At 44.2% G+C, this 72,089-nt stretch overlaps 1 protein-coding gene across 1 annotated transcript; it reads left to right on the forward strand.

Moving 5' to 3' along the window:
- Nucleotides 1–17,227: 17,227 nt before the first annotated feature.
- STMN2 (stathmin 2) lies at nt 17,228–49,758 on the forward strand. Its single transcript, XM_016215996.2, has 5 exons — nt 17,228–17,253; nt 32,664–32,759; nt 33,779–33,951; nt 45,297–45,488; nt 48,376–49,758. The coding sequence occupies exons 1-5, from the start codon at nt 17,235–17,237 to the stop codon at nt 48,433–48,435; spliced, it is 540 nt and encodes a 179-aa protein (XP_016071482.2). The 5' UTR covers nt 17,228–17,234; the 3' UTR covers nt 48,436–49,758.
- The last annotated feature ends 22,331 nt before the right edge of the window (nt 49,759–72,089 follow it).

Consider the following 72,089-nt stretch of genomic DNA (forward strand, 5'->3'; position numbering starts at 1 on the left):
ATAAGATAATTTTAAAATGTTAATTTAAATAGGTATTTGCTCAATGCTTAGAATAACTTCTTCAATTCATTTTATAATCTTCTACTGTGTTCCTCTGTGCTTTTTTTAAAAATTATTCTTAGGATCTCATTTGAAGTTTGTGTTTTAAAAAGACACATAACAATTTTTACTATCTATGGTAGGTCATTTGCAAAGATGACCTCCATAATCCCACCCAATCCTGTGTGCATCACCCTTGCAATATCACTTTGCTTCTCCTACCATCAAGAGGTGAGGTTTTCTCTCCACCCACCCTTTGAATGTGGGCATGGCCTCATGACTTGCTTTGGCCACTGAGATATTAGCAAGTGTGAGATGAACAAAGACTTAAAAGTACATGCAGCCTGGCTGGCATGTCTCAGTGCTTGAGCATGGACCTACGAACCAAGAGGTCACTGGTTCAATTCCTGGTCAGGGCACATGCCCAGGTTGTGGGCTGAATCCCCAGTGGGGGGGTGCAGGAGGCAGCCGATCGATGACTCCCTCTCATCATTGAAGTTTCTCTCTCTGAAATCAATAAACATATTTTTTTTTAAAGAAAAAAGTACTTGCACATTGAGACTTGCTCTCTTTTGACCCCACCTAGAACCTTCAGGCCAATGTGAATGGGGCCTACTGGATAGAGCAATTGGAACGGAGCAGGACCCCAGCTTGACAGCCTGCAAACCACCTCACTTGTGGCAAAGCCATCTTAGACAATCCAGTCCAGGTAAGCCACCAGAAGATGACAGCCACGTGATTGACCCAGGAAAGACCATCAGAACAATTGCCCAGCTGAGCTCAAGAACTACCCAAATCAATGACTGACAGAATCACAAGCAAATAAAAGTGTTGTTGTTTTAAACCAATACATATTTTTAATAATTTGTTACATGGCATAGATAACTGATACATAACACACTATTATTCTCTGAAATGAGTAGCATTCATTCATTTAAAGAGGTGTGGGAAAGAACAATGCTTTAATTGGGGAAGCAAAGGAGGTAAAAGTGTGCTGTTATCTTCTTAGTCTCATTAGACTGCAATTTATAGCACCCGGACCCCTGCCTAAAAAATCCTTAGGCTCCTAAATTGGCTCGATGTTCTAAACCTATAAGAACATTTGACTTCCACATGGCTTTCACTTGAGCTCCTCTGCTGTCCTAGAAATCCTTAGAGCAAACTCCCATCCCGACGTGTTAACAGTGGGAAGCTGGGGCGCAGCCTTGGTGTTGGGTGAGCCGCGTGCCTGAACTGACCACAGACACCTGCTCCTCTGCCCTTCACTTTGTATCATCACAGGAAATGTGCTGGGCATCTGGCTGCACCTTGAGTGAGACTGAGGTCAGGTCGAGGTTACCCCGAAACCCTGTGCCACAGATGAGGAAAACATTACTTACCGGTCAGCATCTGTGCTAATGCGTAATAGTCACCAGTGCACTTTTTTAACTACCAAGTTTCACCATCTACTGGAAACTTTATTCAGAATGAGATGGGTGCCAGCGTCTGCTTTGTTTCAACATCACAGGCGACTGCCGAGCACACAGTTAATAAGAGTAACCAGTAAAGGCAAGGACATTGTGATGTGATTTGAGAGCTGTGGCAATAAGAGGATTCTTCAATAATACAGCCCTCCACTGGCCTGATATAGTTACTAAAATTACACTGTCTCTTCTTTGGCTGGAGGTATAGTCTCCATGACCAGGGCAATTATAGTACAGGGAAAGATCTAGAATAAAAATGAAGATTATCTCCTAATTACATGCCTAACTTTGGTGAAGTCATTTAACCTCTGTTTCTTCCCCTGCAATATAAGGAAAGGAACACCTGCTTGCATAAAAAAGTATTTTGCAAACTCTAAAATGCCATCTAAAATCATAAATTACTACCCTTCAGTAGGAAAAAGCCATTGACGTCTCAGAACAAACTTACTTATTTGAATTGCTAGTCTATACCTACTAAAATGATATGGGTTAGATGAGAGCATGCGCAGTAACTCTGGATGCGGAGGAGGGAGTTTCTGAGGTGGGATGAGGCGAGACTGAGTGTTTCACCCTAATGGGGGCTGCTCCCCAAGCGGCAGGAAGGAAGTACAGAAAAGGGGGGCTAGGCACCAGCCTCATCTACTTCCCAATTTAGCTTCAATCGCTCAGCAAATGGCCCCAAATCAAAGTGGTCAGTGAGTTCATTTTATTCTTAAATGATGAGACAGGTTAAGGAGAGAAAGAATAAAATAAGATATGCCCTGGAATAATGCACTTGATTTTAGATATATTCAATTTTTGTCAGCAGTTCTTCTCTATCATTTTCCATTTACAAGTTAGGTTATTTCTATTTTTCATATTTGGGAGCACAGAGCCACAATAGCAGAGTCAGAGCAGGAATTTTGCAGACAGTGAAAATAAAAGTGAGTTGCTCTTCTAATTGCCTTGCAGACCTAACTTATCTGAACAATTATTCACAATCCTTCTTGATTCTGTAGTGTAATAAGGGTTGTTGTTGTTGTTTTGGGTTGTTTTTTTTTTTTTATGGCAATGAAATAGGTTCATTTATTGATGTTATAATGATAAAATGAAAACTTGAAAATGATGGGCTCATGCACTGGGGGAAAAAGGGTTTAAATATTTAAAATACTCAACAGTGAAAGTAAAGTTTTTCTCACTTCAAGCTTTCAAAAATGTTATGCGAAGGTGAATCCTGTGCGCTTGGTTTATTTTTTTATTTAATAATATATTTTATTTAACCCATACATCCAAAATATTATCATTTCAATATGCGATCAATGAAAAAAATTAGTAATCAGATATTTTGCATTCTTTCCATACTGAGTCTTTGCAGTGCAGTGTATCTCAAGTTGGATCAGCACCCTCCAGGTGCTCAGAATCCCAGTGGCACCAGCAAATCAGAGGACAGTGCAGGTGTGGAAAGGGGAATATTCTTGACTTGGGGTGGTGAGCGCCCAGTGCCATATAGAGATGACGTATTATAGAACTGTACACCCCAAACCTATATAACTGTATTAACCAATGTCCCCCCAATAAATGACATAAAAAAGAAGAATGTTCTTAGCAAGAGGCAACAACCTAGCAAAGAAAATAATTCAACCTACAGGTCTTGTTATTTTAAAATATTTACATTTGCATGGACTTCCTATGTCGAGAGCACTGCTGTAGATTTGAACTTCAAAGGTTAAAGCTTCAAAACATTAATGAATGTTTTAAAGGAGCAGGGCTCTTAGTCAAAACGCTGTGGGTGGGAGACCCATCCCCAATCCATGCTCTTCTTCATTCCATAGAATGTGCCAGTGAACACTTCCTATCTCCCCTACAATTACTACCGCCCCCCATCAGAGGAGGGGAGGCTAATGGGCTGGGGTGGGGATCTGACACTCCCCGGGTCTCTGTCTCTGGGGAAGGGCCTTGAGCTCACCGTGTTCACAGGCCTGGCTGGAGCCCCGTTTTCCTCCCTGCTCCAGGTGCAGCACAGGCCCTCCCTGGAGCTCATCCCACCCCTGGCCATCCTTGCTCAAGAAAACAAGTTTAACTATGAATCATATTAACAGGTTTGGTTGCTAAGTTACAAGATAAAAGGCAAATAAAGGTCATTTTATACCAGGCTAGCAAACAGTTGGTCTTTCTTTAAGTAGAACTTTAGTTCTTTTAAATAAAATTTGAAGAGCTTTTGATGCTAGACATATAAATGCAGAAAAATTTCATGAGTTTGGGCAATATTCTTAAGCAAAGTCAATCCTGCTGGGGTGCTGGGCTAGGATAGTCCTCAGTTACTTAATCCCAGTCTTCTCTGTAGCTGTGAATGACCAGAGTCGCTTTTACTTGAAGGTGAAGCTAATGGAGATGATGCGTTGCAAAGAGATGCTGTTCTATCAAATGGTGAATGTGTTCCATCTGTTTATCAAGGGAATTGATGCAGTTTTATAAGAATGGCAAATTCAGTGAGGATAGCAACTGACCTGGCCATGCTGGTAAGGCTAATATTTTTTTTAAAAGGCAAACACCTAAGTATTTTATTTGTATTTGTGTATGCTTTAAATGCATGCGTATGAAGTTATTTTCACTAGTAAACCAAGAAAGCTTATAAATCATAGTTCATGAAAAGGTTGACCTTTGAATATAATTTTCCTGCTTTTGTTATGCTCTCAAATAATTTTTAAATTTTTTAATTCTATTTTCAATTGTAATAAAATATATAATTTAAATCATTGTTAATGGAAGTACTTTGTTTTTCAGTACTTGCTATTGTTTATTCTAAATATTTTGCCTTTTCTAAACCAAGTAATAATGTCTGAACTTTAGGTATTTTGACTTAAGCTGACATGTTGCTAGAATGACCACTTTCATCTAACGAATCTTTTCGATATTGTCTTTCCCAGGTATAAGCCCCAAACTCAGAAGAATAAAACTCTTCATATCCTTTACACTCAAGTAATTCTTGGTACTTTTTGAGTGGGCCGCTGGGCTTACTGCTTTACCTATAAAAGGTAAATGCTGGACATAATTAAAATATGATATTCTTCATATTCTAGTTATTTTAACCTAAAATAAATGACCCAAAGACCCTCTCTTAGGACCTAGAATCAGAAAAGCCCTTTTCCTTCCTTGAGCAGACATTACAACTCCTGAAGTCAGGTAGCCAGATATACAAAACCCTTCTCGTTGGAGGTCAAAGAAAAAGCTGTGCTTTATGGTTCCTCTCTCACAAATTGGAACCTTGTCATAAGCCCAGGGCTCTCCTTGGCATTTTCCCTGATCCTGTAGCTAAGACTCAGCCATGGTATGGTTACATGTGGGAGAGGCAGTGGCTTCTTAGCTGAAGTCTCAACAGAGGGTTCTGGCTTTGCCTCTCCCACTAGGACCCCCTAAAAGGGGTGGGGGACATCTGGCCCGAGGAATCACTTGGTCTGGCCCTGCCAAGGCAACCATAGGCGGGACTTGAAATTCAATAAATCTAGATTTTTTCATAGCTAATTTTTAAGTTGATAATTTTGTATGGCCCTCGAATGATGTTATAAATATCCAAATGGCCCTCAGCAGAAAAAAGGTTCCCCACCCCTGAGTCTAATAGAACATGGGCCTCATGACCAAAACAGCACCCAACACTTCTCAATCAGCCTTGTTACCACCTATAAAATCCTATTTTGTCTGATTCCCATAAAGTAACCAAATGCTACTGCAGTCTAAAGCCAGATACTTTACTTTCCCTTCCTGGTACAGATGAATTTCCTTACTATTCAACAGTGGTCCAATATTGCATTATATACCTGAAAGTTGTTAAGAGAGTAGATCTTAAATATTCCCACCACAAAAAGAAATGGTGATTATGTGACATGATAAAGGTGTTAGCTAAAGCTATGGTGGTAATTTTTGCAGTACATAAATGAATCAAAGTTATACACCTTCAGCTTGTACAATGTGATTCATCAACTATATCGCAATAAAGCTGGGAAAAAAGAAATTAAAATTAACACTTGTCCATAACACTCTATCCAGACTTGACTGATGTTCTCCCAAAAAGCCCCATATATTATTTGTTGATGATGCAGATCTTAAGAACAACCAATGTATATTTTGTACTGGGCATTTTCTTTACAAAAGATACCTCATTTAAAGTTTTAAGAACATCTTTGTTGATGGTAGCTACGCCTCGAAAGTTGTTCATGATGGCAGCTTTGTTGTTTACCCCAGAAGCAGCATCTAAGACGAAGATTTGTTTGTGTGGAGCATTTGTTAGGGTTCAGCCCCCTGAAAGGGAAGAGGGAGGATGCATCATTGGGCAGAGGGTCAGGCTGGGCTGTGACCAGTCCCCACCAGGACCTTGGGCAACCCTGTGGAGAGCTCTGGAGGGGTGCCTTCAGCATTGTTCTCACTGCAGAGAGAACTCGGGCATTTCCACTCTGCGTCTATCAGATTGGATTAGGTTCCCCTCAGAAGAGAGCATAACCTTGGCTGCAACAGCTACGAGAACAGTTTCCAGAAGAGCCGACACTGAGACACCAGGCTCTTCAGGCCTGAAGGGGGACACAGGCGTCCTTTCCACTACAGGCACAGTATGAAAATTGAGAGGTTTTTCTACCTTCCTGGGACATCCCAACATGAAGAAACAAATGGCTTTAGCAGCCACCAACATACAAAAGAAACCTTAGTTATGAATTAAAGCCCACACTTATGAAGTCACAGGGGTTACTCCAGCCGTAAACCAAGCCCTTTATTATTTGTTTCTCTAGGTGTTTAAAGAAAGATTCCCCTCTGATTTCATGAATCCATATTAGAATAAGAAGTATTTATTCAACTCCAACAATCTGTCCCTATAAGAGAGAAAATCCCAGCACTGTCTCGTACACAGCATGGATCTGGACATTCCCAAAACACTCACTTAGTGGCACCCAAGCCAGTGTCGAGCACGTCAGCCACATGCTAGGGGAAGGTAGATTGCTCCAAGCTTTTTAAAAAATATTGATGGGGAAATGTCCCCTAAGAAACGTAACAGGGGATCAAATGGTTCCTTCCCTGTAATTATCATAACCTAGGTAAAACAATAAAGGTAAGGCATGGCTCACAACCCACCCCAAGGATGATCTGAGCATTTACAAGTGGCTGTCATTTAGTTGCCCAAATCACAAAGCTTTAAGTAGGTTTTCATATTAATTTTTAAATTGTCTGGTTAAATTTATGCTTTCCTTGCTGAAAGTCTAACATGATCACTTTTGGGGGGAAAAATGTTGTGCACTTTGTCTTATTACTCTCTTCCAGGTGAAATGCTTAAGAAACTATACAAGATCTTCCTTTAAAACACAACTTCCATTGACTTGTCAGCCCCAACGCCCTGGAGAAGTAAAATGAATTAATGATGGTTTAAATTTTTATTTCTTTAAATTCAAATTACAGGGAAGTCACAGACCAGTTAAATTAACTCCTTTATACTGTTCACCTACATTCACTAATTAACATTTTGTGCATTTGCTCTGTATCACTCTTTTTCCCTCTCACTCTTTATGTATGTTAGTTCATATAAACAATAATATAATTATTATTACTGGCACTGAACCATTTGAAAGTTGTTCCTAAATATTTCCATGTTTATCTCCTAAAAATAGGAACATTCTGTTACATAACCACAGTACAGTCCTCAAACTCAGAAAACCAATATTAATATAATGCCATAATATATCCCCTATATGTCTTTTATATAATATTTCCCTTGATTCAGAGTTCAATCCAGGATCACTCACTACAATTAGTTTTCATGTCTCTTTAGTTTATCTGGAGCAGCTTCTCACCTGTCTTTGCCTTGAGGACATTGATATTTTTTAAGAATACCAGCTAGTTGTTTTATGGGCTCTCCATCCATATGGGCTTTTGGATGTTTTGTCGCAATTAGTCTTTGAATGATAGAAATACCAAGTTGCTGATGTCTGTCCTCAGTGACCTACATCAAGAGGTTCACAATGATAGTTTATCATATTGCCAGTGATGTTAACTTCGATCAGTTGGCTCAGGTGGTTTCCACAAGATTCCTCCACGTAAAATCATCAATGATCCTTTTGTAATGAATAAGTAACCTGTGGGGAAACACTCTGAGGCAGTTTAATTATCTGTTGCCCACCAAACTTCCACCTAATAGTTTTGGCATTTATTAACAATTCTTGCCTAGGTCAATTACTACTATGGTAGTTGCAGAGTGGTGATTTCTTCCCAGCCTCCTCTCTCCTTCTGCACTTATTAAATAACATCCCTTGTGAAATAAGAGCTTTTCCTTTTCTCCTGTTTAGTTATTTAACATCACTAGAGACTTATGGATTCTTATGTTATTTCAAGAGTTTTCATCCATTACTGCTGATGTGTGTTGATGGTTAAAGTGTCCCAGATTTGGCCATTGGGGTCCCTTCAATCTGGCTCCTGTGCCCTTTTTACAATGTCCTTTGTTTTTTAGAACTTCCTTCATTTTTGACACAATGAAGTGCTTCAGACTCATCTTGACTTCTCTCTGTCCCAGCCCTGGAGTCAACCATGTCTCTAAGCTGTTCAAAAACACCTGCATGGTTTTTTTTTAATCTATCCAGAATGTTTGTTCTCTACAATTATATCAATAAATTTATGTCCCTTCCATGTGTAATCTCAGGGAACCTTTCTCCAAGTAATTAGATGGCCCTCCCTTGCTGACCACATACAAACATGACCTATACTTTGACAAGATCATCCTGCTACAGGACTTAATGGAAAATGGTATCTCAAAACCAAAATCTGGGTGCAGGCTGTGCTCACTACCGGGGTGTAATTGCTTCTATTCACTGGATAGAACTAAGAAATACACACTTTTATTATCAATATGGTATATTTTAAGTCATGAATTGGAAATGTGCATATATTTTTACACTGTGAATTCTTATAGTTCTGATTCCAACCTCATACATACGTTCTTTTCTACCTTCTCCAATTCATATTTGCATCTCCCTTCTCCCACAGAGACAAGCCTAGCTCCCAAACAATAGGATTATATGTCCTCAGCTTCTCAATCCTGCTGTATGTACAAAAATGGTTCCAGAATTTCCACACCCATACGATACAAACAAGAAACAACCAAGAAGTGTTCAAGGCTCAAAGTTTTGTTTCCTGGGATTTATTTTTTTTTATTTTTATTTTTTGCAGTTTTGTTGTCTTTAAACTGAGGGTATACAATCAAAGCACTGTGTTTAAAAGGTATGTGCTAATGGTATTTAAAATCAGGATAGTTAATATTTACAGAAGAATTCAATCCTTCTTATCCTAAAATTCTTCCCCAGTCTTCAGTATGATGTAATCTACATCACAGAATCCCCATAAACTCTCTCTTTTTTGCTGACCAGCATTACCCTTGTCACATTCTGATCTTGACAAGTGCTTTCAAAGCTGAGTATCATATACTGAGTCATGCCCAACAGGTACAAAGTACATTTGTGAAAGGGATACCAGTGAACACTCTCCTCTCCAACACACAATTGGTTACATAAGGACATCAATGAAGGTCAGTCTTAGAACTATATTGAAAAAGACCATTTCAAGTGTTCCTAACAACTAATGCTGCTCTTAAACTCCAGAACGTGGACTTAAACATCTCAATGCAAATGTACTAAGCATTTTACAACCTGAATATCTATTCCCATTGGATATCCAGTCCTGGGCTCCCTAAAGGCCTCCAGAAGCAGGAAATCTACAGAAATAAGCAAGCAATTACAACAGAAAATTGCAGCAGCTGCCCACATTGCCGGTTGTGGAGTTTCTTACCTGGCCGAGACCCTTCTAAAAAGATTAACTGATGCACGTGGCTCAATTGAACTCTAGGCCTCCCACAGTTACTGCTGTTAGTTACGCATCCAAAGCCTCAAGGTCCTCCCTGAGATGTCAAGGATAGAAAGGGACAGGTGACCAAAAAAGAAAGAAAAAGAAAAAAAGGGACAGGTGACTAGTAATAAAAGTTATCATTCAACTATTTTGTCATAAATCAGTTGAGAACCATTGCATGATTTGTTAAATCTACCGAGAATATCTGTTCTTCTCAATTAGAACAATTACAGCCAGGCAGCAATCCGTACCAACCGATTATCTTTATGTCCTGTCAGTATACACCCAAGGGACTATTTGTCTTATGTAATTAGATGGGCTAATGGCCTGCTAATGACTTCAAAATATGGTCTTACACTTTGACAAGATCATGCCGCTTTCTAAGAACTTAAATCCCTCCGCATCTCACATTTTTGGTGGGGAGCCTGACATGGTAACTTATCGGAAAAGATCCAAAACACCATATACTACAAGGCTTTCTTCCTCCGACTGAACTGTGTGATCCACAATTTATATCGACCGTAACCCAATGACAAATAAAAGAGCTTAAGCTTTAGAAAGAAGTCCACCCAAACCACAAAAATTTGTTGCCTACAATAGTCCCAGCTAATAAAATTGTCCCTCACTATTTACAGGCCAACCAAGCACTGAGTCAATACAATAACTCATGCTGTGCCAACACTTCAGGAAAGGTGGACTGATTAATTTGAGGACAGTTTATAGTTTTTAAGGTTGGCCAAACTGATCCATGGTAGTTGTACTTGCGTTGGTTCTAGAGCAATTAAAAACTAAGGGCAAAGTGAGGTTCTAAATATCTCTTTTAATATTTATGGTTGTCCTCAGACCTCTTGTCTTTTCTACTGAATGATATGCAAGTGCTTAAAAAATCACTGCAGGGCCACTGTGCCAGGCTGACCCCCAGCTGATGTTCCTGCATCAAATAGATGAAGCCATCGGATCACTCAGCTGCCTTTGACCTAAACGAGGGCAAAGTTATTATAACAGAGAAATGGTGCAGTCTCAGCTTACCTAAGGAGGAGAGTTCAGCAATAGCCATACCCAGAAATAAAACACATCACTTGCAGGCGCAGAATTTCTCAGAAAACTCATAAATAACTAAAGTTGCCTTCCCTGATAATGGCCAGTCCCTGATAAATGCCTGTTTGCTTCAAGGAAATTGCTCCCCCAATACAGTTTAACCAATCAGCTTGCCCACGGACAGGAAATAGTATTTTGCTGTCCCTCAGGCTGCTGTGGCCTTTGCTCTTATAAACTCTTCCTTGCCTCGGTTTCCCGACTGATCTCCATCACATGGGAGTAAATGTCAGCTGTGCTTTTAATTAAACCGAGTGTATCTGGATTATTCTTTGAGGCAATGATCCTGAATCCAATCAAGAAAGTTAACTTCTCTGGGCAATTTCTCTTTACAGAAACACAGAAACTAGTGACCACATGGAAGCAAACAGTCACATCGGAATGTAAGAAAGGTCATAGGACAATTGGCCCAGTGTCTGCAGTAATTCAATAGCAGGAATTTATAAAAAAGGAAGGGGGATCTGCTCCAGATCAAAAGAGATTTGAGCAACATAAAACTGAATAGAATGTGTGAACCAGATTTGGGTCCTACTGCCAACAAAGAAACTGTAAAAAGCCAGTTTTGAGACAATCATAAAAATGTGATTATGGGCCAGGTATTAGGTGATACCAATAAACTGTTATTAAAATTAAGTGCAATAATAGAATTGTACTTATGTTGGAAAGCTTCATATTTTTAGAGATACTTAAGTATGTAAGAAAGGATTTAAATGATGTCTGAGATTTCCTCTTAAAGATTTCAGCAAAGATGGAAAAAAGAAAAAAGAAAGGAATAGAAGGAAATCTTGATAATTTTTTAACTCGAGTGATACAAGTTCACTATTTTCCCTCTTTCTTTGTGTCCATCTGAAATAGTTCATCACAAAGATTTTCTTATACAGTATTCTTATATTTTGATGTAAATATTTAATCTATATGTATGCACTAGTGTTTGGGATCCTCTTTCCAAAACAGAGTATTTCCTGCTCGTTCTAAATAAACCCTAATAGCAACTCTCTGGGCAATTTCTCCCCCACAGTGAGCAGCACTGGCTCCCTAATCTGCATATTGAACTGAATTACTGAGAAGTGAGGTGGAATTACTCAGCCTGGGATCCAGGAAGCAATTTTTTAAAGAAGGAAGAGTCCATCAGGATGAGAGAAAGTAGAATGAGATTCTATTGTCTATGGTTGAACTCAAGGCTAATGTTACTGTCAGACTGAATTTTTGATGAAATGGCTTTCTGGAGAGTATTAGGCTGAGCAAAACAAGCCAGTGAGAGAAAGACAAGTAACACAGGATCTCACTCATAGGTGGAACCTAATGAGCAAAATAAACTGATGAACCAAATAGATCCGAAGGTGTGGAAGTGAGAACCACACTGAGGAACCTCAGAGGGAGGGGATGGGGACGGCGAGAGATTAATCGAAGAATTTATATGCATATGCACAGCCCTGGGGCACGGGCCGGGTGGGGCAGGGGCTGGGTGGAGGGGGGAAAGGGGAAGGAAATGGGGGCATCTGTAATACTGTCAACAATAAAAAAAATACTGCCTCCATGTATTAACTCAATTACATTTGATAATAAAGCAGGATGGGGTGGGGGAAGTTCAGAGGGTCAGCGAATGCGTGAATTAATGATTAGGAAAATATCCTGGGAAGGGAGAACAATAAAAATGCTTTGGCTTTTCTCTTCCCTAATTCCCTCTCCTTCCAGCTGTGATTTAAAATAAACAAAGTCCTGGCAGGTTTGGCTCAATGGTTAAAACATTAGCCCGTGGACGGAATGGTCTCAGGTTCGATTCCAGGTCAAGGGTAGGTACCTGGGTTGCAAGTTCGATCCCTGACCCTGGTTGGGGAGCATGGGGGAGGCAATCAGTCAGTGTTTCTCTCTCTCCCCCTCCTCCCTCCCTTCCCCTGTCTTTAAAAATCAATGAAAAATATATATATATCCTGGGGTAAGGATTAAAAATAAAATAATAAAATAAAATAAAAAGTTCTTAGGTAATGAATGGTAACTGCAGTGTGATGGCAGGACTTCTGTGTGAAACATAAAGTGAAGTAGGGACCTTCAGATAGACAGAGTGAGTCATTCTTCCCTACGCTCCTCTTCCAGGCACCTCGGTGTTGTCTCGCTCCAGGGCTGTGAACTGAATTGCTGAGTGAAATCCCGAGGGCAGCAACTTCCCAGCCTTGCTGGTGTCCAACTAATGTTCTCCTTGGACTCAACTGGAAATCACCTTATGGATAGAAGGGAAGAGTTACAGTAGCTGCTTCCAAGATATCAAATACTTGTTCAGCATTACCAGTTTAGTGTAAAGATTTGACTTATTAAACTTATATCAAGCCCTTCTTGTGATTAGAGGAAGTTCATTTCCAGAAAAGTTCAATTATGAAACCATCAATAAGGATCTACTCATTTCAAATAAGTCATTTTGCTTTGGGGTAAATGATACTAATTACCAAAATATGCAAGTTCCATTTGGACATGAAAACTCTAGGTACAAATAAGGAGGAGATAATTAACTAGGCATTTTTCATTTTTAAATAACTGACCTAAAAGAAAAATAATCCGATATCTTCAGTCAGCAGCACAGAAACAACTCTAACACACTGGGAAATGCCTGCACCCACCCCACAGATCTCATTGTTGATAAGGAACACTAATCTCCCTTCCTGGAATGACTTTTCTTTTAAATAAACCATATTGATTCTATAAAGGATACCCAACCCTTTTTTATTTTTCATTAATCTATAGGGGGTTAAATGTGGCAAAATCATCAAACTGCCAGTCAGCTAACTATTTTTCACGTGTTGCTACTTTTGATGTATCTCTAGGTATCTTCAACTGTAACTGCATTTCCAACCACCTAAAAAAATTCTATGGCTTTTTATTTTCCCCCAACTTCCTTTGTTATCAACTGAGATCAGATGGAAATAATTAATTCACCCCTAACAGTAGTTTTCATATCTTACTAACTTTTAATAATTACTTTAGGGTTCTTTTCCAGGTACTTTATTATTATTAACAGAAAATGACAAGACTACATTAGATGACATCAGCTAATCCTCCAAAGCAACTGTTCCTCTCCAATTTGGAAAGAAATCAACACCTCGGGCCTCCTCGCAGAGAGAATGCATAACAGGCTGTAACCCACAGTAATTAAAATCCGTGAGCACGGCTCTGATTCCCACAGCCTCCTCTTACTGCTGGTAAAGTCTTAAACATTCTCAAGGGCCTTCTAGAAGCTGTCGCGAGCCCTGCCCACCGCTGTGCGTTGTGAACAGGGCAGGATATAAAGAAACAGCGGGGAACAGCCCGGGGCCCACTCCCAGGTGCTCCAAGCAGGGAAGGGCGGTGGCAGAGTCTCTGCCTTCAGTCGTCTTGGATCTTTTCCATTGTGTTTTGCTGTTTCACAGGCATTTATCTACCATGTGGATTATGAAGCCAAGCACTAAAAAGGATATAAATATATACACTACTCTGTCCCTACCCTTACAAAGTTTAAATATATTGAAAACCATAAACATAATAGCCACAGTTTATGAAATATCTATGGTGCTTTAGGCAATTTATATTTGATAACCTAACCCTCTGTTCTACCCAGATCCTGCAAGACAGGTATGGTTGTCCTTATTTTACAGTGTACAGATCTAGCACCTTTCCTTTATTTGGGACCCGCCTGTCCCCATGAAGACCGTTTCCTTCAGGGAAAGTGGACCCTCATCTCCAGGCCTCTGGCATCCACTCTACCTCTGTAGTTAGAGGAGTCGGTTTGGGCTGGTTTTTTTCTTTTTCTCTCTATTCTTTGCAACCAAAAGGACTCTAACTGATAAACAGAATCCAATTCATCCTCCAAAAGTAATAACATTTTCTTTGAAAGGTGTGGCTTCTATTGTCCTCCATTTTATATTTTTTAGACATGAAGGAAAAACTTAGCTGATCTCATAATATTAAAGTCAGAAATTTTATTAAATAAGTATTTGTTAGATGAATGAGTTAGTTGAACAAATGGATGACTAATGAATAAGTGATTGAATATGAGATCATTCTCTCTTCCTATTTGGCCCTCACTCTCTCAGGCTGGGAAACATGATTGACAATGAAAAAGAAAGAAAAGAAAAAATAATAATTTATTATAATTCAGATCTTCGAGTATATTTAATTTTTCTTAGCCCACTAATGTTAGCCTGCTCTTCTTTTTTTAACCCTCACCTGAGGATATGTTTATTGATTTTAGAGAGAGAAGAAGGGAGAGAGAGAGAGAAGGGGGAAAGAAAGAGAGAGAGGGAAAGAAACATCAATGGGTTGCCCACCGAAGGCACCCCAGTTGGGATAGGACCTGAAACCTAGGTATGTGCCCTGACTGAGAATCGAACCTCTAGCCTTTTGGTGTATGAGACAACTCTCCAACCAACTGAGCCACCCAGCCAGGGCAGCCTGATATCTTTACATACCTTTATAGTAAATCATACTAACCTGCCCTCTCCCCTGCTTGACATTTGAAAAATCATACATATCTTGAGTTCAGGTGCCTAGCGCCCAGAAAGTCGGAAACAGAAGAGTCCCACATCAGACACTGACCCTCTCACATCCCGTCCATCAGTAAGTAACGAATGAGAGACTGGGCAGCAGAATGTGTGTTTTGTTTTGTTTTACTCATAGTGATCAAAGTGCAATAGATCTTGTTCAACCGCCAATGACAGTAGTTGTTAAAGACATCAGTGCCATGACTTAAGGACCTTTCTCTCCGAGGAAGCTAAGGAATGTGTAGAGATGACACATAGCCTGAGGGGAAAGGGCGTGGTGGGGAAAAGAAGACAGTCGTCCCACAGGCCTGCTGAAGGTCCCTGTCTCCTGATTGGCAACTTCTCCACCAAGGGGAATCAGCCCTCACATTTAAGGTGGGAAATGACTATAGAGAGGGGGGAGGGGTTTATTTATTTCCAGACCCTGCCAGCTTCCATATTGTTCTCTTGCTGTGTCATGGTCACAGACCTATACAATGACAGGAAAAATAATTTCTAATCTTCCTGTTCAAGGAATAATGTTATTGATCTGTATGTTATCTTTTGTTCTCCCGTGACTCAGCAGGTCAGAACAGCCTCAGTTCCAAGGTGTGCATGGGATTAAAATGTCTCACAAGTTAACAAGAGGGGAAGAAAATCATTTCAGCACCAAGGAGAGTGCCCTGTTATTTTTCAACTGGTTTTAGGTATTCAAAGCTGCATATTATTCATGAGGCTAGAAAGAAATTTTGAAGTGGTGGTTTGATAGAAAGCTGCTAAGAACTCATTTCACTCATGAGAAAAATTCTCATCATTTCTATAAAATAAAAACTTGCCGGGGTTATGTACATGTTCCTGATTTTGACAATATGCTATGCTACTCTTTTAGCTTCCAATGCAATGGAATTAGGGAATCTTTGCCTATTGTCAGATGTTGAAGCCAGTTTCTGAATGGATCTAGACTAGAGGAGGTTCAGTGGTTCAAAGCTCCATGAGAACAAGTCTTAATGTCTTTCTCACTGCTTCCTTAGGCTTGGTATGTGGTAAATGCTCAGTGAATATTTATGTGAGTTGAGTGAAAATGAATGAATTAATGAATGGTATCAGTTAAGTGTCTGGGGTGAGTTAATGAGTGCCTCACTTGTAATGAAAAGTCACTTTTTGCAAGTAGTCTCGGAGATCCTCACATGCCATGCTGCTCAACTTGAACACATTTGTCCTTGGCCCATAGCAATGGAGTCTCTAGATCTCAGAAAAACCATGCCCCAGACCATGCCATTTATCTTCGCTAAGCCTTCGGTGGAAAGGGTTCTCCTTAGAGATCTGGAAGGGTCACTCAGGTTTCAACCCGTGTAATCTAACATTTCCAGGCCAGCATGGCCTCCACCCACCTGTGGCTCCTCCAATGCTCAGGGCGACCAGTCAACCTGTTTCTGCCCTGTTACCAGGTGGACAGGGCACAGGCACTGGAAGCTAACTCTCATCCTCTTGCACAAGGTCCCCAGGTGGACCATAACTGCTTGGCCCTATTCCCAAGCTGCCCAAGCAGCCCATTCCTTCTGTACCAAGTGTAGAAAACATCAGGCCTTGCTCTGCTGAGGGACCCTCAAAAGTCCAGAGACATCTGAGCCCAGCTGTGCTGGAGGCAAATGACAAGATTGCAGTTCTGCTCTGAGTTGCCACCATAGAAGACCCGGGGTCACCCTGGGAGACTAGAATCTACCAAAGACAGGGCCAAAGGCAAAGAGAAAAGACAAATAAGTAAAAACAGTGTTTAAACAGATGCTTCTGACAGTCAGAATGTTGCAAAGACTTCTCGAGCCTCTGAATCCCTTCCCCTTGTTTGTGACTATCTGTGCAAAGAAATCGGATAAATGAAGTCAAGCCTCCTGGCTCCCAGGTAGGCACAGCCCAGTTCTCAGCTCCTAGGAGCCTTCTGGGCGAAGGCTCCACTCTACTTGGACTGTACTACCAGGCCCCCAAAACGGGGGGAGCCGCCGGGGACGGACTGATTTCCATTTCAAACTGCATTCGGGTGCTTTGTACTCCAGCACCACCGGCCAATCAATATTTAATGCTCAGAGATTCTGACTCTGCGCGAGTCATGTCAGGGGACCTGGGGAGCCAATCTGCTCGAGCTTCGGAGTGATAATTATTCATGGGCTCCTGCCTCTCGCTCCTTCTCTCGCTCGGTCCCACGCCGCAGACTCAGTGCCTTATTCAGTCTTCTCTCTCGCGCTCTCGCCGCCGTCGCTGGACCCCGCGCCTTCGCAGCCGCCCGGCACCTGCACCCCCTACCATGGCTAAGACCGCGATGGGTAAGGCAGCGCGCCTCGCGCTCCCCGAGTTTTCCGGGGCGCCCACCCTCCCTCCTCCTGAGAGCTTCGAAGGCAGTCGGGGATATTTTATAGACAAAAAGACCCGAAGGGTAACACAGAAACCGGGAAGGACCGTGCGTGCGCTCTGGGGGGTTTGGGGAGGGCCCGGACGGAGGGACGCTCCTTGGAAATTTAAAGCTAAGAATTTCTTTTTAAAAGTAGAAGCAGGTAAGTTATGTTGCAGTATTTAAAATTAAGGCTCGGCCGTGGGGGAGGGGCTACCTTGGCCATTTGCCTTAAATAGGGTTAAGAGAAATTTTGGAAAGTGCTTTGTAATGTCCTTTATCTATCATCTATTTTTTTGTTTTTTGTTTTTGTTTTTTTTTTTAAGAAAATGAAAAGAAAGGGGGTGGGAGAAAAGAAAATGACAAAGTCCAAGCGGTCCCATCGAGGCTGTTTGAAAGGTGGGTGGAGACGAAGGGTGGGTGCGGAGGAACCGGCAGATTGTATGGTATTGTCTCCGGGGCTGGAGAAACCGCTCGTCCTGGGGTGCGGTGCCCAGGGGGAAGGGCGGGAGTGGGGGGCACGCTCCTTTGTTTTAGGGGAAGGGAGGGGAAGGGGGGAGTCGCACGGAGGGCGCGGGTGGGCAGCTGCAGGGGAGGGACACGAGGTGGCGAGGGGGAGGGACAGCGGTTTCCTGGTGGCTGGGGTGGGGTTTCTTTGTGTGAGGAGGCAGGGTCCCTGGGGGAGGCACCTGCTGGCCGGGCGCACAATGCGGGCGGCCCCACCCCGCGCGGAGCCTGCGGGCGCCCCACCCCCAGCCGGGTGCTGCTTTAGCCCAGAGGGGGCCGGGCGGGGAGCGGCCGCTCGGCCTCCTGGAGCCCAGCTCGGGGCGCACGGCGCCACGCCCGGGCCGGGCACTGCTGACTCCCGGCCTGGGCTGGAGGGAGTGACCTGACCATTGCCCCTCCCCCCACGCCCCTTCCCCACCCTGTTCTGTGTTACGGAGAAAGGGAAAGTGGGTTAACATTTTTCTTTTCAAAACCACGTCGCAGAGGGTGATTAAGCACAGACTCAGATAAAGACTTGCTTAAACTCCTTGGATCGTTTTGGAGGATGTGTATATAAAATAGTAGATATAGAAAAGGTCAAGGTTTTAAATTGAGCCACGTGAAATATCCGTTTTGTAGGTCAGACAGGCCAAATATTGGCAATTTTCATAGGCTCGACCCAGATCCAAGAGGCTGACAGCGAAGACGGCCTGAACGAGGTTCCGCATCCAGGGCCTCCATCTCCAGCTGGCCTTGTGCCTCCAGTGCCCCCCGGTTCCAGGGCTTGGTGGCCCGGGGTGGACAGCCAGGGAGGGGCCCCAGGTCCACGGCTGGAAGCTGCCCTCCCGGGGGACCTGGTGCGGCGAGGAGCCGCGAGGGGAGAGGAGCTGGAGGAGCGCGGGGCGAGCCCGGGACAGCGCCGCCCTTGCCCCACCCTCAGCCCCGGCTGGGGAGACCTCGCGCTGAGGCTCCTGGCTGGGAGCGGAGGGTGGATGGGGAGGGTGCGGTGGTTGAGACTCTGCAGTCCTAGATCCCCTTTTTCCAGCCCCGCAGTTTGGAATCTCCCGAGCCCCCTCCGTGTGCTCAGCCACCGCGCGTGGCTCTGCGGAAAGGCTGGCTGGAGCCCCGCCGGGCCACACAAAGGCGCGGCCCCACCCCAGTCGGTGGGCGACCACGGAGGTGACCCCTGCAGGGGCGCGGGGAGGGCTTTCTCATCTCGGCGCCCACGCCCAGAGTTGGGGACTAGTCCGCAGCCCAAGCCCACGGGCCGTGCTCGGTTTCGCGGACCTCCCTGGCAGGCTCCCTAGGAGGGACCCTCCCTCTTTGAGCGGGGCGCGGCCGGGCCGCACCCCTCCCAGCTGGGGCTGGACTCGACAACCCCCAGGAGGGGGCGCCCATCCAGCAGGCGCCTGGAGCCCCGCAGCCCTGCAGAGCCCCCACTGGGCCTGCCCTCCCCGCCCCGAGCCGGGCGCTCGCCCCCGTGGGCGCAGCCGGGAGGCTGGTTTCTGCGCAGTGTCCTGAGCTACCCCCGCTTCCCTTCATCCGCGGTTCACCCGCAAGTCCTGGAAGGTTCTGAGGATGGAGGATGGGAGCAACCTGGCTCTGCGCTCTGCTGCAGGGGGGGTGGGGGATGAGTCTACAAACTCCTCATTCTCAGTGTTATTATTATTTCAATCATCATTATTAGTATTTTATGATTCGGTGGCCTTATTTGTCTAGGAGGTTTGAATGATTGCATCTGGTTAAGGATTACCCCTTGTTGAGCTCCCTCTTTCTTCTTTTCCGCCCCCCCCCCCCCCCCCGTTGCTCATTTTACGTTATAAAGCAAACGTATTTTCAGGTTTTCTCGAGATGTTGTGTGTGCATGTGGCTCAGATGTATTGCAGATGCTTGTTAAGGGCAGGGCTGTGTCCTAACGACTGCTGGAAAATTCTCTGCAGAGAACTGTGGCTGCAACGGGTGAAAATACACACATATAACTGAGATCTTCGGATCTTCCGCACGCATTCCATAAGGTTGTATCTACAAATACATAAATATAGGTTTTGCACAAAATTATAACTTTTCTCCCCAAAACTGTTCTTCCCATGGCTGATTCGTGATGCGGTCTCAATTCTGCACAGAAATATGGTTGGTGAAATGGTAGCGAGCATGCCATTAATAAAAACCCCACCCAAACACGACAGATGCAAGGGTCCTTCTGCCATAAGCAAGCTGCATCTGCAAATCATGGAGAAGCACAACCTCTGCAATATTAAAACAGTGGACTTTGAAATCATTCCAGTTGCAAAGCATAATCAATTAATCACCAGGGCGGGTGCTTTTTCCTGATTCATTAAGCAATTATTGCGTTCGGTGTGATTGCACTAAGTGCATAGAACATTGCCCACACCTTCTCTAATGAAGTGGGCACCTTCTAAATGGATAGATAAATAATAAAGTGAGAAGATCAGGGTTTGGTCAGGATTTTAGGATAAAAACGAGAGAAACAGCAGTAGCTTATCAATTAATCATATTAAATGTGGGCAAAAGTAGGCTTACAGTTGTGAGCATGCAAAACAATTTATTCTTTTATTATTTATTAATGTATTATTTTCCATAGGAACAACTGTAAGCCTACTTTTATCCATATATATGTATGTATGTATATATGTGTGTGTGTGTGTGTGTGTGTGTGTGTGTGTGTGTATCAGGCGAATAAGCTGAGCCTGCAGTAAGCATTATGTGGTCCCTTTTAGCCCCATGCAGATCACTTGTGTGATGGTATAAATTAATACACTGGTGGTGTTTGCCTATTTATGTATTAAAATGCATACATGTTAAAATTCTCTGAAAGAAGATACAGTATATTTTAAAATAATAAATTGAAATTGTATGGTTTGTAATATTGAAATCCAGAATTTTGTTTAGTCAAAATTCACAGTGGGTCTGTGATGTGTTTTACAGGTTTGTAGTGAATTGTTCCAGTCCAAGGGGGGAGGGGAGTATCTTTATTGTTAGAGGAATTGCTTCTGCCCTTAGTCATTAACATTTTTAGAAGGGTTTTATCTGTTGCATTAAGTACACTTTTACTTACTTTGGGTTTTTTCTTCCATTGTTAGTGGATAGATTGTGGAATAAGCATTTGGTCATTTGGCCCAATATGTTTTCCTTCTCAGGGATGGAAATGCTGCAGGCGGCATTTCACTCTGATTCCAGAATTGCCTTCTCAGAGTGCCAGAAAGCCGTGTCACACACAAAAATTTAGGATCTAAATAGTTACTTAATTCCATGAATATTTAGTAGTTGCTATCAGTCATAATTTTAAGTTAAATCTGTATAATTAAAAAGTAAATGGAAGATGAATCGATTATATATTTAATTGGGGCTATTTCTCATTGATAGATCCAGACAATCTTTAGCAAAAATTCCTGATTTATCAATCACCATTGTTTTCCACTCCAAGGGAAGGGGACCGGCTCTGTGCCCCACTCCACCCCTGTAGCTGGTTCCACACCTAAGGCTGCATGCAGCTGGCCTCCCAGCAGGTGGCTGCCTGCTCTGGGCGTGGCCACCCCACGCTGCTGCTAGCTAACTCCAGCTCACAGCAATTTCCTCTGTGGTTTTGGAAAAACACAAGTTATTCAGTGGTCACAGAATGTGTGATCTTATATGAAAATGGAAGAAATTTGCCAGACAAGGGGAAAATACCAAATTAGCCAGTGACCCAGATGTTCCCAGTACCAAGGCTGGTTTCCTTTCCTGGTTTCTCTCAATTGGAAATCTTGGAATCTGCATTAACTTTTCCCCCCACTAGAGGGCAATCGAGTTCTCTAAAGAGAGTAATTTAAACCCACTTTCAAATACTAGTTTTCCATTACATTTTTTTAATCAGCTTATTTGGTTACTTTAGTGCTATGCATTACCCTTCCGTGGAATAAAAGGGTTGTGAACCTAGTTAACTACATATTCTCTTATAATTTTACTTTCTAGTTTCATTACATTGTTACCATAATATCATTTATATTAATTTGGAGGGGAGAAGTGGACAAATAGTAGAAAATGGTCCATAGTAATAGCAAAATTACTTAGGAACAGAATATATTAATGTTTAAATAAAGGAATAAATTAAACAAAAACATTGTTTACTTATTCACTTATTTAAAACATGCTTGACGTTGGGGACCCACCTGAATGTCAGTTGTCACCTTCAGGGGCTTATGGGCCAGTAGGTAAAACAGATACAATGTGATACTGAGGAGAGATACCAAAAACAAACATCACTAATTTATAGGATCATCAAAAGTGAACTCGTTTCATGTTTGACTTGGTAGGGAATTTTTTTCCCTTATATTTCATATAAGTATAATCCACCTGTAAAGTATTTAATAGTTTCATGTGACTGTGTTCCTCACACTTTAATGTGCATATGAATCACCTGTGATTTTTATTAAAATGTGAATTCTGATAAGAGGTCTAGTTGAGGCCATTCTGCATTCCTACCAAGCTCCCTGAGGATGCTGATTTGAACTACCAAACTGGTCAGTTTTAGAAATATAAAATGTGTGCTATACATGTCCCTTTCATAATCAGCTCTAGTATGATGCCTTCACATTTTCAAATCCACGGTCAACTTTACAAAACATGTCACTTCCAAACTCATACCCTTAAGAAGTTAATTCCTCTGAAGATACATGTCTTGGGCAATCACTCTCTCCTCATTGGATTTTTAAAAAGATATTCCTGTTGCAGGATGTAGGACACAGCAAAAGACTTTTAGGAGAAATGTCGAAAATGAGCATTTGACTCCGTGTGTGTGTGTGTGCGCGCGCACATCTAAGGAAAAATAGATGTGGCTTGTGGCACAGTTGAGAAGGATCGATAATTCAATATCCAATATCTCCAGCTTACTGTTATTTACAAAACAATGAGTTCAACTTGAAAGTTTTTAGTTGAGGATTAACATACAAAAGTCTGTAACCCCATTTGCCATACAGCTAATTTACTGTGAATCCTCCACGTACTAGAGCAATTAAAACAGAGGGGGGACTGCATTAAAACTGCCTCTCAGTGTGTCCCATGCTTACTGCCCACCAAATTTCTCTAGCAGAGTGTCTTCCTGGACACCACGTGGGGAAATGCATAATCGAGTAGGGCTGTAGATCTGAAAACAGATTGTGCGTTTCCTGCTTACTTAAGCTGGTAAAGGATCTCCTTTTTTTCCTTAATACTCTCTAAGAAAGTCAACCCAGAGGGGAAAGGGTCTTGGAGGACTGTCAGCAAAGATGCCACATGTCAGTCCTCCCGGGCAGTGGGCGGCCGCCCCTGCAAATGTGACCACATTTCTGGAAATGTTATCCTGCAAAAACGATGCTACACACGAAATACCTCAAATTAGAAATGCAGTGTTTCTCAGATGAGTCCTAAAAACATCCCAAATAAAACTGCCACTGAGTGGGGAGGGTGTACCCTTTATTCAACATGAAGTTGGGTTAAGCCTCCCTGTCGATTCCTTTGTTATCGTTGTTAACTGTTCATTTCAAGGCCTCTCAAAAGCTAGGAAACTTTCAGTTTTGCAACTCCTGGTACATTAAAGAAAAAAGACCTGCTAAGACAGCATTACAAAAGTAATGTGTGTTTCAGGCAATTAATCCAGGCAGTCTGTGGTGGCTGCATGAATGTCTCATTTGGAAATAAAAATCCAATCCTGACCACCTTGAAGACTGAGCCAAAAAATTTCTTGACTGTTCCTTTAATCAGCACTTTTACTGTGACATTGCTTTCTTTCAAACATTTTTCTTCTGGCATAGACAAAGATTTCAAAATGTCTATAAGAAATGACTTCTATTTATTGATTTAACCTTTGCATAACTTGCTAGCACAAAGCACTTCACACAATTAGCTACGTTAACCATCCAATAATCCTAAAAAGTAGGTACTATTACAGGTGGGTAAACTGAGGCATGGAGAGATTAAAGTGACTTGCCCAAGGTCATACAGTTCATCAGATCCAGAATTTGGGCCCTGGGCCATCTGGCTCCAGAATCTGCGCCTTTAACCCGTACCAGGTACTCTTGTACCTGCTCCCTGTGGGGTGTTTCCACCTTGGGGTCAAACCTCTGATGCCACCATTTAGTTTAACAGACTGAGATGGTCTCACCCTTTCTGAGCAGACTCACCTTGAAAAGGAAATATCTTCAAATTGATGGCTAGTTTTAATAGCTAACCTCAGACTTATGAAAATAATTGCCATGATTTGGGCTTTTGGGGGAGAGAGCTAAGAATTTTGGGGTTGTAATGCATGGAGCACGCGGTGAGCTGGAGGGTCAGCTGGAGGCACAGGGATTTCTGACGTGGACACACCGTGATGACTAGACTCGGGTGGGGGTCTCAGCCTAATCGGTGGTGTCATGGTTAACGCATCTCAATATGGATCCTTAACCCCTTCCATAGACTCTAGATATTCAATTCTAATACTTTGTCTTATGGAATAAATCTAGGACTAAAAGAAATATACAGCCCAGGCATCCACATTTAATATAATCGTTGGATATTACTTCAAGATTCCCCTCACCTTACTGCTTCCAGAGCAGCGGGCAGCCGAGATCGTGGGTGGGAAGGCTTTGACACTCTTATGAGACATTTTTAACTGCCTTTTAATAAAGGAATGACGCCTGTCGTTTGTCAAGGAGACATTCGCAGCGGTGAAACCTGTGTTTATATAACCCATTTTTATTAGCCCTGATTGAAGATAACATTTTGTGTACACTCGTTCTCACAAAGCACCTTTATGTGGATGTAAAGGTTAATTAATGCATCCCAGCAATCACTTGCTGCTAGTCATCTGGAAACAGCATCCCTGGAAATTGTACTTACAGAAGAAGCCACACGTTATACCATCAAACCATAGCAAAAAAAAAAAAGATTTTTCTCCCTAGTAGTTTTGCTGACCTCTAGGTGAAAATATTTAATACTCTGAAAAATTACAAGATTCCAAAAGTTTGTTTTGTGATCAGAATAGATAATCACAGTACATTAAGAAGAATGTCGCCTGGGAGTGATGTTTTTTAACCAAAATCTTTGCAGAAGCACTACCGTAGGAGTGCAGCTCGCTGTGCCTTTGATGTCAGAGTTTATATGTCATCACTGCTACGAGGGCTTAGCATAACAATGATCGTCGGTAACATGAATCTGTCGGTCTTCTAGTCGTTTGTCTTTATGGCAGGATCCAAAGAAATGGATGCAATGTATCTAAACCTAGGCCCGCAAATGCTTGTACAAGAGGGAATTTTTTGGAAGGTTTTTCCTCCTACCAACCGCAGCCACATAGTTTAATTTCACTCAACGAAACTGCTCTATTGTGTTATTTAAGTCCTAGCTTTGTCTGAGACATGCCAGTTAGCATCCTCCTTACTATCATTGTTCAAAAACACAGAGAATTACCAGAGTCAACTCTAGTCTTTTGATGCACAAATGACATGATCCTGTCACTTTAAAAATCTTTTCATTCTACTTCAGGGCTACTTTTTCCCTTTATAATTAAAAAAACAAAAAGAGCTGATACTCAGAAATAATGTCACTGCAATCGTTTTTTAAATAACGAGTAGTTCTAAGTCTTGACAATATTTATATGTTTGATTTTTTAAATACGTATTTGTTTATTCTGTTCTCCTTGACCCAAAGTGACTGTAAGACTTGTCACTTAAGTATGACTCACAAAGGTGACCGGAGACTTGTTTTCACTCATTGGAAAAATATTCCCTGACTGTTCATTTTGTCCACACCAGTTACATAAGCATTAGCACATGGTTTTTGAATGGATGGCTGAAACAGACCTCTAATGAATGTGATTTGAAAATCCGATTTTTAGGACACTATTGAGTAAACTTTATGGACTGTGCATCTTACAAAGTTTCATTGAATGAGGCTAGAATTCTCCGTAGGTTTTGGGAAACAATCGAAACCCCCCGAGGCTTTGGTGTCCTATGTCTGAAATAGTTACTGTCTATGAATTACCTACACATCCTTCATTTCCTAAGGAAGCATTTGGGGAGAATGCTGTAAGCCTCGGGCGACAGACTTACCCAGATAAGGATTCTATCCCATGAAATGGAACCGTAATGATTATTACTTGGCACGAACACCAAATTAAAATACTTTTATTCACAGTTGGTGCTGGTAATTATTGTGACACGAGTTTTGAAAGATACACTCAGAACTACAGCAACAATATGGGCCTCTTAGAATGCACAAACTTTCCACTATCAAGGAAATAGAGGTTTATGTGCAAATTGTTCAAGAAATGTGCTCTGAACTTGTAGCAAATTTTCAGATTGGCAGAGGAGTTAAATTAGGATGTAACTGATGGGATTGTCACACAAATTGTTGCAGAGTGTCTGCTTAAACTGACTGTTTCTTCTCAATTCTCTATACAAAATTAGCATATTCCATTATCTGAAGACAGGCAGCCCCATCTCGTGATGATAAATGGGGCTCCTTTGAATTCGCTGTCTGTATCCTCAGTATCTAAACCACTGGTCAATTCAAGGGAAAAGTCAACAGGCTCATTAACTGAGATAAAGTCATCTGAATCTTCTACTATAATTTTTCATTTTTCACTTGTAATAAATGTCTTAGCTTTTCCATTCCTGAAAGCTCCTGCTTTCACTGAGAACATAGTAGGTAATTCACCATATATGTAGCCTTCTACCACCTCACCCAACAAAGGCATAAGTCACAGTCAGACTTAATTCTAAAATCCATGAGAAAGAGAAGCTGGAGCTTATTTTCTGGGGAAAGTTCACACATTACAACAAAGTGAACAAGGAAAACCAACATCGGTATCATTGATGAGCAAAACATTCCTGATTGCAGAAATTGACCCCACCCGTGCAAGGATTAGGCCACGTAGGAAGTATGACTTTTGTTGAATTAAGAATAGATGCAAAGCATTTTTCTACTCTTCAGCCAAAATATTAAAAAACAATGGTGAGAGCTCTGGCCTGTGTTGTTCAGTGGTTAGAGCGTCGGCCTTGAAGGGTCTCGGGTTCGATTCCCAGTCAAGGGCACGTACCTGGTTGCAGGTTCATTCCCCAGCCCCTGTTGGGGTGCATGTGGGTGGCAACCAATGGATGTGTCTCTCTCACATCGATGTTTCTCTCTCCCCCTCCCTCCTTCCCTTCCACTCTATCTAAAAGCAGTGGAAAAATATCCTCAGGTGAAGATTAACAACAACAACAAAAAGTAATGGTGAGAGATTTACATCACCCGGGGGCCACATTCAGCTGTTTTGGAGACACACCTCCAGGGGCAGCTACTCCCAGCTCAGGAGACGGCAGGGAAGGGAAGGGGGGAGCTGTTCTTATGCGAGAGCCCCACTCGCACAGGTGGACAGACTGCTTTTCACCTTGTTACCACTACCTGGTAGTACTGGGGAATTAAGGAAAAACAATTCGCCCTCAGTACCCAGAATCAGGCTTGGTGATCAAATCTTGAAACTTAGAATAAAGTGCTTCTGTGGCTCCTGTAAACCACCACCTGGTTTGGTCTCCATGGAGGACGGTAAGTTTCTTTCATCAAAACGGACAAGACCCTGCACAAGGTAGTGACATCCTCACTACACTCAGCAGGAGCTTACCTGGTGCCATCAGTAAAGCGAGGTCACAGGCTGATACAACTCACTGTCCCTATTACAATTTTGACCACAAGGACCGATTCATATCTTCCAATTTATTTTCCTTGTCACAACTGCTTTGCCGAGAATCGATCTAATTGAAATTTAAGAGCCTCATGTGTTTCTGTAAAACCCAGTGATGGGTTATACAGCTTTGACCTTCTTAAAGGTCACTTTATTTGATTCAGTATCTGGTCCTACAGAAACAGCATGCTGCTTCAGCCCCTCAAATATTAATCTTCTGGAAGCTCCTGGTCATTACAGCTTAGGAGACCATAATTCTTGTGGGGAAAGTGAGTAGAATGAAGGCAAACTGGACCCATATTTACACTAAACCAAACAGCATGACATCATCGTAGCAGGAATATTTAGGGCATTACCTCATATCAGAGATCTGCTGGGATGTTAAAATAGATTTCTTTAAATCTGAGATTTATTTTTCATTTAAATGTTGAATCTTCAATCACATATTCATCAACCAAAGTTTTTTTAAGGCCCAAATTCAAGCCCATCTAGTATGCAAGCATCTTAAATGAAATTATTTTAGTATATTTCATCTTTCAAGAAGAAAGTCACAGTGAAGGAGGTCCCAAAAGTATAACTAAAAGAGATGATTGATTTGACTTTTAGAAGACAATCCGACCTCAGACTCTAGGACCTCAAAACAATCAAACTACCAAACACTGCATGCATGCACGCACACACGCAAGCACACACATGCACACACACATATGATATGGACAAAATCGAGTTAACATGAGCATTAGGAGCTTAACTTATAACATAAAAAGAAGGCATCACAAAGGAGCTGAGAAATGACTGGTTCCCATCTATGCTAAGACTCAGACAATGGGCGGCAAAGAGAGCCAAGGGTACAGTGAGGAGAGCGGCGGAAAGTGGATTTGGTGTTAAACAGTCGTGGGTGGAAGTCTCAGGTCTTCAGAACCGATTAGCAGAGTCCCCCGTTGCCGCCACTGTCTGCTGTCCATTCAGTGGAGGCTGCCAGACAGGCCCACAGTCATCTCCCCACTGTGCCAGGTCCTAAGGACACTTCCACCTGGAAATGACAGGCTTTTTCCCTAAGAAAAGAGGTGCCTTTAGTCGATGTTTATAAAAATTGGTAAGCTTCAAATAAAGAAGTTTTTTCCGTGAAATCCCTCAGAAACATCACAAATCCGAGCGCTGTAAAACCAAGTACAAGCACTGTCCCCTGCATTCTGCATATCACCTGATTCTATCCTGCACTTTCTGCCCAGAGGCTTTCCAAAGAAGAAATTTAGGTTGAACTCTAGTTGAGTATTAAAGCCAAGAAACCCCCAACTAGACTAATATGAAAACATGCGAAAGGAAAGGAGAAAGGAATGTGCTAGCTGACCCTGGGCGCTCTTCAGGGGAGCCACCCAGACAGGGACACAGTCCACTGTCATGGCCAGTCCTCTGAGTGACTGTCCTTCCATCATACAGACGAGTGGTCCGCTTGGAGAGTATGACACATCTTCTCCCAAACTGCCACATTAGTAACATTGCCAGAGCATGCCCTACTGTCTTTCACGTTAACAGGGAATCTAACACATATTAGATTTCACGCTCAGCATGAGCCAAAGCTGGGGAGTCAAATAAAATTTTGCCCAGAATGAATAAATAGAAGGTATTTTACGACCCTCCTGGTTCCAAATCAAATGACAACAAAATCGTAAGAATGAGAGCTCCTTCTGGTGCGTTCTCACACAAGCCAAATGAAGTAGGAAATTAAAAATTGTTGCCTATTTGGCCTTTCAAAAATAATGGGGCATATTGTCATGAATAACATGCATTACCTTCTTGTTGAAACACAACATGTATAAAATTAGAGGTAGTTGAAAGCTGGAGCGAAGGGCTTAAGCGTATGGTATGTACTTAGAAGAATGGGGGAAATGATTATAAATGTGTATGACTATTTCATATTTTCCCAAGTAAGCAAAATATCTCCTGTTTTAATCCACCCCAGTAGCTAATCTGCTTATTAAATCTCTAGAAAAAGTATATTGTTTTCCTTCACGACTCTTTGTTCCTCAAAAGGAAAAAAAACAACTCCCCAGATTTATACACACGCAGGAAAAAGAAATAGAAAAAGCTCAGGTAACCACCTGCCAAAATGTATCATTCTTAAAATACCCAAGTGGCTGATACAAAAGTGTTTTTCCTAAAATACCTAGATGATTACCATGTTCTCTCTCACTGGCTGGGATATGAATGTGTAAGGCTATACTTACTCGTATAATAAAAGTATACATACTCAGAGCTCCTGTTGAGAAACTGAGTTTTCCAGCCATCTGCACCAAGTAAAATCCTCAAGTCCAAAAAAAGTTTCTTTCTATAAAGCTCTATACTTGCTCGTAGCCACGCAGTCGGTAACTCACATACACAAACGCCAAAGAAAAACTGGAAGAGAGATAAGGCTTGGACTCTGCATTTTACAAATCAGTAATCCTAATATACTAATAAATAAAAAGTAATGCTATTCTTTTCTTGTTAGAAACCATATATAGACAGTGAAGGTGTGTGTTACGAATCTGAGCAGATTGTTGGAGGAGCTGAATAGTTACGTTCAAACCGGACTCCACGCTGATCTGTCGCACGTTGGGCCCGTTACTCCGCCTCTCTGAGTCTTTATTTCACGTCTAAGTCTATACTAATTATAGTACCTTTCTCCTAGCTTTGTAGAGCTGATTAAATGAGAAAATGCATGCAAAAAGCTTAGCACCATGCCTGCTACATTGTTTGTGCTCAAGAGATGGCAGCTGTTCCCATTAGTTCACTGTAGCCATTCAGCAGAGTGGGAAAACCATTACTGTTCCTGTGTCGTTAGGCTGAGTGGATATTGCTGTAGAATCATACATCATGTTGTGCTGAATTTTAAATAGATTCATTGGGGAAATACACTTATTTGCAAACATTCATAGTTAATAGCAAGTGCAAGCAACTATGAAAAAGATTATATGGAGTCACCGATCACCTCCCACATCCTTGCAAAAGTGCATACAACTCTGCCTGGTGTTGGGGGGGTTGAGAAAAGATGAATATATGCTGATTTCTGAAAAGCCATTGTCAATTCAAAGTATGAAATATCAACAGTGAGATATTATTAGCGTGTTTCTAATAGCCTTTGCATTTGCTTGGGATTTTTTTTTTAATTGTTCATACAAAAGTTTATCCAGGTTATATATATTTCCGCACCTCAACCCATGCCCTATTTTCTGCTAGAACAGCTCACCTTCTGGACTCAGTTGTAGCAACACGTTCTCTGGAAAGCTTCCCTGGACCACGGTCCCACAAGGCTCTCCCTCCCCTTTCCCTCTGCCCTCGGTCCACATTCAGATAGTATTTCCCATCACTGCTTCTTTCACACACTCTCTTGCATTTCCCTTCCTCTTCCCCTTGCACTACCATTTCCGAAGCCATACCATGTTACCTACTAAGCTTTATTCGGCAGTTTCTCAAGGGTGTCTCCCAGTGACAGTCTTTCCAGCATAAAGTGGCCAAATAAATGTAAAAAGAGGCTTTTAACAGGTAACCTTGCCCCTTTGGAAATATTCAATGGCCCCCTATTGCTAAGATGAATGTCATGGCCAAACTTTGACAATGAAAGGGGACCTTATGGATGGGCTTAACCCAGAACTGTGCCAGCAAACCAGGACTTACAGCGAACCAGCCCACCGCCACCTCTGAGCTTCTCAAAGTTTCTCACAAAACTATTCCTAAGGGTTGATGCACAACTAAACTCCCAAGCTTAAATCTCTTTTAACTTTACATTTTAAATTCATGATATTCTAACATTCTTGGATAAAACATACCCATGCTTGTTTTCATGTAAATATAATGTTGTAAGTCACAGTCCTTTTCCATGAGCAAAATTTCCAAACATCTTACTCAAACCCATGGAGCAGAACTGACTCCCAGGAAGACTTCCTGTCCTGGCACAGCCCAGCCTGTGGCAACGCTGTCTCCTCGGGCACAGAGAATGCCCTTCACAAAGACCGAGAAGCAAAGGATACTTTCTGGAGCTGTCAATCCTTCTGTGGACTCTCTGAGTCCGTAAAAGTCTTCCGTACGGACTCCTTAGTACCACAATTCAATGTCAACAATAGGCACACCTCCCTCTCCTTTGATTTCCTCAGTGCTATGCGGCCTTTACTACCCAGGTCCATTGGCCCCAGCTGCCATGTAAAACACAGGACACCCAGTTCAACCTGAATTTCAGGAAAGCAAAGAAAGGTTGTTAGTATGTCCCATGCACTATTTGGATTGAACTCAACTCGGTGTCCTATTTATTTATTTGCTAAATCTATCAGTCCTGACCACCATCCCCACCCTTATCTGACCAGGCAGGTCCAGCCCTCTGGGCACATTGAACTCATCCTGAAAGTCGAGCAACAGAGTCTCAACAAAGGTGAGAGGGCCTCCCCTTCCTATCCCCACCTGGCCATCGCTCGTCCTCGTGACCACCAACAGTGACAAAATGCCCTCCACGGTCACCTGGGCAGGACACCCCTTGAAGGAGAGAGGGCAAAATGAAATGGGGAGAGGGCGGTAAGGAGTAAGGAGGTGCCCACCTGAGCTCCTGCGGCCGACTGGCAAGGTGGGCACCCAAGCTGGGTTACTCAGAGAACAAAGGAGGCTCTTACCAGCTCTCAGGCCAGGTTTTTGGTGCGTGTTGAAAGAGGGAGATGTGAGAAAGTGAACTTGGAGGAAGAGAAAGCAGCAACGGGGGTCCCTGGAGAATGTACCTGCTTAGGTATCCCGATGAGTTCTCTGCCTGCCTGCCGACCGGCCAAGGACACCTCCTGAGTCTCACTTGTACACGACAGGCCTGCACACGGACTAGAATGTGCCTGTCTCTCTGATCATTTCTGTCCCTGCTTCCTCCAGGTCTCTCCTGTCTCTCCCTCCTGTCCCACCGGCTCTTATCCCCTCCACCTTCCTACCTCTAACCCCCTTTCTCCCACTTCTTGCCTAACCGGCTGTCATGTGTCACCTATGTCCTCTGGAAGGAGGAATGTGTGCTTTGGAGTTCTGTTTTAATCTTTCGTTCATTTCTATTTTGTGAAAGAGCGAAGAGGGCCCCTGGCCATGCACATTCTGGAGAAGGCTGTTACTACTCAGGTTAAACGAAGCAGTAAGGGGAAACTGAGGAAATGAGAGGTTCTAACCTGAGTCCTCTGTTGCAGCCTACAAGGAAAAAATGAAGGAGCTGTCCATGCTCTCGCTGATTTGCTCCTGCTTTTACCCGGAACCTCGCAACATCAACATCTACACTTACGACGGTAAGTCTCACGGCAGAAATGCCTCTGCCAGCTAGACCTGGAAAAGCTGGGACCCCTTCGATTCTCTCTCTCGGCTCCTGATAATTAGATCGGCATTGGCGGACCTCACTGTGGACCTGCCGTGTCTAGCTATTAGGACTTCTTTGATTGCCTATTGCTCAGAACGGTTTGAATTTGGTGCTAACAACAGAATTGTATATGGGAACTAGAGAACTTTGTTATTTCCCTCATCATTGAGCCCAAAAACGCCTCCAGCCACGGTCATTTCCACTCACAAAAATATCTAAATCTGTGCTACTTGGTTTTCATGGGAAGCTCATGTTTATTTGAAAAGAAAATAAAGTTTAGATTAAAATCAACTCAGGCTATTTCTTCCTAAGAATGCCTGCCATTACTCAGGTCCCTATGGACATGGTTGATTCCCTAACACTGTAAATATTTATTCTGTTAAAATATGTCCATAATTATACCGAAGAAAGAAGTCTTGTGTTTCCAAAACAAGGTTGAGCAAATGAGCCTGTGCAGCACTTTAGCCCCGCCTGACGGGCAGTGATGCTGGTCCCCGCTGCCGGGGCGGCGATGCTGGTCCCCGCAGCCGGGGCGGAGATGCTGGTCCCAGCTGCCGGGGCGGAGATGCTGGTCCCCGCAGCCGGGGCGGAGATGCTGGTCCCAGCTGCCGGGGCGGAGATGCTGGTCCCAGCTGCCGGGGCGGAGATGCTGGTCCCAGCTGCTGGGGCGGCGATGCTGGTCCCCGCAGCTGGGGCGGAGATGCTGGTCCCAGCTGCCGGGGCGGAGATGCTGGTCCCAGCTGCCGGGGCGGAGATGCTGGTCCCAGCTGCCGGGGCGGAGATGCTGGTCCCAGCTGCCGGGGCGGCGATGCTGGTCCTGAGACCGCGATGCTGGTCCCCGCAGCCGGGGCGGAGATGCTGGTCCCAGCTGCCGGGGCGGAGATGCTGGTCCCAGCTGCCGGGCTCCCGGCGCTCAGGCTGTGTGCTGACGCTCTCGCGCTCCCTCCCCAGACATGGAAGTGAAGCAGATCAACAAGCGGGCCTCTGGCCAGGCCTTCGAGCTCATCCTAAAGCCGCCGTCTCCCATCTCAGAAGCCCCGCGAACTCTGGCTTCTCCGAAGAAGAAGGACCTGTCCCTGGAGGAGATCCAGAAAAAACTGGAGGCTGCCGAGGAAAGGAGAAAGGTAACATTTTTTAAATTTATTTTTAATTTCAGTTGACATACGTTAGAATAGTTTTGATTGTATACATTTATATACACACAGCCCCTCCGTCTGTCTGTCTGTCTGTCTCTCTCTCTCTCACACACACACACACACACACGCACACACAAGGATACTTGAATAAGCAGAGGGTCTTCAGTAGACTTAGAGCCAGCCCACTCCAAGTAAAGCCTGCTGCTGTTAGACTAGCCAAGGCCAGAGGCCTCAGACACCAGGGCAGCTTCAGTGCCTGGTGCCCGGCGCCCTGCCCCCATCCTGGATCCCTTGTTACAGAAGCCGCTTTCCCGGGATAAGCCAGGAGCTTGCCCTGCCCCCTCCAGGCCTCGCTGCCTGCCGGTGACGGTGACGGTGACGTTGCTCCTCCCGAGATCAGGACCCCCTCTGGGATCATGTGTATCTTCCCGTACTCACTTCTAAGCCTTGATGGCATTTTCTCTATTTTTCCACTGGTCCCTGTTTGTATTAGAGACCTTTACTTTTGCCAAATTTTAATTTTCCACGATCAGATAACTAAGAAAAGCCAAGGGAATTAAAAATGGAGGGCCCCAGAAATCCCAGGGGCTTTATACACAGGGACAGAAGTTATGTCTGGATGTGTCTGTACCAACGATGTGATTATGGGAGTCCATCCCATCGAGATACCCTTAGTCAACCCAAGTGGTAATTCATACACACTTTATATTTCCCACTGGCTTCATCATCATATATTTTTACAGTTATTTAGTCACTAAGAATATGCTCCATGCCCAATCTTGTGATTTGAATGGAAACTGCACTTATAATAATGTTTAATTTTATTAAGAGGGGATAGTTACAAAGAGAATGAAGATAGTACTTCTCTTAAAGACTGAATTCTCTAACAGGGGGTGCAGGGCACACCTGTGTGTGTGTGTGCACGCACATGCACACACGTGTACATACGTGTGTGTATACATACATATATGCATGCAGATATATACATACCTATGTAGTATCAAATAACAAGGCTTCAATTTTATGAACCAGAAAATACTTTTTGTTTTAACCTTGTGTTGAAACAATCTTCCTGTGCCCTGTAACACACTGATCAGTTTCAATTTTCACTGAAGAGGGAGGTTCACCAAGTGTCTGATGAGGATTTTCTTATTTCTTTACATAGATATTTATTGTATTTGCCCAATTCCTGTAGTCCTAAGTCAGAATTTTAAAGTGAGGAAACTAGCTATTAACCTGAGTATATGTACAGAAAGTTGCATTAAAAATATTTATTAGCTTTTTCAGTTGTAGTTCATAGCTTCCCACACATAGAGGAGCTAAGTTCATCAGTGACAGTCTGTCAAGACTTGGCTGTCGACCAATACACTGTAAATAAGGACCTGTAACAGCAGAGAGCACGTGCACTCAGGCGGTCCACGTCCTCGCCCAAGCACTGGCATCTTACAGGGCACAGGTATTGGTCGTGGGTTCACACACACAGACGCTGGGACTTGATTAGGATACAAACTTGGGCACTGAGCTCAAATGGAAACATAGAGATGAAAAGTCAGCACCATGGTCAGGATGTCGCTGGTGTTTCTAGGTTAGGCATTCAATGTGAAGGAAATTATTAAAGGGAAAAAACAACACAGAGAGGATCCAAATTAACCAGAAGTTTTCACAAAGCTCCCTGAGTTAGCTACTTACTGGTTCTGACTGAACTGAACTAGAAATTGGCCACAAGGCTAAAAGACATCTACACGTGTGATCTTCCAGCGTTACGACTCCCAGGAAGAATGTTTGTGGGAACCCTTTAAAAGTAGTATTCCATCCTATTTTTAGTTTGACTTCTTGTTAAAATTTTCAAGGCAAAAATCATTATATAGATTATGTCCTGGCGATAAGGCTTTAATTAGAAGGAAATACAACTAATTAACAGAAAGATCAACCTAAAAAAAATCATTAATTGATTTTATTCTGTGGGGTTGTACTGACTTAATTAGTGCTCATTCGAAGAACTGTTAATTCTCTTTAAAAGCCTTCAGCAAGCACATATATCTCAGTAATTATCTAAGTAAGAACATGCGTACATCCAAAATCCATCTCAACTGGCAAACACAAGAACGGGGCACGTAACTAAAAAGTCTAAGAGGCGTTGCAGCTTCAAAGACAGCTGGATTCAGGAGATCAAGCATCTCTGTTAGAAAACTTTCTATCTGCTTCTAATTGGTTTCATAATAAGAGTGTTTAGTTTCAAAGAGTCATCTCAAATCATTTCCCTCACAAATGAGCAGCTCCAGAAGAAGGAGAGCTCCTCTTTTCTGGTAGTTCCTACAAAACCCCTGGAATTGAGTCTGATGGCCTGTCCTGGACAACGTGCCCAACCCTGAGCCAATCACTGTGGCCAAGGGGACGCAGCGCTGTGATTGACTAGCCTGGGTCACACCATCACCACTGACCTGTGGAGAAGTTGAGTAAGATTTCTGACATTAGAAGTGACAGTGATGCCCCAAAAGAAAACTGAGGGGTTCTTACCTGAACAAAAGAAAATGAATCTTACACAAGCAAAATTACAAGAATCCACAGTTTTTACCTGCAAATGTTTAGATGACCATTAGAATAATTATGTAGCTCATACATTATTCAGTTTGTAATTCTCTTCGTTAGCCCCACTAACATCCTGTGTATTTTCATATAAAAGAACAAAAAAGCCGGCTGTGCAGCTATATAGACCAGCACTGTCCAGCAGAAATATAATGTGAGCCACAAATGTATTTTAAATTTTTCTAGCAGTCACATTTTAAAAAATAAAACAGAAACATGAAAATCACTACATGTGGCTACCGAGCTGGACAACACAGGCACAGACAATTAGACCTGAAAACTTGTGATGAGCAATGAGGGGAACTTCAGGCCTAACTTTTTCAAGTTGGCACCAGATAATTATTCAGGTTCAACTTTACTTTGTTTTTTCCCTTACATATTCTCTAGGAATAAATTGATATAAACTCATAAAGTCAAAAAGAAACTTCCACACTATGATTGCAATCTTTACATTATCAGAACCAACCTGGGGGGGAGTTTAGAACCTACTGTAAGTGACCGGATCTTCTAAATCCCACACTTTCTTCCTTGCCTACCTGGGTCTCTGTTTATATGCCAGTTTCTCACTGTGGGGAGGGGGTTCCTCCAAGCCCCGTTTTTTCTTGTTAGTCTCTTTAATGGTACTCAGGTCTGTTTTTCCTTTGTAGCTCTTAGCACAATTGGTGAGCATATATTTATCTGCATATTTATTTAACCCTACACCCCCCCATTAGATTATAAATTCCTTGAAGGTAGGGATTATATCTTCTATTTAATAGTGCTTGGCCATAGTTCGTACTACAAATATACAAATATTTTTAAATAACTTGCAGAGCCAAATGTTAAAGTGGCAATATGTAACTTGTTTTGGCTTTTTATTTCATCCTTCCATCCAAAAACAAAGTAATGTCAGTAAGTTTCCAAATGAAACCTTCTGAAATTGCACTAAATACATTCTACAATCCAAAGAATTCTTAGCCTGGGGAAAATCACTCAACACATGTTTATTGAGCATTCTCTATTTGACAGGCACTGTTCTAGGTATTAGGGAGGCCTTCGTCAACCTTACATTTCAATGGGGGAGAAATAGCAAATATATAAATATACATATCAGATGACACTAAATAAAGCATTGTCCTGGTAGTATGGGGAGTGGAAGCCTCTATTCATATGAGGTGTTCAGAAAAGGCCTCTTGAATATGAGAACACTTGAAAAGAAGCATGAAAGGAAGGAATGAGCCATGCAACTCTTCTCCAGGGGAAGAACATTTGCAGTAACGAGAATGGCAAGTGCAAAGGCCCTGAGGTATGCGAGGACTGCCTGAGGTATGCAAGGACTGCCTGAGAAATATCACAGAAGACAGTGTGGCTCAAGCAGAAGGAGCAAGGGGAGAGTGGTTGGAGTTGAGGTCAGAAGGGAGCATTTTAAGGATTTAACTTTCAGATGAAATGGAAGGTCACCAAGGAAAATAAAACCATTTCACTGCTTGATGTGAACTGCAGCTTCATTTCGGAGAAATATCTGATTTAAAAAGCTGTCTAACCAGGAAACTAGATAGTGTTAGATAGAGAAGACATTAGAGTGTTCTAGAGTAGGAGAATTGTTCCGGAACTAAGGACACCCAGAATGAAGATGCAGAAAGTGTGATGACCGGACTGTGGGTAGACCAGCAGTTTGAACTAATGGACCTGTGTGGGGAGTGGGGGAGTGGTGAAGTGAGATTGCGAAGGGCCTTGAATGCCAAACCAGGTGTTCAAATTCCATTACTTAAGAAACAAGGAGTCACTGAAGGCTTTCACAAATACCAACCTAGCCCAGTGCTCAGTTACATTTTCATTGCCCTGGACCCATTCTTTTTTCCATACATTACAAATTTTTAAAGGGCCAGCCTACCAAACATACTGCATTTAAATAAGAATTAATAAATTCCTTTTGTCATGGTTATAGTCAAAGGAATCTGTAACTGCCAATAATTATGATCATCATAAAATAAGCATTTTCTCTCTAAACTGATACAATTCTAACTCTAAGTAAATATAAAGATAGATGTAGCCATAGACAGATGTGAAATATGATTTCTGATAGGGCTTTTAAAACATAAAAAAGTGTATGAGTCTCCCTCCCCACCCCCATTAGTTCCTGCTTCTGAGAGTTCAGGGACCACATCTGGGAAAGGGTGACCTAGGCTGTGTCGTGGGCTCTCCTGGATTTGCAGCTGGGAGGCTGCCGTGGGAGCCCCTCCCTGTGGGCCTGAATTCACTTTGCTCTAAGTGTCCGACAGTTTCCCCTGTTCCCCACCCCATCTGCTGGTCCTGTTGCTACTCTGACCATCTGGTTACTAGGCTGGACCATCCTCCCTTGGGCTCCTCTGAACCAGAAGTAATGCTCCATTGACTAGCTGGTGGCAGTTTATTATTAAAAAATAAGACTTTTTTCCTGCTCTTTCTCCTGTTTTTGATTATCTCTGGGAATCAGTGTTCACCTCTGTGAGACCATGTTATCTCCTGAGGTAAGCTTGAAGCTCGTATTTTGAAATTAAAGTTTCCATAGTGCAGCTGACCCCCATGGGTGAAATGATAGGAATACTTTAGTCATCCATCCATCCATCTATCCCTCCTTCCATCCATCCTTCCATGTATGGTTAGCAGAAGAGCTAAGCTAACCATGCACCCCAGTTGGCCCAAGACGATGCCAGCTCACCCCTGCTGTTTGACATCATTGTTATTATTATTTCAATCTCTTAAGTGCCCCAGTTTGGGTAGTAAATTATATGGACATCCTAAGCCAAGCACAGTGTTTAAGAGTGTTTTTAAAAGCATAGGGTTAAAAGATATGGTTAAGACACTTGCTATGATTCGAAGTCTGGTTCCACCACTTAGTTGCTGTGTGACTTTGACCAACTCACTAAACTCTGTCTTATTTTACCCACCCAGAAAATGAGACCAATAATAGGATCTACATTATGGAGTCACTGTGAGAATTAGAAGAGTCACTTACTCTACATAAAGACATAACAAGCACCGTGAAAGCACTGTTAGCTATTATTTCATAAAAACACACCCAGTTCCTGACCTCACAGACATCATGGTCTAGCAAACTCATAGTTTTATAAAGAAAAGAAGTTTCTCATTAACACAGGTATGAAATGTTACCATGCAATATATTTCATAAATATTTTTAAATATTAAGAATATTATTTGTCAAATTATAAAGAAAGATAGGCAGTTTGATAGATAACAGATGTAAGTGGCTTGAAAAAAATTATTATGATGAAAGCTTAAGGATTTAAATGACGTTGATAAAAATATCACCCTAAAATAGATTAAATTAAAAAGAATGCCACTCAGCCCTGGACGGTGTTGCTCAATGGTTAGTGTCAGCCACGCTCCAAAGGGTTATAGGTTTGATTCCCCATCAAGGGCACATACCTTGGTTGCAAGTTTGTTCTGCAGCCCCAGTTGGGGTGTGTGTGCAGGAGGCAACCAATCGATGTGTCTCTCTCACATCAATGTTTCTCTCTTTCCCCCCTTTTCCTCCCTCCCACTCTCTCTAAAAATAATAATAATAATAATAATAATAATAATAATAAATTAATGAAAAAAGTATCCTCAGGTGAAGATTTAAAAAAACGCCATTCAAACCAGTCCAGTGACACATAATTGGCACACTGACAATATCGGCACAATCAATTCCCAAGTCACTGAATCGCTGAAAGAAAGACGTGTTGCTTATTTTTAATAAAATGGCATAAAAGTGAGTCATTAGTCACCAGACTTGATAGACTTATCTTTTGCATCTGTTGGCATCTCACATTGTAGATGGCAATTAAAGTCAAACCTAGGAAAAGAGGGGGTGGCATGTATAGCAATGGATCCTGAACTAAAGTGCTGGATTATTTTCAATTCAGCATTCAGGAAGCATCTGCTCCTCCGAGAATGTGACCTGGGCCACAGACTCTTCACAAGTGTCACTTCCTCCCCTGGGGATCCGTCCCCAGGAGTTGACCACAGCCAGTGGATTCCAGGCTTTAGCAGAAGGGCTCATTCTAAAGACCTTTGGGTTTTAATCATCTTAAATTTCTTGTTATGCTTCTGATCCTTCAACACAAAGTGAAGATTGTGCCCTTTTGCTTCACACAATTATGTTCATATTTTAACGAGACATTATTTATAACTTCAATTGGGTTAATGTTTTCTTCATTGTGAACAGTAAATTGATCATTAGAGAGATCATCTAGCCTACTACCAGGACATTGAATGTCTGATAAATGGCCCTAGATGGAAAGTAATATATCCAAATGATATGAAGGGGCAAGAAAATAAAGGGATAGAAAATTTTTTTTATTTCAGAAGTGAATGAAAAACTAGACTTATCTATGAGTAATCTTAAAGCTCCTATGTGTACCTAACATAAAGTGAGTTTTATATACCACTTAACCCAAATTTATCTTCCCTTTCATTTGCACAGTAATTAAACTCTTATACTCAGTAATATAAGGAGTGGTAATGACCCTCTCTGGAAAATGTTAGTGTTCCTACATGTGCAATAACTCTTCCCCCAGACTCATTACTTCTCCCTTCGCCTGCCTCTCGGGGACTTACTCCAGTGATACTGAGTCCAGTGTGAACGCCTAGAAAAGGTGTTTGACAATCACGGGCCTCTGTTGTCACAGCGGCGGGAGGGAGAAGGTTCCTTAGTCTCCCAGGAGGCCCTGCTGGGCGTCTTGATCCTATAAATACATGTTGCCTTGACATTTGCATTATATCAGCTGATCGCTCTCGTGCCCTAATTTCCTATTTCAGTATCGCAGTGACCTTCTCCGTAGGCACCTTCCCTCCATGGCCATGTCCTTTACTCCTGAACAATTTCTTTTTAACAGCTTTCAGCAAATCCCACCCGTCCAGCGCCCCCGTCAGTCAGTGCAATCATTTGCTCTCTGCTAATCTCCCAAGCAAGGGACAAAGTGAGAGGACCTATCTGACCAGGTAGTGAGAGCCTGACTTCTACAGAATGAAGGCAGATGCTCCCACTTGCTTAGATGATGTTTTTGTCCCACATCCTCATGCTCACTTCATGTCATGTCATGGTGCACTTTTCTGCACTACATCCTGATTTGCTCACTGATGGAAATATTGGGATCAGAGCCAGCTTTCTTCCCTGAGACCGGGAAATTCAGCAAGATTCATGAGAGAATCAGTCTCTCCCAGGAAGGAAGTTAGCGAAGTCATAGGGAGTGGCATCTGGACGCTACACTGTGAAAGGGGGAAGAAGAAATATGATTTTCTGCAGCGGTGGAGTTACAGAGACTTAGGACCCAAGGAAAGGCCCTCGGGACTATTAGCTCCATGAAGAAGCTGTTCAAGAGTTGAGTGCACATGAGGAAGACCCAAAATAGGGAGCCATAAATAATTTCTCAGTGAGGAATTCGTTTCGTAATCAACTTATCTTGTTATTTTTTCATGGACTCGAACTCTGAATGTTAGAAAGAGAGAGAATTATCAGGTCCTAGTGATGCATTAGTTGAGACAACGGTGACTGTCACAGTCCCTTCCATTGTGGGGAAAAGGCACCGCAGAGGTGAGCCAGCCCGAGTGCGGCAGGCCTCTGGCGTGTAGCAGTGGTCGCCCGTGAGATTCTGCACTGCCTGCCTTCTGTTCTGCTTCACCCCATTAACTGTGCTAATGAAATGCACTTCACACCCAGGCTGGGTAATCTCATTTAGCCCCAGTGGCTGCAGAAATACTGAAGCCATGAATTGGGGCTGTTTTCAGCTGAGCCAAACGCCGCTCCAGTAAGTGCAACAGGTCTCTCTCCATCACTGCCAGTGAGGTCTGCGGGCGCTTGCTCCCACAGACCCAGTGTGTCCACCAAGGCAAGAAGCTTGCAAAGGTGTGTGTTTGCTATTTTAGCTTTGTAATTCCAAAGGTTTCCTTTTTCAGGCCTTTTCCCCTGCTGTCTCCTGATTGTCATCAGCTCTTTCCCAAAAGAAAACTGAGAATGCAAAGTGCCAAAGTTAATTTGAGCATCTGAACATTAAAAATTATGCAGTTGACCCTTGTTAATTATCTATGGTAACACTCCCCACAAAAATAATGGCCATAAAAAGTCCAAGTGGCTCCTATCTATCTAGTCAGCTCCTATCTATCCAGGCAGCTCTTATCTAGCGCCACGCTGGATGCACCGAGGAGGAAGAGAAGGAAGGGCCTGCTGACACCCTGACCAGAGTGTTGCATATCTACCTGCCTCTGGCACAGAGGAAAACCGTCCAGAAGCGCTGCTCTACAGAGAGGATTCTGAAAAGTTACGTTTTGTTAGGCTTTGTTTTGATCTATATGGCTTTCTTGCCTGAAACTGCCCCAGGGTTTCCTGTCCATTACAAGAGAAACTGAGGCTCCAATCTTATCTCTAGTTCTGGACATGGGGCACCCTCATTCCGTGGTAACCCAGACTTCTCGCCTCCTAGAAGTTTTCTGGACTAGAGGCTACAGAAATTGAGTTCAAGTTTCTGAGATGAAGGGTCAGTTTTTCCTCCTACTTCTTTGTGGTGTTCACTGCCTGTGAAATTTTCTCTCACCACGGCCCACTCAGTGGATGAGTGTGGGTGCCGAGGAGAGAGGTAGGCAAGGGTTGAGCGTCATCAACATAAGGACCCCTGAACCCACTAATGTCAGTAACCCAAGAAGTCTGAACATATATCCTGCACACACGAGGCAGCCAAAATTTTACACTTAAATTTAGCTGCACTAGTAGGTTCAAGTGCCATCATCTCGCAGTCACCAGTTTTGGGTTTTACTTTTAATGATAGTGGCTGCCATTTACTCAGTACTTATTAGACACTGTGCTGAGTATCTTGCAAACATTATTTCATTTGGTGCTTACAAACAATCTATGAGATTGGCACTGTCTTATCCATATGCCAAAAGGCAATATTGTATGAAAACTATTCTCAGAGAGGAACTTTACACACACACACACACACACACACACACACACACACACACACACACACACACAAAAGGAGTCAGTCTCTCTTTTCTCTCTGAAACAATTCAGTAGCCCGGGTAGTAGAAAATAAAATCGATGTTGGATGCTTTACCAACAGTCCCACCTAGAGGCAGAAGGATGAACCAGCTAGAAAATATTTTTCATGTTTCTTCCAGAAAGGCTCCATTTGATTTTGAACTTATTTTGTGTTAACAGTTCCTCCTTGTGTTTCGTATCGGTTTTATGTCGAGCTATAACAGAGCAGGAATGTGGCAGGTCCACTAAGATGTCAGGGAAACCATTATGGTGTTAAAGCTAGAAGTTGGGCCAGTTCCCAGGACTTCCTGTCTAATCTCCAATGAGTCACTGGACTTGTTCCTGATAAACATCAGAATAAACACATGAGCATGGACTCTTTAAGGCCCTCTGTAGAATTTTACCATTCCTGTAGAATTTTATCTGAGAGACGTTTCTTCCCCTGTCAGACCTCATATTGTTTATACATCAAGATTTCTCCAGTAAGACCCCACGACCACTACCATCAACTAAAATGGTTTCCCATTAATGATTTTGATGGTATTAATACTTAGCAGCCCATGGAATATATTTCTGATCTAGCATTGTGTAAATACTTGCATTTAATCCCATGAAGGTCATCTCAGAGGACCAGCCGATCCCAAGGAATTCCCCAGAAACAGTGAGTGGGTAATAATTGAGTCTTAAACATGGGTAGTTCAGTTTTAGTTAGCTATGTAATCGCAGAGTAGAGAATGAATGTGGAGAGAAGTTAACATCTCCAGGGTCGCCAACACAGCTAAAACTTAAACACAGGCCTGACACTGAAACCCATGCTGGTGTACTTTTCAAACAGTAGACTGAGAATTGCCTGCATTGTAATCACTAGGGATGCTGATGAAAAATATAGATTCCTGGGTCTCAGCAAACTGCCACAGAATCAGAATTTGTGGACATCAGGCCTCTGCATGTTACCGAGCTCCCTGGTGGCTGTTAACCTTCACTGTACAGAACTATACTGCCCCCTGCTGCTGCAGGCCAGTGACTGTCTACAAAATGCAGGGAAAATGCAGGGAGGGAGGGGCGCCTGCTTTGGCTATTTTTCTCTGATCACTGAGCAACCACAGGGCTTCAAAGATGACCCAGGTGACCTCAGAATGTTGCAGAGAGGTCAGAACAGGGACTTCCTGTTGTCTGGGGCCATGTGGACATTAAGTGTGCACTATAAGCAAGTCTCCAAAGATAACTTCGCACACAAAAAAAGGTGGGGTTGGGGAGGGTTAGGTGGGCATGGAATAAAATAAGAAAGTGAATGGCGATTAGATTAGTGAAAGCTGAAAAGTTCATTGAGGGATCCAGCCTACAGCCGATCCAAAAACAATGAGGCAGAAAAAAGACTGGAACTTGCCCCAGTCCTACCTGTTGTCCTCAGGCTTCAGTGGATGTTACTATCCAGTGATTAACTACAGCATCTCCTGCAGCATAAATGCTAAGCAGCAACTTATAAAAAACAAACGAAAACCTCAGTGAGGGTTGAATGTTTCTTCTTCTAAGACAGACTGTCCAAAAAACTCACATCTGTAAGCCCAGCTAACCACATTTCCCAGCTCACTGCACTGCAGAAAACCCGGGGGTGTGAGGGTGAGGGCCGAATGGCCAGCCGGGCTCCAGGCCAGACCTACTGCTCCTTTCCAAGGCGCTCTGGGGTCAGGGCCGCGGTCCTCCAGGCTGGGTTGGGTGCCTAAGGCGACCTGTTGCTCTACCCCAGTCCCAGGAGGCCCAGGTGCTGAAACAGCTGGCGGAGAAGCGGGAGCACGAGCGGGAGGTCCTGCAGAAGGCGCTGGAGGAAAACAACAACTTCAGCAAAATGGCAGAGGAAAAGCTGATCCTGAAAATGGAGCAGATTAAGGAGAACCGTGAGGCTAATCTAGCCGCTATTATTGAACGTCTGCAGGAAAAGGTAATCACCACGGGGCCCGAGCAGGCGCATTCTCTCAGGCCTGCACGTTGGGCTCGGGCCTCCCAGGGCCAGGGGACCTACGGGGCTGCAACCTGGGCCGGGAGTGGGAACCCCACAGGGAGGCTGGAACTGTCGAACTTCCATGGGGGAAGGACGCAGGAGGGCTGATTCGTGCTTTTCCAATGTACAAACACTGCTGAACAAACCCTCAGAGTCAATCTTTGGAATATTAAATTAGAACTACTCAATACTCCATACATATAGGGTGTCCCCCAAAAATGTATATACACCTTTTTCTGATAACACAATTGATGTTCTTTCTTTTCAGATTTAACCCAATGGAATTAATAATTATTCAAAGTGTGTATACATTTTTGGGGACACCCTGTATATAATATGTAATGTTTAATTTTAGTTTAACCTTTAATTAATCTGTAATATTAAATACATTAATATTAAGTTGGAAAAGCATATTTGCCAGAAAAGGAGAGTATTTATGAACAGCAGGAAACCCATTCTCTCCACATAGGAACACCTGCATGGAAAACTCGGCTGTAATAACATTGCATAGAGCCAAAGTGAAGGGAAGCTAATGGGGGATGTTCACTTCCTCACGTCCTGGCACCCTGGTGCCTTTCTCTCCACCACCAAACATAAACTCGGTCCCACCAGGCAGCATGAACAGCGCTGCAGATCCTCCCAAAAATGTTTTCTTGCCGTTCTGTAGGCTCTATGCTATCTGTCCACAGCCATCACCGCCACCACCACCGCCACCCCTCAAAAAACCTGCCTTTGAAAATGGATGGTGTAGCTATGAGTAGTCTACTTCTGTCCATTTCCAAAAATCATATGAAGCATTGAGAAAGTGGATCTTTGAGAAAGCTGCCTCAACCCTTTTCTGAGCAGTCACCCTCGACACCTGTCTTGGGAGCTATCATGTGTTAGGCACTGGAGATACAGGGAGATATGGGCCTGTGCCTGTCAACAGACACTGAGAGTTTAGACAAGATCTGCCCATTTTCTGAGTAGTCCTTAGGAAGCTTCATACCCTCTGTTAGAGTTGGCCCATCTCACCTAAGAATCAACAGCCTCATCCTGACATCGCAGTGATTCTTTGTTTTCACTCCCAGTCTCTGACTCCAAACATCAGGCCAGAACCAATGGAAATCAGACATAAAACCTAAAAATGTATATACTGAATTTCATGGATATTTTCACGGGCAGCTGGGCCCTTATGGGATGTTTGGAAGCTTTGCTGGGAAGGATGTGTGAGGCTCTTGGGGTGTGTGAAGTTCAGGGAGAGCTGGGCAGGAGCCAGAACAGCCACTGGATGCCTTAGTTGGAATCCTAAAGTTGGGATTTAACTTACTTATATAAGCCAGTCCTTTCATACTCCCAGAACTATGTTGTTAGCTTTCACCTACATGAGTCAGGTCAGGATTTGGAGGAGGCACCTGAAACCAGCTCGCTGCAGGTTACGTGTGGCGGCACCATAGCGAGTGCTTGGCTGAGGTGCAGGAGAGCAAAGTTCCACTGGCTCAAATGTACTCCTCTGACCCTCAGCTGGTCAGTCTTCCTCCATGTGCCCTCAGTCCCCACTTTCCCACATAACTGGGGCGATGCCTGCTGCCAGGGGCTGGTACCATGGACAGCAGAGAACCACTGTGTTCTATTCAGGGTAATTGTGACTCCACCTTTATCCCACATCCTAGGCCCTTAAAAAAACCACATGGCGCTGCGAGGAACTGGGCACGCTCATCTCATTGCAGCAGGATTCTCAGTTCCACCTGGAGAGAATCCCGACCTGACGCATTAGAAACCCTGAGCAGTAGCCGCTCTTATCAGACCCAACTGGGAACTGTAACAAACAATTAATTTTGAAAAAGAAGTTAAAGCAGATATAATCATTTTAACACAAATGCATGCATTCATTAAACATATAATTTTCATGTTAAATATTTAAATGTACATTCAATTACTATCTTTTGACGTAGGCCAGGACCTTTTTGTAACTAATTCTCCCAAAATGTCCATCAGCAGTGACAAAGCCCTTAAAATACTAGGGAAAATGAAAAACACCATTAAAAATTAGATAGAAAATGATACTGCTTTTTATGGCTGTTCTTTGGATTTATACAGTGACCATAATAGTTCAAATTCTCTTTTGCTCATAGTTTTCATTGAATACAGTGGTTGTTGTTTTTTAAAGATGCTGTAAGTCTTGCCCGGCCGGTGTGGCTCAGTAGTTGGGTGTCAACCCAGGAACCAAGAGGGCACCGATTCGATTCCCGATCAGGATGAATATCCTGGTTGCAGGCTCGATCCCCAGTAGGAGGCGTGCAGGAGGCAGCCAATTGATGATGTTTCTCTCTCATTGATGTTTCTACCCCTCTCTCTTTCTCTCTCTCTAAAAATTAATTTATCCTGCCTGGTATGGCTCAGTGGTTGAGCGTCAACCTATGATCCAGGAGATAGCAGTTCGATTCTTGGTCAGGGCACATGCCCAGGCTGCGGGCTCGATCCCCAGCAGGGGTCGTGCAGGAGGCAGCTGATCAATGAATCTCATCATTGATGTTTCTCTCTCTCCCGCTCCCTTCAATAAATAAAATATTTTTAAGTCAATTTAAAAACATATTAAAATCATGATAAATTTTATTTTAAAAAAAAAATAAAAGATGTCGTAAGTCTTGTAAGAGCTTCCGCAATGTGACACATACTGAGTCCCATGTTTTCCTTCCTTGGGAAATGAGAAGATTTCCTAGGGGTAGATGTCAAACTGGTTTACTTCCGGCCAAGCACACAGCATTCGAGGGGGGGGGGGGGGTCCTGGTTCTGCGTGGAGCAGACAGCGGGCTCGGTGACATCGCTTGTCCCTGGCGTTTTTCAGGAGAGGCACGCCGCGGAGGTGCGCAGGAACAAGGAGCTGCAGGTGGAACTGTCCGGCTGAGGCGACAGAGGGTATGGCACGCCCTGCCGCTAGGAAGACCCCCTGCGTATATCTTAACGGATCGTGCGATATCAGTATGAGAAATGTATGACATGGTTTAAAAGGAACTCACTATTAAAAAACACACACAAAAAACCAGAATCAATAATAAAAAAAATCAACGCGGTCTCTTTGCAGAATGTTTTGCTTGATGTTTAAAAAATACCTTGGATCTTATTTTGTAAATACTTACATTTTTGTTAAAAAATACAAGTATTGCATTATGCAAGTTATTTCATAATCTTACATGTCCTGTAACAGGCTTCTGATGTTGTGTCTTTCCACGCAAATGAATTTGCTAGGTCTGTTCTTTTCGAAGCACCCCACGTCTGACTACCTTCCCTGCCCTTTTCATTCCAACAGAAAAATCAGGTCAGTAGACAGTCTATGGTGCTAGAAATCCACCATTGCCTAATGACCTAGACAGCTCAAGTTCATCCCTGAACTTGACCAAGCCCATCCCTAGACCACAGCCATCATGACTCCACATCAAACTCTACCTTCGTTCGCTCATAATCTACTTACTGCCTAGAAACAACAAAGCCAAGCTGAGAAAAACCACCAGTCATTGCACTGACATTCGCTTCCACTGGATTATGTGCTGTCAGTGTGCTTTGGTTTTAGAAAGGGATGGGTGAGAAGACAGACCTGAGATCAATCTGGGTAGAAGCAAAAAAAGTGACCCTTTAAAAGTGCTGCGTTTTAAACGGTTCCTGCAGCCGTGAAATCGCTCTTCATGAAGTGGGCTTAATTCTCTCGTTTAAGTTCTTTTGATGGAATGAATTAATTAATGTGTCAGGTGGCTTATTTGTGGATGCCATGATTGACAATGTTCATTTTAAGCTCTTACCTATAGTACAAGTACATGATGCTACTGAATAGTTTTCACTTGGAGACTGTGAGCTGGTTGTTGCATTGAAATACACACACACACACACACACACACACACAAACACACAAGTCAGAAACACTGCGGACTTTCACTCAAGCTGGTCTTTCTTCCCCAGTGTGAGGCAATCCTGCCGATTAAAAAATTTTTTTAAAAAATCACTCCATCTGCGAGGGCTGACGCAGTGAAGGGGGGTAGGCAGGGCACTGTGCCGACTAAGAATCAGCAGACACCCACCGTAAGTACCTATCGCAGTTTTGAAGTCGTTTCTCCCCCAACTCCCGACTCCCGAAGGTTGCTGCCTGCGTATTTACTCTTCATTAGTGCTATTTTCCTGTATGTCATTGTGAGCAAGCTGTGATAAATAAAGAATTGGAGTTCTGTGAACTAATAAAGGGTTGGTCTGTTCTCTTGCCCCTTCATGGGCCTGGGCCCGGAGTTCAGATTTCAAAATGGCCAGTGGGTAAGCAAAGAGACACTGGGCATTTGAGACCTGGCTCCCTGGCATATGTCGTCAGTTTGGCTCAAATAAGCTCTTATAAAAACTATCTCAAATAAACAAACAAATAAGCAGAGAGGCAACAATTAGAGCTTAAGGAAGCCAGTGCCCTGCTGGCTCACTTCCCTGCGGGAGCAGCGGGCGGCCTCTCTCTTTCCTCTGTCCCTCTGTCAGGCCAGCACGGCGGGAGGCGTCTTCAATCTGTTCCCCTTAAATATCTTCAGGACTGACGGAGGTACCACAGGTTCAGACTAGTCGTTCTGGAGATGAGAACCCCTTTCACAGCACCTGGAAGGTTTCTGGCACCCCTCACCATCCCCCCTGTGGCCCCAGCCACCTTCCCGGGCCTGTGGAAGTGCGAACTCCCTGCCACCTTGCTGAATTTCACACTGCCAATCAGCACGGTGCACACATGGGCACAGCAGGTCCTGCCCACGGTCCAGATGGTCCTACAGGACCAATGGAACCACATCCAGTTTTAGCAGGAAATCATAAGTAATGGAAGCTGCGCGGATTTAGGGCTAAGTAAACCGGGCTGCGGTCCACCGCGGCGCCAACAAGCCAAGCTGAAGGTTGAGGCCATCTGGTCTCCACTTTGAACATCTTTGCTTGTGGGGAAAACCTAACATCGCAACACCGGACACACACACATGCTTAAAAACATGAGCTCCGTGATCTTTTTTTTTTTAGAAAATCAATCAGCTTCTGACTGGCATACAGTAAGCTGTATTTTCACCCTGGTTTTTATAGAACCTAGTTCAGAAAGCCTTACTTGAAAGGCTTCCATCGGGCCACACCCTGTGATTAAGCCCTGGAAACAAGAAAATAAGTGACTACGAGCAGCTCAGTCTAGTTGCTTGTTTTGACCCAGATCTAGCAAACAGGATATTTTGGCCAGTCCTTACAGCATCATGAGGGGAAATAAAATTTCCATGAAGCTTTCTGAAATATTGGAAATAGCTGACAACTATTTCTCACTGCACTGTGGTAGTATTTCTCCTACTGCTTTGTGGGCCCCTGCGTTGGAGCTGCTGCCTCATCTCAAAGGTGAAGCCACTGAGGCCCAGAGGGGGCAAGCGATTTTGCTCCAGGTCACAATGCCCACTTCTCACCAGCTCTGTCCTTGTTGGCTCATCAGTGGACCATCCCCAAATCTCACCACCCTGGGGGGATGGGCTGTGTCTAAGAAGCTTCCCTAGACCACAGGTCTTCACATGTCCTTGTGTTTCAGTGTCACCTAGAGGGCTCATTACAAACAGATCACTGAGTCCCACCCTGGAGTGTCTGATTGCTGAGGTCTGTGTGGAAACGTGAGAGTGTGCGTTTCTTGTCCACAGCCCCACTGAAGAGTACCGGGTACAAGCAATGAAATCGAGGTGGGTGTGTGGACTCTTGGTGATAGTCACACTGAGGGTCAGTCGGGGCATGTTCCATGGGTGGTGGGTGTGAGAAGAAACTAATTCCTCCCTGGAGGTGTGTCTAAGTGGTTAGAGCATCAACCTGAGCACCAAAGGGTTGCAGGTTCAATTCCCGGTCAAGGGCACATACAGGGGTTGCAGGTTTGATCCCTGGCCCAGGTCGGGTGCGTGCAGGAGGAAACCAATCGATGTGTCTCTCTCACATCAACGTTTCTCTCTCTCTTTCTCTCTCCCTCCCATCCACTCTCTCTAAAAATCAATGGAAAAACATCTTTGGGTAAGGGTTAGCAACAACAACAACAAAGAAAGGAAACTCATTACACTGTATTCAAAAAAGTGGGAGTGGAGTGCAAAGGAAACCAAAAAGGAAAAAGCGGGCAGGTACGCCTTGCAGAATAATCTAAGAGAGCACCGAGGGGTGGGGTAGGGCTGAGGCAGGTGAGCGCAGGGAACCGGCGACATCGCTTCTCTGGGGAAACAGGTCATCTCAGTGGGGCTTCGGTCATCTGAAGACACTCCTGACCCTGTAAGAGATGGCGCCACCCTGTGACTTCCCCAGTTTGTTAGCCTAGCCCCGCTTGCAGCTATTTCTAGAGTGTCTTGGTATCCTCAAGACTGTGTTTAAATGTGTCCCTGACTATGACATGGTCTGTGAAGAAAATTCACAGAACCCGGCTGGCTTGAAGACCCACCTGCCTCTCCTCTCTCTTCCACACTCGAAACTGGATGGAACGACCGGTGCTGGCAGACACGTTCTCTCTGGAGGTGGGCACCAGCCGTGACCACCCTCAGAGGAGGCGACAAAGGTAAACATGTACTGATGGCCACCCTCCCACCCCTCCCGCTCAGGGAGAGGAGGGGCGCACATGACACCCCTGGCTTTGGCAACCAAATAATCGATCATCAGTTGTGTTCCCAGCTGGAGACAAGACAATCATCCTTGACTTCTAATAGGGCAGTTTGCTGAAAAATTGCCAAGGCAAACACAGAGCCCAGAGCCAAACTAAGATTCCCAAGGTCCTCCCCAAATAACCTCAGTCATCCTGGAGCGCTCCAGTGGATCAAGTAGCATCCTTTTGTCCCCCAACCCCCCTCAGCCCCTGCTGCTTCTCTGCTCCCATAACCCCTGCCCTAACCTGGGTCCTGTTCAGCTCTTAACGACAACCACTAACAAGTCCCCTCACTCAAATCTGCAGCCTCCTCTCCCCTGCGACCAAGACTCTTCTGTCCTTCAGCAGCAGGATAAGATCCCCACTCCTCTACATGACATCAAAGAGCCCCATCATTCCTCTCTTCCCACAAAACCATTGCTCTCCTTGGGCACCACACTCTTCACTCCCACAGGAACTTTCTGGCCTCCACGTGTGCTGTGCTCTGTCTGGGAGGGTCCTCGCTACCATAGCAGCCAGGAGAGCCCGGGTCGGGCTGTGTTGAAACCCACAAAACCTCGGTGGAAAAAATCACAAAGCTTTATTTTCTGCTTCTGCTGTCCACACCCAGCATGAGTCACAGCGGGCTCTGGGCTTTGCTCAGGGAAATGTGACGTGGGGTGTATCGCTCCCAGTGGCAGCTGAAGGGGGAACCGGCCACTCACCAGGCCTGTGTTCCCTCTATGCCCCGCAACAGAGAGGAAACAGAGCACAGCCTGAGTGAGAGCAGCTCTTTTCAGACAAGCCCTTGAGTTCTGGAGTTGTTTGTCATTAATAAACATTAACAAATTGAAACTCTTTCTACCATCACACTGGTCTCCCACCAGCCGCCTCACCCTCAGTCTGAAATGGAAGGTTTCAGGCTTTCAAGTGGTTACAAATTTCCAATTCATTTGAGTCCCGAATGCCAAAGAAACCAATGAAACCATGATATTGGGAGGAAGGCCTGATTTTTCCAACTGAACTATTTACCTCAGGTACTAAAAGGCAATGCCTTTCTTCATTGGCTTACTTTGGTGGTAACTAGAGTCACAGGCATTATTTTTACGGGTAAGAGACCAGAAAGGTAAAAAGGAAAACTCTAGCACACAAAAGCTTCCCATGTACAACAAGCACCTCAATTTAACAGCAGAACTCCCAGTATCCCCTCCCTGTCCAGCTCCCTCCTCCTGCATTTTCATCCTATTTGCTCAGCCAAAAACCGTATAGTCATCTTTTTGGACCACCAGGGGGCAGTGTCTGATCACATGAGAGGACATCTCTTTGATCATGGTCTATCGGCAGTGGTTTTGCCCTGGAGGCACCACTGTCCGCTCATCTGTTATCTTACCCTTTGAGAGGGCATGGATGGAACTGGAAACTATTATGTTCAGTGAAATAAGCCAGTCAGAGAAAGACAAGTACCACGTGATCTCCCTCATATGTGGAATATAATAAACAATGTAGACTGAGGAACAAAATAGATCCAGAGACATAGAAGCATGGAACAGACTGAGGGATCTCAGAGGGAAGGCGGGGTGGGGGAGGAGGTGGGGAGAGATTAAGCAAAGAACTAATATGCATATATGCATAAGTTAAGGACACAGACATTGGTATGGGGAAGGCCTGGGGGTGGGGGGGATGCGAGGTGGAGGGGATCAATGAGGGGAAAAGGGGAACATCTGTAATACTTCCAAAAATAAAGATAAATTTTTTTAAAAAGAAATAAAAGACTTGGACATGAAATGCCATCCATTCCTTTGACATTACTAATTAACTACACAACCCTCGATGATGACAAATTCTGTAATTGGATAAAAATGTATTAAAACAAAAGAAAAAAAGGAATAAGTGGTTCGTAGCCACAGTTCTGTTATTATCTTCATCTAACGAAACCAATCTCCACCTCCTAATCATTTCTCACTTTCACCCTCAGCCACAGGTTACAGCAGGTGCTAGCGTCGGGTGAGGAGTTGCCCTGCTGTTCCAGCACTGTCAACTGCTGCGGCCTTCAGAGTGAATGGCCCGTCCTCACAGTTCATCAGTATAGGCCAGAGGCAAGGATCATTTTGCGTGGTGAGTAAGGAAGCGTGGAGGAGCTGGCGCTCTGCAGGTTGGGGCAGAACTGAAAGCAGCCTCCCAAGTTTGACAGGCTGCCCAGGACTCACTCGACGCACTGTCAGCCGAGGGAACAGGCCCTGGAGCACTGCCGTGTCCTGGCAAACGCCAGCGGCCAGGTGCTTTCAAGAGTGTGTCATCTGAGACACCTAGAGATGTTATTCCTGGCAGAGCACATCGGAGCCATAGAAAGAAGGTGGTTCCCAGAGGCCTCAGCAACATCTTCACCAGGAACCATTAATGGGTGAGCCCAGAGACTGTTCCAGGAAATAAAAAGCAGTAAAATCTGGAAGGAAATCACCCAGGCTTGGCTGCCTGGTCATTCGATCAGCGGGCACTCATTAAACGGCACTGTGGGAGTCGCTGCGCGGATGGCGATGTGTAAAATAGCAGCCTTACCCTAAAGGAACGCGAATCTAATTATGAGAGCATGGCATCAAGTCATAAAACATTTGTTAACAATAACATAAAACAGACTCTACTTCTGTGTGGCAGAGCTCAGCAGAGATGGTCGGTATTCGCCGACCGCTTCCTAAGCTCCAGCCATGAATGAGATGCTGGAGTGTGTAGAAGGCCTGTGCCCGCCCTTGAAGGCTTCACACTCTCGCGGTAAAGGCTGTGACTGATTCGATCAATGTACTCAATGAAGATCGATGGAGCACCCATAGCATACAGAGTATCACGAGAAACCCACAATGCCCCCCATGAGGAACATATATATACATTTTTGTTATTACTTTGAAGATTGAACACCTTATAGATAGATGAAGGTGTTTTCCAAGTAGACTCATGAGTGAACGGTCTTCCAGGTAGAAGGAACTGAGTGTGCAAAGGCACAGAGTCAGGAAATGGGACGGCGGCTCACTCGTGGCTGAAGCTCAGAGTAGACGCTGAGCAGTGGGGGAGATGAGAATAGTAGATGGGCAGAGACTGGATGGCAAATGGAAAGGGACTTCAGCTTCACACAACAGAAAGTCATTAAAATATGAAGAGGAGACCAGGGCAATTTCATCTGTGTATTAGTAAGATTATTTTAATTGCTGTGGGGAGGGGGGAATAGAATGATATTAGAAGCAAAGAAATAAGACTCTATTTCAATAATCAAGACAAAAGCTAATGAGAGAGATGGAATATGGATTATTTAGGATGTAGAACCAAGACAACATGATAGCCAATCGGCACTGGAGATAAGGGATGAGACGTGTCCATGACGATGTATTTCTATTGAGTATTCCTAATTTCTCCTGGGTCATGACTGGGTGTCCTCAACTCACCCCTGCCCAGCAGCAATAGGAGAGGAAAAACAAGAAAATGAATGAGAGGAGCAAAGGAAAAGAGCTCAGATGTAACTATGTTGAGTTCAAGGAATAGGTGAAACACCTAATGGAGATGACCCATAAATGGTTGAAAGTGGAGGCGCTTCCTGGAAATATTTGTATTAATCTAGAAGAATGGGTAACACCTGTGGAGTGGAGGTGGTGTGAAGGTGAATAGTTGGAAACGGAGGACAGTTCGGGTAAAGGTATATTTTTAATGCAGTCAAAGAGATAGGACCAGGGTAGTAGATGAGACCCACCTGAGCAAAGCGGAGGTAAGAGGAAAAGGTGGCGTTCCACAGGCAATAAATCCAAGGTCATGGTGAAGGTGGGCTCTGGGGAAGAGTAGTAGTCTGGTGATAAGATGCAATGTATGGTTTAGAGACTAGAAAATCTTGATCGGAGAAGCAAAAGGAGGTTAGTAAATTTTTCAGGGCATGAAGAATATAAGACTGTCATTTATCTTCACAAAATAAAAGGCAGAGCCTCCAAATTTTAGTACCAAAAGTGGAGTTTCCTGGTGAAAAGGAGAGGGAGATATAATATTTGTTATGTACTTGGCACTGTTTTTAGCACTTGACATATATTAATATACAGGGTGTGGCAAAAGTAGGTTTACGGCTGTGAGTATGCGAAACACAGTTATTCTTGTATTATGGATTAATTCTGGCATTATTTTCCATGTGAACAACTGTAAACCTACTTTTGCTTTACCCTGTATTTAATCTTCCCAGCATATTGAGTGGATGCCATCCTTATTATTTTATAGATGACAAACCTGAGACCCAGAGGTGTCCAGCAACTTGACGTGGGTCATGCAGCCAGCAAGTGGTGGACAGGCACTGGGCCACCCAGCCCCACCTTCTGTCGCTTGACCGCACTGCCCCCAAGCTCTGTGGCTGCTCTGACTCAGTACCTTCCCTTTGAGCCCATCCACCGCCACCACCATGCTGGTTCCAGGGAGGTCTGCTCTGTCCCCTTGCACTGCGGACACAAGCCAAGGCCTGTAAAAGTCTTTACTAAGTCGTAAAAGAGAATAAAGTGGAAACACAGGAAGAGCGCTCAGAAAACTAATCTGTCTAATAAAACCCAAGTCTCTGATGCTTTTATAGTGTGCCCTGTTCCTTATGCTCTCCTCTGAACACTACTCACCCCAGCAGTTGCCCTCCCTACATACCTCTGGCCTGACACCCTCACCTTCTAGTCTGTTCCAGGTGTTAAAACCATCTTTAAAACAGGTGCTATGGGGCAACTACCTGGACATCTAAGTTCAAGAACATCTTTGTCTGTGGAACGCCTTCCTCATTTCCACAGTTTTACCAGTGTGCCCACCTGTTCCCAGGTGACTGACATCACACCTGACTTCATTCTACCAATGAGACTTCCTGCCCAGGACCCCCATGCCCACACCCTTCACCTTGAACTGTGCCTTCAGTCTTCCAAGCATTACCTAGGACACCACACCAAACACCGTGTCTGCCTGGGAAGAATTACACAGCTGTAAAATGGGAGTATTTCCTCATAAAGTTACAAGTGTTAGGCCGGGGAGGAAGCTTTGGGCATAGAGAGGAAAGGACCGGGCTTCACAGATTGAATAAGCCTCTTGCTATAAGAGTTGAAGATGAACTTAAAATTTCAAGTCTGGGGAATACAAGATGGTGGCAACAGTGGAGGATGCTGAACTAGCCCCTCCCGTGAACAAAATTAAAAATACACGCATATAGGTAGCAATTGCTCCTGCAAGACAGCTGAAGGCTGAATGACCAGCTTCTGACAACGAACAAGGGGAAGGGACTGAGCAGAGAGGGCTATGGAGAGGAGGGAGCCCTACAGGAACTGTGGGAGCTCCCTGGGCCAATGGTCACGGTCCCTTCCACCTCCACGGGGCTCTGCTGGGGCTCTGTGGGCTTGGGCCCACCTGCAGGATCACAGTGCTGCGTGCTGCATGCTGCGTGCTACGTTCACAGCAATGTGGCCTGGAGCCTTGGCCTCTGGACCAAGAGAGCAGCAGGAGCAACAGGAACCTGCACACCCACCTGGCCTCCCCTCTGACAGCTGCTCCCCCCGCAGGCCCTGCCCCAGCCCTGAACACATGCTCGACGCCAGCAACCTTCCCGCAACCACTTGGCACTTAGAGCCAGAGTCCAAACAAGATGAACCCAAAGAACACCCACCGCAGGACATATTGTGGTTAAAATGGCAAAAGATAAAGAGACGGTCTTGAAGGAGGCAAGAGAAAAACAAGTTACATTCAAAGGAAACCCCGTAAGGCTCCCTGCTGATTCCTCAGCAGCAGCTTTATGGGCCAGAAGGGGGTGGCAGGACCCCTTTAAAGTGCTGAGAGAAAGGACCCTGCAGCCTAGAATAATTTCCCCAGCAAGGAATTCAAGAAGAGATAAAGCGCTCCCCAGACCAGCAAAAATGAAAGGACTCCTCTCCCTTAAACCAGCATGGCCAGAAACGGTGGCGGGTCTTTAAGTGGAAAGGGAAAGGCCATAACCAGGAATAAGAAAATGTGAGAAAGAGAAAAACCTTGCAGGTAAAGCCAAATGTTCAATAAATAGAGGGGAAGGAAACAAGGAAGGAGGGAAAAAAAAGAAACAAACAAACAAAAAGAAACCTGTCTGTTTGGAAAGCTGGGTCCATTGTTTAAAAGAACAATTCCATTGGCTGCCGGCAGAAATAAAGCCTCTGCGCAGCTCCCAGGCCCACAGCCCTTTCCCACCTGAGAGGAGCCCCAGGTGTCAGACCTGTTATTGCTCTTCAGTCCATGAATATTTTGGCCGACGACTCTGCTCCCCACCCCTGACCTCTGCCTCTCAGGTACTATGTCAGAATCCGTGTCAGGGTCCAACCTGGAGACTGGCTCACTTCAGAGGACATGTGGGACATGCATGCAGTTAAAACTCACCCAGTTCACAACTAAAACTGGGATAAGGAACTAGATCCTTCTTAGGGGGGACTAGGGAGAGGTTGGTGAAAGGGAACCAGCCTGGAGCTCTAAGACGAATGAGGCCTGAAGATCTAATATATAATAGACTACAGGAGGGAGAGAGAGAGAGAGAGGAGAAACCGAATTCCTGGTTGAAGGGGGAGCTGTAGGGTGTCATCCAGAGACAAAAGAGAGGATCTGGAACTTGCCTGGATTTCCACTGTCGGGTTGGAGAGGCAGGATGTACCCTAGTGTTCAGACGTTGAAGAGCCACAGCTGAGCCTAAGCACAATCTGGAAGTGAGCACAGGAGGCTCCTCTAACAGTTTCTGTTCCAGTGCGGTTGTCAAGAGCCGGGTCCGGGCTGAGGCAGCAGGCAGCCGTCAGTCAGCTCTGAGCTCTGCCTCGGAGCCCTGACACCTTAAACGCCCACCCCATTTAAACAGGCTCAGTGTTCCTGCACTTAAAATGCCCGCGTCATTTGCATCTGCAGGTAAAGGAGAGGCAGAAGAAAGAATGAACAAGCAGGACTGGGGCACAGGACTGATCGGGGCATATGTGGAAATGCTAATTAAGACACATCGGTCACTGGGCAGTGGGTTGATCGCACACTGAGTGCAGAACACTGTGTTTGGAAAACACGACTGACACAAAAAATGGAATCCATGCCTACCACAGGCAAGTCACCACAGCAGGTTTCTTATATGGAAAAAATGTCATTTTATGGGAAGAAATTTTTTTATTGAAATGTAAATATGCATGAAATGCGTAAGCTTGAAACGGATCCTTGCTATGAAGAATCATCTGAGCCATTCCTTCATGGATCACTAGCCATGCAGACAGCCTGGGTCCCTGCCCTGAGCTCACAACACAGATCAGTCACTGATCGTGGCTCAGCCAAGAAGCAGCACTGGAATCCTCTTCGACAAAACTCCTCAGGCAATCCACATGCATCTAGAACTCATCTAGTCATTCATTTATTCGATATTCGCTGAGCCAGGCATTGTGACCGGTGCTGGGTGATAACAGCACACGCACACAATACAGAATATAGGTGCTGCCTCCCCGAAGGGTTAGTGTGATGAGAGGTTGGCATTTAATGCAAAAGGTATTTCCGCCCCTGACTTAGACTATCCACGTGCTATTACATCATCTCATAATACAAGAAAGGGGAAACAGACACAATTTGCTCTTACTGTCTGTTAATTCAAGGTCTCCAGGACTTCAATTTCTGGGTAAACAGACTAGAGAAGAAGAACATTACTTATTCTACACTAGAAAGGGGGTCTATCAGTCATGACCTCTTTGGCTATAAGTTAACAGAAAACTCAGTATAAACACACTTTAAATGGTAAAGAAGTTTACTGCCTCACTATGTCAGAGACTGAACTGTCCCTTAATATCCCATAGTAACACCACCCTTATTATGACCTGGTGGCATCTGGCCACCCTGAATACAAACTACTGTGCAGCCTCCCTCACACTAAGTTTTAGCCAACATGTATTTGGAAGCTTCTAGGCTCTTCCCGAAGAGACAGGTGGTACATACACCTTGCCTTCCTCAGGCATTCCCCCTCCAGCTGCCTAGCACACAGGTGCCATTATCAGGGACCTTAGATGAGGGCCACATCCTAGGGACAGTGGAATGGTGATCAGGGAGAATCCTGGGTCTCTGTGGACGTCACCAAATGTGGTCAGCACACCAGCCCTGACCTGAATTCTTACAGACTTTTACATGAAGAAGAATCAAGCATTTTTTATTTTAATTCTATTTAAGTCATTGTTATTTTAGGTCTGCATGACTCACAGCAAAAGCTAGCCCTGATGATGCATCCGTATGATGAGAAGTCCTGTTGTGGGTGGGATTCAGGAATCGTGTGATCTAGTGGCTCTGGCTCTATTCTTCTGCCATCATCTTGGCCTCCATCTACTCCATGAGGGAGACTTATCTCAGGCTGGTAATGATGTAGGTGCGGTGGTTCTGGAACTCATGTCTACATGTGACAAAAATTTAAAGAGAGAAGGGAAAAGTGGCTTCCAGAAGTTTTCCCAGAAGAGAGAAGAACATACAAAGACGTCCCCAACAAACCTTTCCCCTTGTATCTGGGCCTGAATTGAATCCTGAAACAATCACTGGCAAGTGGACAGGAATACCCTTAGACCAAATAGAGCCACCCCTGGAACAGGGGTGGGGCAGCTTCCTCTAGGCCAGGCTTTCGTGCTGGTGGGAAAGGGCAGGAGAGCTGAACAAAAGTGAAATTGTGTTAGGAAGGAGGAAAAGTAACTTTCTGGTTACTTATGAGCGCAGCACACCGCCCAAATCTCGGTGGCCTGGCTTACAAACCAGGGGGTAGAGTGAGACTCAGCAGGGGCAACTCCCCTCTAATCCAGGTACCATCAGCTGGGGGAGGGGCTGCTTGAAGGTCATTGGGGTCGCCTCTGTGTCTCCGTCTCTGTGTGGTCTTCACATGACCTCTCCATCACAGGAGGTGGCTTCCAACTTCCTGCATTTCTTACAGGTTGTCTCAGGGCTCTGAAGGCTAGATCCCAAGAGAAGAATCAGAGGGGTGCTGCGTAGCCTTTTCTAACTCGGGCTCCCTTCTGTGACATTCTCTTTGCACAGCAAGTCACAAAGGCCCACCCAGGTTGAAGGGAGGGAACATAAATTCCCATCTTGATGGCTCCATGGCAAGGTTCTGGGAGAATATATGGGAGTGGGATTGTTGTTGCGACTTATGTTGGAAAATGCAATCTGCCACAGGGTGAACGGGAGGCTGATAGGCCACCAGCAATGTCTGCCACCTGGAGATAAGACATATCTACAGACATCCACTTGCAAGGTGACAGCCCCCATAAGTGCTATAGCAGTATTCTTGCTGTATCATCATGATTATTGTCCAAGCTCTCCTCTGTTTCAAATATGTTATGTCTGGGTCACATGAGCTACAGACACTTGGGCACCTTTCACCCTCTGAAGCGCCCACACCCTGGGTAGAAACTGCCCCCAAACCCACTTGTCCCAGGGAGGCGACCGTGGGCCCCTCTGTGGCAGCGAGACACTGAGACCCTGGGTTACAGGACAGGCTCCCTGAAGCACAGCAGGCACACGGTGAACAGATAGACATGGGGCTGTGTCAGGTAAATAGGTTTAAAATGAAAAGCTCCCTGGGTGGGAAAAGCGAACTAACCTCTGAATCACACCCCCTGCTGACCGCACACCCCAGGGTCGTAAGGCCTCTTTCATCACTTGAACCCACAGTGAACACTGGGCTGTAGTCACACCTGCCTCCCACCACACCTGCCTCCAGCTCCTCCGCTTTGCTGCAGAACATTCGCTTCAACCTGACGCGATGGCCGGATCACAGGTGAGGGCTGGCAGAGCGGGTGTCTACTCACGACTAGCTAGTGAGGCCATGACCACTTGTTGTTTTAAATAAAATAAAACTTACAAAATAGCAAATTTAAAAATCAATCCATTTGGGCTCTGATGTGAAGCCGGCCTGAAGAGCAACACACCACAGGGCAGAGAGTAGGGCCTGCAGGCCTAAGACTAGGAACTGCAGTCTGGCCTCAAGTATGAGCTCCTCACTGACCCTCTGAGCCCCCGCTCCCTGCTCCATAAAGGGAAGGGCTCAGAAATGCCTAGTTTGGAAGTTGGTGGTAACTTGGGTGCTGGGATACGAACAAAATGACCTGGGCTCTGGATTTGAAAGTTGGAACTCCCACTAACTCCAGCCTGGGAACCTTTCTCTACGGACACAATCCCCTGAAAACCAGCTTCACCCAACCTTCAATGCATCACACAGGCATCTCTTAAAACAGTCCCAAAGACCTGGCCCAGCAGCCCACTGGTCAGTAAGAGGCACAGTGAGTGGTGAGCTGAGGCTCCCGCAGGGACATGGCCTGGCTGGCTGAGCAGCTTTGGGAGCTACACCTGTCACAGCGTATATCAGCCTCTCATGAGCTGAAGAGCACCTGAGAGCAAGTGTCAGTGAATCAGCCTCCGGCCAGAATCCACGAGCACAGACAATATGTGGCTTCCCCTCTGTGGGTGCCAAAATTGCTCGGCCACACACAACTCAGATCCGCACCCACCAGAAGGTTCTGGTTGTCCCGATGAGCCCCAGCCAGCTGGGCGCTGTTGGCCTTCTAGCCAGATGAACAGCAGCATGTCTCAGCTTTTAGCACCTTCAGTGGCCCTGCAGTGAGGCTCCGGGCAATGGGAGCCTCTGCAGTCATAAGTTGTTGATGATGCGCCTGAAGTCAGAGTCTCTGGGTTCAAGTCCCTGCTCAGCCATTGTCTAGATATATGCTGGGCAAGTAGCTGAAACTCTCTGGCTCCAGACTCCACACTTACGAGGGGTGGTTTTACCATTAAGTTTTACCACAAACTCATAGTTAAAAAAAAAAAATCAAAACCAAAAACCATCAACTAGAGGATTTTGGTTCCAATATTAAGCTAATCTAAGGGCCAAAGACGCCATAGAGCAAAAGCAGATGAGCTCTTGCGTCACGCGGTAAGGATTATGCTCTCCACCACTCTGACCTTCTGTGTCCTCTATAAAATGGGTTATTGCAAGTCAAGCGGTGGTGAGTTGGGCCATCCTGGAGTCACTTAGTGGTGGGGCCTTAAGCAAGTCACTCAGCCTCATTGAGCCTCAGTTTTCCTCACTGTTCAATGGAACTAATAGTATCTATTTTTGCATGTAATTGTGATTTTTAAATGGAAAAATGAATGCATATAAAAAAATCTCCTGGAGAGATGCCTTGCATATAAGAGGAACTGAATTAAAAGAATAAAATGGCCTGGCAGTGTGGCTCAGTTGGTTGAACAGTCATCCTGTGCACCAGAAGGTTTCAGAGTTAATTCCTGGGCAGGGCACATTCTCAGGTTGTGGGCTCTATCCCCAGAAAGGGGCATGCAGGAGGCACCTAATTGATGTTTCTCTCTCTCTCCCCCTCCCTCCCTTCCACTCTCTCTAGAAATCAATGAAAAAAAAGTCCTTTTTCAACAACAAAAAACATAATTTTAAAAAACTTAGCTTTAAAAAATAATAATTAAAAAATAAAAAGAACAAATAGAACTAAATTTTTATCATTAAAATGAATCAATAAAATTAATCAATTAATACAAATTAAAAAGAATAAAGTGGAAACTAAATTTGTATTATAAAATGGAAACTAATTTTTTAATGAAAACTATTATTATCAATATATGTAAATATGCCTTGTAATTGTGTGAAAGGTTACACACATATCTGTTATTAGCTTATCTTTTTTCCCCACAATGCCTAAGGATACAAACACAATGTAGTTCCTAAAATTATTACCTTAGAAAAGTAAATAAATTAAGCCATATCAGAACACAGTAATTTAAATTAACAACTTGGAAAGTCAAGAGCTTAAGCTAAGAGTTAGGCTTCCTGGGCCCAATCCCAGCTGTGTGATCTCAGACAAGTCACCTAACCTCCTTGTGCGTCAGTCTTGTCACCTCTAAATGGAATGATAATTGCTGCCATCTCCTCCCGTCATTGTGAGAGTTAAACAGCCTCAACAAATTGAAACAGAGGAGTCCTAGAAAGTATCTAACTCATAGCAAGTGTTCAGTCAATGCTGGTTGAGTGACGATGGCTGTGCTAATAGTTTGGTGAATCACAGATCCTTGTGCCAGGCTAATGCTTCCCCTAAACGACTCAAAATCTATGGAGAAAATAGATCCTATATAACCAACTGGTGCATTGTGCCATTTTGAAAAAGCTACCATTTTCTCAAGACCCTTTCCTGTTATCTGCCAGAAATTTTTCAACATAAGTATGCAATAACTATCTATGTGAATGCTAACCCCCGCCCCGCTTATGCGGTACTGAGCCTTGAATACCAGCCATATGGGGGACCCTGTATAACTGGACATAAAAATGTGTGTGTGCGCATGTGCACAGGCACACATTTTATCAGTAATAGAATAAAGGACCAAGTGGCGGGGAAGGGCTGGGAGAGAGTGAAGGAAGACTCTAGAGAAAGTGAGGTTTCCACTGGGCCTTGAGCAATGGGTAGAAATTTGCCAGGTGTAATTGGGGGCTAGCAAGGGAAAAGGGAAAGGGAATCCAACAGAGGAAATAAAATAAGCAAAGTTCAGAAGCATAAGTGTGTTTACGAACCAGAGAGAGGAGTGTGACCTGTGAACAGAGGAGGGTGATAAGTTGGACCTGGCTAGGCAGGGTGGAAAAGTGCTAAGAAATTTGTAATCAGGTCATTATCTCTCAAGATGTAGTTGCCTCTCACAACAGAATCACCCAACATATGTGTTGAAATGCAGGTTCCGCCCTGGCTGGTAGCTCAATTGGTTAGAGCGTCATCCCGATATGCCAAGGATTCAGATTCAATCCCCAATCAGGGCACATCCAAGGACTAACCAATAAATCCATAAATAAGTGGAACAAGAAACTGACTTTTCTCTCTTTCTCCCTCTCTTTCTCCCTCCCTCTCTCTCTCTCTAAAATCAATAAATAAAAAAAGAAATGCAGGTTTCTGAGCCTCACCTAGAACTCTTGCAGCAGGCTGTCTGGAACTAAGTCCTGGGCACCTGCATTTTAAATAAGTGCCTCAGGTAATTTTTATGTTTAATAAATTCTGAGAACCACTGTGGCAGGTAGCAGGGGACCGTCCCATGTTCAGAGATGGGGGAAGACCCCAGAATAAGTTGGTTTAACCCAGTGGGTGGAAGGAAAATTTTACATGACAGCAGGTGACCCAGGGTGCTCAGTGAGTCCTTCTCACATCACAGGGACAATGCGTGGACCTCGGGAGCCCAAGAGTTAGAAGGAATTGGCCAACTCTAGGAGGCGTGACAGTAAAAGGGACTGGCAAACAACATCTTTGCTCATCAAAGGCAGAAGGGCAAAGTCAACTCTTACGTGTTCACCACACCAAGGCATATACACAGCAGCTAAAAAGGATGGTACATGGTAAAAGATCTCCAGGATATGTTGTTCATTAAAAAGAACAAATGACTGAACAAAACACAGTATGAGATACCTTTTTGTAAATGCTCGTGTCCCTTAACCCCTACGCATACGTATGCATGTATGTAAATGCACAGAAAATGTTCTAGAAGGATCCTCAGTGTGACTTCTGGGAACGGGTTATGCTTGGGAAGAGCGGTCAAGGGAAACTCAGACTCATATCATTCCATTTTTAGAAAGAGAATGTATTAGTGTTTTGCTGTGTAACTAAAATTTAATTTTGAGAAGAGGTCAGATTAAAACAGAACTGGCTTTCAGAGCAAACTTGTCCCTCTTCCCAGTTTTGCTCCCAAGGTGTCATTGACCAAGCACCCCCACATGTGTCTCCACTCAACCAGATCTGACATACAGGACAGACAGAACTAAGCCAAGATCTTCTTCCTGATAATCTGGGGCAACAGGCTACTAAGGTGAACAAACACTTGGCCCAAAGTATCTTAAGGGTACCATCTCCTTCCACACAGGGTTGACTTTGTAGCTGCTAAGGTTTGGCTGTTCCCGGGCAGCCTGGCAGGAAGGATTTCACTGCTGCAAAAGCTTTATGGCTTTGAGAAAAGAAGTGTGTAAGCACTCCACAGAGGTAATAAAGAACAGAAAGCCCTGTGTGCTTTTCTCTCCTCATATGTTTTAAGTTCTAGCTCCGGTATCACAGAATGGAAGGGTATTCTGCTAGGAATTGTTCATGGAGAGGGAGGTCTTCCGCTGGGATTTGCACCAAGAGGATATAGCAGCAAAAATAGCAAGGTAACACTTAATTTTCTCTGCACAACCATCATTAACTCATGCGATACTTTTTACAAATGCCCGTGGTTGACCCAAGAAAACCTGTTGAAGTCACACACGAGAAAGCTGCCTAGAAGCCAAACCTTGTTGTTAAATTGAATTAAGTGTTTTATGTGTCACTTTTTGAAAAATAAACTGCACAACACATTTACCAGACCAGAAACTGCAGAAATACTTAAGGGTTTGCCCTTCCGCAATTGAGACTAGTATATGTCTTGATTCCATGGAGGTAAGTTTTCCATTGAGGGATTACAAAATGGAATATTGAAGGGAACTGTGTGTTTTTATAAAGTGGGTCAGCAAATGCCGCCTGGCCCATTTTGCTGTGGACATCTAGCGCGCAATGTCCTAACAGCTTCGAGGGTGACTCGCTACTCCCAAGCTCTGTTCTCCGTGCTGTGAGCATGCCTCTCGTTGCTCTTAGAGCTGCCGTCATTGGCGGTTCTTTCTTCTTTCTCTTTTGCACATCACTTAGAACAGAACAGGACAAAATAAACCCTTTAAACAAGAAGGCATCCTGTGTTTTCCACTTTAAGCACCCTTCGTCCATCATTAGTATGGGTTTTATAAATAAATACCAAGCTTCCCAATGCCCATGAAATAGAATATAACACACGCAAACCCGCAAATACATTTTGCCAGAAGGTACGCTAGTAATCATAAAAGGCAACAATGGAAATTTAAATATTCAGGGTTTGGATTCAGATGCTGTTAAGTTCAAAGCATCTGGAGAAGGTTGGGGATCTCTTTTGGTTTATCTATGCCCAAATCACAACACAAGACACTACTGTGATCCCTAATATGCTGTGGCTATTTAACAAATCATATATAAAGTGGCCAACCATAAAATATTTAGTAGGTGTTTTCTATGTCCAAGACACATGGGGAATACAAAAAAGAATGAATCTATTACTCTTTAAGCATCTCAAGGCGACTGGGTAATTCTTACAGATGCTTTCAATCCAACGTCTTCGGCCGTGATGGTCAGTCACCCCTTGGAGTTCTGCCTCGATCTTCTTCAGAGAGTTTTCTAACACATAGGTTGCCGTGCTTTTTGCCAGGTGACCTCACCTGACCACACCCTGGTGAACCAGGTCTGAGAACCCGTGGCCTGGTGGAGAGCTCTGCCCCAAAGAAGCGCGTCTGCAGAACGAGGTCTGACCATCCCAGTGACCTATTCTGTACTGGGAATTTTAGCATGACTCAAACGAAGGGCATATGCAGGCCACAGGGGGGTGAGTTTCTAGGAGGAAAAGCGAGGATGTAAAATTTTGACTGATAGGGAAGAAACTGCTCGTGTACCTTTTTCTTAAATGGGTCATGATTCTGTGGGATTGTGCTCCATTAAAATCACTCATTCATTAAAATGAGTGTTATTTTTGTGTCAATAATTATAAAATACCAGAAACTCAATCTTTGAAAACTATTTAAAATTATGATGAAAAAAATTAGACTTTTATTTTTAAATGTTCAAAATCCAGTGAGGAGATATGCAAGCAAAGTCTTGAAGACTGGAGCTCTGGTTAAAAAACTAAGACCAGAGAGACACAAAGAGGATTTGCTGCACTATAGAGAAGCTGATCATCAGAACACCCATCAACCGTCAGCAACGACAAAATCGAAGTGACCTTTATCCCGGGCAAGAAGGTGGCATTTGGCAACGTTTCAGAAGGTGAAGAGGGGCAGAAAGGCATCAGGACCTTCCAGTACATGACAGACTCCATCACTACAAGGTTCCTGGGTGTCCAGCAGCAGATCGCCCACCTTTTCCCCATGAATGACTGTCCTCACCTTGAATTTTTCCTGTGTGCGGCCACCAGGATAATTATTTCCTTATCATTGTCTCAGATGTCAATTCATATTTAAAACTTTAGATTTACACCAAGGAATTACATCCCTAAAATAACAGGCTTGATGTGTTCATTACATTTTTCCTAGTATATAATAAAATAATACAACTTGGAAAGTCTCCCATTCGGTGCACCCGCTGGTGAAACTACCGGGAGGCATCATTCTGACTGAAGCTGCCAGTGAGCTGAGCCTCTGATATCCCAAAAATGGGTGCACAAAACTACCTTATCACCCAGGAATGCATTGGGCTATTTCATCAACTTGAAGGATCTAAGTTGGCCTCAGGCTCAGAGAATGTGTCTGGTTAAAGGAAATGCCCAACAGTGACCCAAAATGGTCACTTTGCTCTCTCTCAACAAGGAAAGAAAACTATCTTGTCCCCCAGCTTGGCATCATGGGTTTCATTTGCTACTTTGCCCGGGCAAATGATCTGTTAGGAACAGCTGGACCGCTTGTAACCAAAGTCAGCTGAACTGCAATGACACCAGAATAAAGAATGGAAAAAGCTCCCAAACGTTTCTTTAGCAATATCTGAGTTTGAGTCAATCAATTAAAAAGGAAAGATAATTTGCATTCAATAGCTTTAGGCCTTTACAACTCAAAAGGGGGTGGGGTAGGGAGAAAGACAGACAGACAGACAGACAGACGGAGGGCAGGATAGAAATGGAAAATAGGAGATATGCTAGATTTTATGACTGTGGAAAGCCATTAGCAATTATTGGGTTTAGATAGTTATTATTTGCACAGGTTTTCCCTCACATTTGCTACTATAACCCCTAAATATCTTTCAAAAACATTTTAGCCCTGGCCGGTGTGCTCAGTGTTTAGAACACTGGCCCGGGCACCAAAAGGGTTCAATTCCTGGTCAAGGGCATGTACCTGGGTTGCAGGTTCGATCCCCAGCCCCAGTTGGGACACATGTGGGAGGCAACCAATCAATGTCTCTCTCACAACTACGTTTATTTTTCTCTCCCCCCCACTTCCACTCTCTCTAAAAATCAATGGGGAAAAAACATTTTAGATGGTTTATTAAATATACATATGATATGTAAGATACAAATAAGTAATACATCTTGGAAATGGGGGCATGAGGGTAGTGGGAATAAAAGGAAGACAATTGAATTCCATACACTTCATATACCTCAGCGGACTCTGTACACTCGCTAGAGTAAGCCAAGAATCTGACTTCACCACCCAGCAGCTAATACAGAAGAAACCGATCCCAGAAGCCTGATCGTTGACATCAGTCACCTGCATTTGAATACCAGCTCTCACCAGCTCTGTGGCCTTGACTGCAAGTCATTTACACTTCCAAGCCTCAGTTTCCTCCTCTATAAAATGGGAATGATGGTACCTGACTTTCAGAGATATAACCTACGCAAGTCAGGTGTCTAGTAGAACACCTGGCATTCAGCGAATGTTGAATGCAAGTAATTAGTTAAGCAGCTCATATCCTCCACAGAATAAAACATAAATAGGTTGCTGGGAACCAGCTAGCAAGTAACTAACTCTCTCATACCAGCAGACCATCAGTGAAACTCAGATAAAGAAAGGGTAAAGATCCTATCCAATTTCTGAAGCAACACCTGAGTTTTGAATCAATCATTGTAAAAAGTAAAATAATTTACACATGGCCAGAGCTTGGTAGCAGTTTCAGGATTCAACATACAGCATTTGGATTTCGTTGCATGTGTGCACACACACGTGTTCATGTGTGTGTTATGCTATTGTAATTTAGTAGTCCCTTGACTAAAAGTCATTCATCCCTTCTCAGATTTGCACAGGTGGCTTCGACACTGACCTTCCTCTTTTGATTTGCTTTGGAAGAACCTGGACTTCCTGGCTCTGCTTCCCTGTCCCCGCATCACTGTGAGCTCTGGCTGAGACGGCCGGTGGGCCCGTGGGCCGGATTAACATCATGCAATGAATCAACCAGTGACAAGTGCTGGCTCCCTAACTAGGTGGCAGCCTTCCCTGCCCTGCGTTCCTGGAGGACTCAGACTTCACACACACCGCCCCTTTGGCTCGACACCTCTTTCAGCTCCCGACCTCTGGGACTGCAGTCAGCAGGCCCCTGTGTCTCATTCTACCTCCGAACCCCCCGCTGCTGAGCTGTGATGGTTTCCCCACACCTCACCCGGTCTGTGTCAGCACAGAAAACAGAATCGGAAATCTTGGAACTCATTATAACAGCTGTGCCACTGGGGTCTGCTAACTCTGCTTTCCAGTATCCACTCTTCTGGCTCCCCACATCCCATGACCCCCCAAAACTCACTACCCCGGTAGACTGCTCGTGAGGACAGGCCTAGCTGTCCCTGGTGATTTGGAAACAATACGGTCGCATTGAATTCCCACGTGCGCCTGGTTTTATCTTCAGTAGAGAATGGCTCTCGCTCCTCCTGCCTTAGCGTCCCTCTGAGGCCAGAAAAGACGTGAGTGGAGGCCAAAGTCACACTTTCCCACAGGGGCCAAAATCGCCATGTTTCTCAGAAAACTGTCTGTCTTTATCCAGACCTGATTTGAAATGCTCAGAAAAAGAAGTTTTTAAAAGTATGATCAGAAAATGAGTAGTAAAATCACAACCTGTCCTTTGCTTGGTAACTTAGTACTTCTTGGGAAAGAGATACATTTGCTGAGAAAACCATCTCTGGGCCTCGGGGAACAGCAGCATGGAAGGAATTTGTTTTTATTATCAGCGACCTTGGAAGCAGCGTCTAGTCAGTCTGCCCAGCCCTGCTCATGAAACAGCGTTGAACTGCAGGCCTGGAGTCCGGGGGATCATTTCCTGGGTCCTTATTGTGGCTTGGTAACCTGGCTCCCCCACATACTAACCACATGGTGTGGGGAAGATACCTTAATAACTTGAACCTCAGTTTCCTCCTCTGCAAATGGGGCTGATTCTGCGTCATCCAGAAGGCTGCAGTGAGTTTAAATGACAACTTAATATTGTGCGTAGAGTGGGTTAGGGCAACACACACTTAGAAGTGCCTATTACGGGGTGGAGAGCAGTGTAAGAAATGGTCACCCCCTCAGTGAGTGTTCCATCTAGTGAAGGAGAAAAGCACAGAAGTCCAGTTATAATATAATGCTTCACGCGCCCTGACAGGTAGCACAGAACACCCGGGACCGCAGAGCAAGGCCATTTCTGGGAGGAGGCAGGACGCAGACACCGGCGTCTGATTCAGGGCCCAGGGTCTCATCACACATTCTGCGGGGAGGCTCCTGGAGCAAAGACATAACCTAAGGATCAGTGTGGCTCCCGACTCTGCATTTCCTGTGAGCAGATTCCAAATACAATTGGCCGTTCTCTGTGACCTGCGGGGCCCACTTGAAACCAGTCAGTCATACGTGTCCTTTTCAAAATCTGGAAGGTTGTCATGAACTAGACCCTCCCTCAAAGAATTTGGCTGTTTCTTCTTTTTTTCTCGGGGGCTTTTGGGTCCATCCTGCATCACACTGTCATTCAGCTGGACAGAAAGTCCTCCATCAGGATCTTCCCACGAGGATGGAAATGCCAGAGCCAATTTCCTGGAGAAGAAACAAAAGTGGCCTTTTCTCCCTGAATTTGCCTCAATAGCACCATTGATGAGAGTAGAAACACATTTTGAGGGGTCAGATGGAAGGCTGGGGTAAAGGATCATTTTCGCCTGGACCAGGGAGAGCCTGCAGAGGAGACTCCAGTGGGCCCCAAGACTGGATTGGGGGGATCCTTATTTCTAACACATAAAATTTTTTTTCAAAGTGCTGGTTGTATCTCACAAGGTAGAAGGTTGGCAAGGAGCTTTACACAGAAAACTGAGCAAGCTGGAGACATCTGCAGACAGCCTGGCGAGGGTGGGGACTGGACGTCCAGGTGCCAAAAGGCCTCGCAGAGGCCCAG

Source organism: Miniopterus natalensis, chromosome 16 (genome assembly GCF_054644295.1).
Source record: "Miniopterus natalensis isolate mMinNat1 chromosome 16, mMinNat1.hap1, whole genome shotgun sequence".
Lineage (NCBI taxonomy): Eukaryota > Metazoa > Chordata > Mammalia > Chiroptera > Miniopteridae > Miniopterus > Miniopterus natalensis.

Excerpts from the sequence above, each read along its gene's own strand:
- STMN2 (XM_016215996.2), top strand. Across the intron at positions 32,760-33,778 it reads CAACATCTACACTTACGACG|ACATGGAAGTGAAGCAGATC; the intron begins GTAAGTCTCACG and ends CTCCCTCCCCAG. Across the intron at positions 33,952-45,296 it reads CTGCCGAGGAAAGGAGAAAG|TCCCAGGAGGCCCAGGTGCT; the intron begins GTAACATTTTTT and ends GCTCTACCCCAG.